At 37.1% G+C, this 72,089-nt stretch overlaps 1 protein-coding gene across 4 annotated transcripts; it reads right to left on the bottom strand.

Annotated features, from left to right (window-relative positions):
- Window positions 1-272: 272 nt before the first annotated feature.
- GABRA1 (gamma-aminobutyric acid type A receptor subunit alpha1) lies at window positions 273-42,518 on the bottom strand. 4 transcript variants are annotated; one of them, XM_054079321.1, is made up of 10 exons: window positions 42,198-42,518; window positions 39,178-39,265; window positions 35,306-35,418; window positions 25,563-25,630; window positions 19,822-20,042; window positions 18,113-18,195; window positions 13,342-13,485; window positions 7,676-7,828; window positions 6,292-6,494; window positions 273-3,080 (listed from the first exon to the last, which is right to left on the bottom strand). In XM_054079321.1, exons 2-10 carry the CDS (start codon window positions 39,249-39,251, stop codon window positions 2,772-2,774), a joined length of 1,368 nt encoding a protein of 455 aa, XP_053935296.1. In that variant the 5' UTR covers window positions 39,252-39,265; window positions 42,198-42,518; the 3' UTR covers window positions 273-2,771. The 4 variants fall into 4 exon arrangements, with proteins under 4 accessions (XP_053935296.1, XP_053935298.1, XP_053935295.1 ...); XM_054079323.1 differs by lacking the exon at window positions 42,198-42,518 and adding an exon at window positions 41,323-41,691; XM_054079320.1 differs by lacking the exon at window positions 42,198-42,518 and adding an exon at window positions 41,366-41,690.
- Window positions 42,519-72,089: the final 29,571 nt, after the last annotated feature.

Consider the following 72,089-nt stretch of genomic DNA (forward strand, 5'->3'; position numbering starts at 1 on the left):
TAATTGCTTTCCTGCACATACATTGTACAGACAGAATTATCTTTTTTTGAATGCCAAATCACATTTTGGAAATACTCCTGTTATATTTGTCCCTGGCAAACACAACAGAAAGTCACATCTATTAAAACTGCATTCATTACCAAATCCACAGAAATTAGGTTTTTTAATGAATAGCAGTTCATCAAGCATTGTGTTGTAAAAGGCAGTAACTAAAGGAAACCAAAGTAAAACATTCACTTTCATTCTTGAACATTTTTAACTTTATTATTATAATAGAATTACAATCTGACATAAAATAAAGAGCTTTTGCTAAACTCTGTAAAGCAATACATGCTTCTGCCATAAACAACCTCTATTAGATTTAGGTTTTATTGCCACATCACTGCACTGAGGTGCAATAAACATTCAATGTCATCTTTTTAAAATTATCCCAGGAGTAAACAGAAACTGTCCTCTATAAGAGTGTATCATTATTTTCAAGGAAGACTTACTATTATTACATGGTTTAGCAAAGCATTGTAAAAAAGCTACATAGAGAATACCTTGTCTTTGATAAACTGTGCAATCAAGTTTATACAGTATAATACTATTGGCATAGACTAACTAAGAGGTGATATAATGCAATCATTGCATAGCAAAAAGCAGACTAGTTAAGTAATATTCACATCTAATGTGCAAAACGCAGACCAAAAGGTAGCTATGAATTGCTAGAAAGAGAAAATGCCCTAAATGAACACACTAGTTTAACGCCAAAAATAACAAGATAAACAAGTACACAGAAGTTAAAGAGCCGTAGTTTATTTTTTTCTATACATATATCTACACATGATACCAAGAAGATGAAACATCCCCTTAATATAATAAGCTCCAATCATATAACTTATCAAGTTTAGACAGGACTAAATGTCAGACAATGAAGCATTAAAAAAAAAATCTTCTTTAAATAAAACATTAACTATTTCCTTTTGTAGATAGAGAATGTCAACTTTTATGATTTATTGAGAGAGAGGTTAGAAAACATCACCTATGAAATTTGACTCTCAGTAACTGTTTCTCTGGAGGCTCATATAGCATTATTTTAAAATTCATTCAACATCTTATATTACTTTTTAAAACTGATGCTTGCAAATATCTACCATCCTTCCCATGTCTCTGAAAAATCTTTATCTGAAATTTTATTTCTAAGAATCAGCAGTAATAATGATGCCAACTAGAACTTTTTTAAGGGGAGCACAATACCTGCAAAATGGACATCTTGTATTTAAAGCCCTTACATATTGTTCCTACAAATATATTGCTACAGTAAAAATGAAATGTAGTAAGTTTACTCAATAAAATCTATTTTCCTGTACATTCTTTTATGTATGACTTCTTTGTATTTAATGCTACATATATTACATCACTTATTATAACAGTTATGTATCAGCAAATATAGCAGTAATATACAGATGAACTTCTGTCTTAACAAGTATTCACCATTTTTACCTACCAAATATAATCCCATACTTTAGTATTTATGCATGACCTGAGCAGACCAGTCATTAATCTAATAGTATACATTGGATGACATTGTCAAATTGCAAGCTACTGTACACTTAACCACTTTACAAATGGAATTCATTCCAAGCACTTTCTGTGTATTAATTTTTTTAAGCTTTCCAGTACCACTGATTTTTTAATTCAGGCTCTAAATATGTTTTATTGAGCATTTAACAACATATTAAGAGCTAAGAGGTGAATCCTACACAATGTTTTAAGAACACAACTTTAAAAAAGTAAAAAAATGTACAATCTCATGCTGCATATTTACATATATTATTTAAATACTATATTTTGTCTTTCTGCTATCCATAAATCTCAATCTAAAGCTTCTTTTTAATGTATCATTTTATAAAAGAATACATTCAACATATCTAGAGCTTGCAAAAATTGTTGATTTGTTGGTTTGGTTTTATTTTTTTAACTCTCTAAAACATAGTGATGTGTAAAAGCTATCTGTAAAAGCATCCAGGAATTGTTTGGATTACACAGGTGATAGAGGGAACTTGGGATCCGCACTTGATCGTGCAACTGGTTTTAAATCTAGTCTAGTGACAACTTAATGCTTAGAACAAGACTGCAGTAAGACAGCAGATTAAAGCATTTGTTACCATTAGATCTTATGTGCTATACAGTGACAAACTGTACCTAGAGTGAGTAGATTTCGTTTTTCTTTAAAGACCATGTAATATTGTATGTCAGGTGGTTTGGAATATAGAAGAGAAACAGGATTAGGAAAATAACATATCTTATGGGATTTAGCAAATGGAAAGCTTCACATCCTTGAAAATATTATAAACAGTGGTTGAATAAATGGTACGGTATAGTATGTGCATCAGGAACGTCATAAAGAATATTTTCCCACTCCCCACATTCCTTTGAATAAAAATATCTTTTTCACGTACATATACAATACTTTTTGGGGTCATTCAATACTAAGCTATCTACAAGTTATTTCTTTCCTTTTTTTTCTTTTTTTTTTTTTTACTACTTTACAACTCTTTCTTTCCCATTTTCACAATCCCTTTTCCAAGTATATACCTTATATTGTTCTCTCCTTCACACACAGTTATTTTTTTTAAATATACAGATATATTTTACCTTTTGTTAAATTAAGAAACCTTCATTTTCTTTAAGACAGAGGCAATGAAGCAAAGGGGAATTACTGTATGTGAAAACGGGAAGCAATTCCCAGAGCAAAAGACAAAACAGAACTATACAAATAAATGAGGTTATTGATGTGGAGTTGGAGCTTTTAACTGGGGCTCTCGGTTTAAATAGGTAGCCCAATAGACTAAGTTAAAGATTCCAAAAAGCAATGGGAAAGCTATTCTTGATAGTCGATCAATTTTACTGACACTGTTAAAAGTTTTCTTGGGCTCTGCAGGTTTTGTTTCTGGCTTAACTTCTTTGGGCTCAATTGTTGCACTTTTAGCAATGGTTGCCAGCCCAGGGTCCCTTGCAATATTAGGCGTGTAGCTCGTAGCTGCAGCTGTGTATGTGTTATTTTTCTTAATGAGAGGATCCTTCACTTTCTTTGGCTGAAGAAAGAAAAAAACATTTTATTCTCAGTGTCTTCTTATCAGATAAGATTATGAAAAAACACCATAAAATTTTGCAGTTAATCAAATTTATACCAGAAATTGTAATAAGCTGAAAGAAAGTAGTGTCTGGATATATGATATGACTCATGCAAAATATTTAGGTGAAGACAAAGACAAAACCATCCATTTGCGTTACTTGCATTTGTTAAACCAAATTAGATGATGGATAAACTGAGTACTTGTACTCACAGCTAGGCTTACTGATTGATAAAATTACTTTTAGTACTAATCAACAGTGATAAACTACTCATAATTCAATATTCCCTTAATTAACTGTGCTTCATGATCCGGACAAAAACTTCTAAAGAACACTGAATTTCTTAATGTAGCTTTCCAATATTAAGACAAATAATGTTATATGATGCATTCTAAGACAGTTCATACATTAAAATATACAATTTGAAAATCATGTGATCGTGCAATGAGAGAGAGCATTATTTAATAAAATGCAAAGCTGCCAGTACTCTGTTCACTAACAGTTTACACTAAAAGCATATGCATTACGGAATAGAAACAATGTAAAAAGTGCTACAATTGGATCATAGTGGCTGAAATGACATTCCATGTATAGGGCCTTAAATAGCTGTATGATTTTTGCATCCACCTACCTATATTACTAAAAGAAGAATGCATTGAAAGTCTTTTATCAGAGGAGAACTTATTGATCAGAAAGAATATATAGATTTTCCCCCTGGGTCCTTATGTTTTCTAGTATTCTGCTTCTGGTATCTACTTGTAGGAAAAAAATTGAATTTTGACATCTGGGATTACCAGCTGGAATTCAACTGTCCCTGTTGCAGACAGTCCAAAACTTCCTCCAGCCACTGCACAAGGATAAATATAGAAGAGAGATGCAGTGGGTTGTTAAGGAGGTGTAAAAAAAAAAAAAAGTATCATTTTGCTCCAAGTTCCTCTGATAATGAGAAGAAACTAGAAAACAAAAAATCCCAAGAGTTTAGAAAATCTTTAGGCTGTATTTCCCACAAAAGGGGAGCAAAAGTTCTCATTCAAGAGGTGAACATTTCAGGGAGCAGATGGGCTCCTGCAGGACACTTAGGGAGGTGAAAGGAAGCTGCAAAAGCATGAGGGCAAGGGGGGAAAGGTTTTGTTGAAGCGTGGAGTGGCTTGGAGCCCCACACAGCAAGGAAGCAAAGGCTTAAATGATAAATTCCTCATACTTAGTAAGAAAAGGGATTCACAAAATCTCTGGTAGGCATGTTCTTTATTTCATGACGGTTGTAGTCAGCTTAGCTTGAGGCTAAGAGCGAGCTTCAAATTGTCTTAGAATATTCCTGCTGAATAGGAGGAACAAACAGGTTGAAAAAAATACTACGAAAAGAAAAAACATGAAGTTGGAAAGACTTTTAGTTGTCTATCCATTCTCCTCCTGACCAGCATGGCTGCTACTACATTTGCTAAGTATGAAGCCAGTCCTGTTTCCTTCTAGGCCAGATACTCTCATGAGCAACAATATATCCAGCAGGCAAAGAACTGCTTCACAGAAGTCTCAGAGGAAATCCTTCCTGTAGATTTAAATATCATGAGGAATCTTAGGCACAGATACTCCTGACACCAGTCAGGGTCTTTATATTTCATGTCAAATTCAACTTCATGAAAAACTAATATGGCAGCTAATTAGCACTCTAAACTTTATTAAGCTGTGATGCTTTGTTCCTCGTTAGCTTGCCTTGCTTGCCTGTCCCTACGTCTGCATATAATGTACCTACAGGGTATCGGTGTGTCTTTGCTCACTGATATCAAACAACATGAAGACCCTTACGTGTTAAGGAATGCGAAGTCATACATCCTCCAGTGTTTTAAACAGTGGTTGAATATTGTGTTTATATTGGTATTGTTTTTCTGAAAATGTAATTTTCTTTGAAACAAATGAAATGGATAATTATAGTAACTGTTACAAAGTAGATTATTTAACGTTTTTAACAATACTTAACATTTAAGGGGCTTCTTCTGTTGTACAGCCTATGTTTTACAATAGATATCATGAAGGTAGGAGCACAACGAAGAATGAAGCAAATTATTTTCAATGAAAATATCATCTGTAACTGAAATTCAATATTCAACAGCAGTTATGTAGCTCTATAACGTTTGCTTTGTTACTTCACTTATTCGTTCTGCAACACTTTAGTATTAGTTGTCATTCTGTAAATGTCCTAATTTTATTTTTCTCACTGACTCACGCAACTAAAATAGCAAAAAAAATATATATATAGTCATACACTCCTGAATTAAACACACACATTGGTGTACCAATGAGTAACATCTGCTCCTCCAAATATTTATTCTGCTGAATCTCTAGTCTGTGAATATTCATAATAACCAATTAGGCAAGTTAAAACTCACTTTCAAGAGCTCTCTTTCTCAAAAAAAACCCCAAAACAACCAAATGAGCTTCCTCACAGAAGCAGCTGATGTGATAACTCATAGGAAAGGGGAAACTTTCTCTTTCATCCCCTAAATGTACTCAACAGTTTCTTGATGCACCTGTGATTTACAGACTGGGTTAGGTTAGCGTCATGTCTCTCTGTTGCACTCAGGGAGGTACAGATGAGGACTGCACATTCCCCACAACTGTCACTCCTCCCCCCAAAACAAATCAATTACTCCTGTAGACTTAGAAGTAAAAATAGTATTTCTATTTTTAAAAAATAGGGAAATGATAGGAGGCAAAAGACAGAAAAAGTCCTGTGGTGATTTATTTGGTCACGATTGCAGAGCAGCCTTCCTGAAATTCATGTTGGGGAGCAACATACTTTGGAAACTGTCAAATACAGTAAACAGAAGATTTTTTTTTCCATGTTTATATGGCAGCATCCACATTTGCTCTTGCACAAAACCAAACTGCCTTCCCTTAAAAAATACACATTTATCTTCTTTCCGCTCAATCAAAGTCTCAGTAAAATTTATAGTTTTTCTAGCACTAAATATCTTTCAGTATGTCAGAAGTAATAGACTCCGTGTCTAAGTAATTATTGTTTATGTGTAGAAATGCTTTGTGCGAACACATGAGAAAACTCTTTTGGAATAATTGCTTATTATTCTAAGTAATAAGAATTTCTAACAGGCTTAGAAAATACCCATATCATGACCAGAAGTAGGAGTTGCTGGGATGGACGTTAAGCAGTGTTACCTTTTCAGGAACGACGCTTTTGCCATCCCATGCATAGCCTCTCTTTGTGAAGTAATTCACTGTTGCAAATTCGATGAGTGCAGAAAACACAAAGGCATAGCACACCGCTATAAACCAATCCATAGCAGTGGCATAAGCCACCTTGGGGAGCGAATTCCTTGCGCTGATGCTCAGAGTAGTCATTGTCAGGACAGTTGTCACTCCTGCAAAGCAAACAGTTTTAGTGTTTTTAGATCAGTGGCTATATTTTTTACTCCATTTCTCAACTGTTGTAATAGATGGGAAAGCCTTGTCATCACCTCTAATTTCTTATAAACTTTCCCACGTAAGCTCAGTTGCTAGCAGAGGGTATCAGATTACAAGTTCTGTGGAAGCTGTAGGATTTTCAAAACATCTTTTATACCTTTATTCTTTGATACTGTTGTAGTATTTGGAAAGTTGGAATGGGAAAAATATTTTGAGTTGTGATGCGGATAGTACTTTATGCTTCCTGGTATTTGGAGAATAAGTTGTTCCTCATTCATGCCTTGCAGATTGTCCTACAGATGTAAAAACTTAAATTTTTTTGTTATTTCTTGCAACAGTTCTAAGATATTTAGATAGAAAACTAAAAACTTAGTTTTATTCATCTTATTTGGTATATGTTCCTTCAAATGTATATTCAAATGCACTAAGCTTTATGTCATATTACATTTATTTGAATTGATGGTTTTACAGATTTCTGTCCCTTTATTCAGTGATGCCCTGAAAACAGTAAAGAATTTATGTGAGAGCAATGACAATGCAATTTGCATTTCTGATACCAGCGCTTCTCACAGCTGATGAACCTTTTCCCTTAACAGGCCATAGCGAGCCAGCTCTGAGATGTATTGAGCTCACTCTGCTCGCAGCTGCTTGAAAAAAAAACCATTACAACCGCAGGCTAGACATTTACATCAAATCACATGCCCACAAGTTACCTTGACAACTGCAATGTCATGTATTGAACGTGTCTTGAGAGTTTGTCTTCACTGCACTAAGCGTTAGTGAAAACGTGCAGTGGTCTAAAACAGGACAAATAATGAACAACGTATTTGTGTGCTGGTGTAAAGGGTTTGAATTATTAGTGCCTTATAAGGAAGCAATTTATCTTCCCTGAGAGAAAACCTAATCTTGTCTTTGATTCCTTACTGGTGAGCTTATGTTTCTCTTAGCTCAGTCAAAAAGCTTTGGACCATAAATTAGCTTCTGTTACATCTTTGAAACAAAACGTGCAAACTGTTGTGTACTGCACCACATCCAGATTCATGCTGTTCTCTGATATGTTACGCAGAACTAGTTTTATCAAAAAATTCTTAAACCTACTTGGTTTACAACTGCCAAGCAGTTTATAGGTCTTGCTTACCAAAGACAGTTCTTGCTGGAACAGATTCTCTATTAAGCCAGAAGGACACCTGTGACAGTATCACTGTCATGATGCATGGCAGATATGTCTGGATGACAAAATAACCAATCTTTCTCTTCAAATGAAAATGCGTAGTCATAACAACATATTCCCCTAAAACCAAGGAAAACAGGAACATCAAAGCTTTTATAAATATACAAATTAAAGGACATTATAGGAACTATTTTTCAATCATATTCAACCCTATTGTAAAAAAATAAAAAAAATGAGTCTTCAGATCAAATTGAGTCAGCTCTGAAGAAAACAGCTAGTAAAGCAGGTTCTGAAGTTCCACTAATAATACAAAACCAGACAGTTCTGGGAAATACTAATTAAATTTACATCTTTTCATGTTTCTGAGTATTGAATGAAAATCTGCATTAACTGATGGCCGTTTGAGCCTGTTGTGAAAGTTCTTATTCCATTAGAAGATGGAAACCCACCATAATATACAGATGTAAACATCACATAAAGACTAAATCAAGCACCCACTCAGAAGTGTTTCAGTCAGGCCAGCATTAATTTTGATATGATTCTGTCTGCATTACCACTATCTGTGCTTTGTGTACTCTGAGGATTAAGAGCCCCTGTTTTGTTAATTCACGACTTTACTAAATGATTATTCTCTCCTGAAGTAGATGGACAGTGCAAGAGTAACACAGAATATTTTCATTAGCCCTAACTTTCCAGCTGCTGCAAAATCATATGAGCTGGGTATTCAAATTGAAATTGAAAGGAAACCTAAGTATTTGTATAACTCTATAAACCTTTCCTGCCAGAGCACAGCAAATAATGCCTCGTTTTCAGATCATTATTTACCTAATTGAAAATGGATTTTGAAAAACAGTACATCCTCAAAAGATTGGAGAACCTATTGTTGTGACTTTTTTTTTGGAGTATGTTGATTCTTATCATGCAATAAACATTATCTTAGGAGAGAATCAGGTGAACGTGTGCCTGAGTGGAAACACCTTTCTAGATTAGAGATGATGTGAAATTACTGTTCTATTTTAAAATGCAGGCAGTTGGAAAGATAAAGTTGCTCTTGTACACAAAAAGCTTAAACTGGGTGGGAAAACTATGTCTAGACATTGACTGCTTATGCACCATATATGTCAAATGCCCTTTTCTTTAATTCAGAGTCTAGAAGAACACTCATTTGAACAATCTCAGTAATGTATAACCCCAAGGAAACCTTATAAATAAGATGTGACAATACTCCTGGTATGTTTCAGTGTAAAAGACAGTAGCAAAGGGGGAAAAGAGAATCAATTATACATTGAGAGGTAAAGCAAAGGATATGCAAGGAAAATTTCCTTTCAAAAATAGGACTGACAGTATAGTGGCCACTACTACTTGAATCTACCCACCTTTCTTTAACATTCACTGACACGACCTTCTTTTGCTTTGTACTAGAGATTATGATCTTATGAAGGGTGCCAGCCTTGGCTACAGGAGCCAATAATTTAATTTTATCTACTAAAATGTGACGTGGGAAGCTATTTTAATGCAATCAGATATAGAATGCTCACAACGGTGTGTCAGAATTAATTCAGTGATTGTAAATGGAAAGCTAAGAATACAGACTGAACACACCACTGTACTCTGAAGCTTTATTTAGCTGCTTAAATTATCAAAGTATTTTTAACCTCTGGAAAATGAGAACAAGATTTAAAGCATAAAGGAAGGCAATTAAAAGGACAGGGATTACTCTCATCTGTTAAGTATTGCAGCAGATCTGAGCAAGACGTCAGCTAAAGGTGATGCTATGAGAAGTAAATCAGGTGAAGCACAGGCCTAAAATAACACCTACAGTTCAGTTATGAGGCAAACCTATGGTTTTAGTTCTCCACAGCATCAAGAGACTGCAATAATTTATTAGGCAGTTGTAGATTTTGGGGCTTTATTTAAATAACTGCAGGACATGGAAATACTCATTATTTACTGAATCTTTAGCTTTCATATTTTAAGGCTTTCTTTAATTGAAAGCCTTATCACATTCATGAGCTCTGACCGCTGTCTAACTTCCCAGCAATTTCTCTGTAGTTCTGTTTTCAAAGGTTTGTAATTCAGCCATAAAATTCCCTATGAAATAAAATTTATAATAGCTTTTGAAGCAAAGTATTTCCTATATTCATAGGCTTGCACAAATTGTCACTCAAGTTGTAGCTTATGCATCTTACGTTCTCTTATCTCTTATTTTCTTATCAAAAGAAGTTAAGAAGAAGGTATTTCTTTTTAGCTCCCTTGGAATTCCTAGTCTTCTAATAACAGTGTTGAGCTTCTGAATTCATTTTTCATTTTATTTATTCCAGGAAGTTTAAATTATTTCACAATACGAAGCATTTCAAAGTGGTCACAAAACTCCTTCATCTACATTAACTTGATGTTTCAAATGACTATCCACCATTTGAATAATTTCAGTGATCTGAAAGAGTTTGTTCCTGTGCTCAACACATCTGTAGCTGCAGTTTTTTAATTATATGGTATATCACATCCATTGAGTGAAATGCTCAAATGTTATAAACCAACATATCCCTTAGAATAAAAAAAAAATTGATAATTCAGTAAAGTTAGATCAAATCTATTATTCAGTGTTCTGTAAACTATTTTAATAGACCCAGCTTATCAGGTGAGCACCTAAAATTAATGTGCATCACATCAGATGTAAGCTTTGAGGTGGGGACTGAGTTTTAGCTATAATTATACTTCTCCCATCACTCTAGGTAGGAAGTAAGGCCTTCCTTGTCATTAATTTAAAACAGTCTTTCTAATTTACTGCTTATGCCATGTCACCTTATAGAAAAGCTCTTAATAACAGCATCCTCTCAGAAGACTTAAGGAACAGCAGAAAAAAAATACACCATTGTGAGTATAAATTCTGATGACTCTCGGTGCAAAACTGTTTTCAAAGTGGCAAAATAATTCTACGTAAATAGAAACTTGTACAAGCCCTTTAAACATCTGTTGAGGTACTTAGAAAAAATATCATTTTAAAATATTTCTGAGTCAATATGAGTCAGAAAGTTGGAGAATGACAGGAATTTTGGATGAGTTAAAAATAGATGACACTCTGCTTTAGCAAAAAAGTCGCAACAATAAGTATTTTGTTTACTGAATGCTATTTTAAGTCTGTAGTACCTGCACGTTCTATTGCCAGCATAGATGAATAACTATGCTATAAACAGAGTTGTAGTCTTTCAAGATTCTTTCTCACAAATAAATCAGTATTTGTGGTTATCTTTTTCTAGAACTGGAATTGAGGGTAGCCGATGGTCAACTAGCAAAGAGTGAAATTAAAGGAAAAATAAAAGGACTTTTGGATTCACCAAATCATTTTATAATTTTGAGAATGTTTAGAGCAACCTAGTTACACCTAAACTCTTGGAAAATACATGTCTGGAATTCCAGACAATTACAAATATCTTAAAATTAATCAAGATGTTGTAGAGTCCTCTAATGATCCACAGAATCAACTACATGAGAGGTTCATTTTCTTGCCTAATAAAGGTGCTGAGAACTCTTAAATGAAGATTGTCTTCAGTTCCTTGGCTTTTTTGTCAGCTAAGCCTCTCTACAGCTCTGAAAGTAGGGAAGGATTTAAGTTTTCATTACACATCATATCTTAAAACAAAGGTGATCAGAGAGACAAAGATATGCTGGAGGATTCTGTCGAGACTAGCTGCCCACCTGCCTGAATGGGGAGAAAAGTGGTTATTAAGCCCTTCTGATCGCCACTGTTATTTTGAGGAAAGCAAAGCATTTTTCCTTCCAAACAAAATCAAGAATAATTTTTCCATGAGACATTGAATTTGCAAACAATAAATGTGTTTCTTCTATGACTACGTATTCTTATCAGGTAGTAACTGAAGAGGATTGCAAGTCTGGTAGTAAAAAGATGCCTTAAAGGGCTTATTTGTAGTTTTGATAACGATTGTATTTAGTTCTTTGAAATGTTTTTCTGCATTCACGTAGAAAAAGGAGGTGGGATTCAAACCAATGGAAATATCATGCCAAACAAATATTTTTTTTTAGTTTTTCATGGAAATGTATGAAGAATTTTCACACTTTATGTTTGCCTTCAGTTCTGTTTAAGAATGTATTATCTGCCTTTCTTAACAATTTATAGGGTGCTTCTGAGATTACTATCTAATTGTACTAAACTATATCTGGTATTATCTATTCAGTTTAGATACGTTCCCAAGCTTCTGAGACTTTTCTCATTATCCTGCTGCCCTTATAATGAATCCAGCAAGCACAGAATTGGCAATGAGTGCAAAAGGGCAGGCACACAGGTTGCCAAGGTCTCTCTGAGTGAGTAGCTTCAGAACAGAAAGAGCAAAGAGCTCAAGATCCTTGCAGTTCCTCACAAATCTTGTTGACTTTTCAGTAAAGGGCAGCTGGGGTGAAGTACTGGCTCCACAAAAGTCAATGGCAGCATTTCTAGCTGTGGCCAGGCTAAGAGTTCTGCCCTTCTTTTTTTCACTTCTCTGACGCTTACCTGTGTGCTCAATAATGGAAGCAGTGAGTCTACAGGAACACGTGTTGGTTTCGAAGTCCTTACTACTGGTATCCCACTACTTTCATGATTACATCAACTCAACAGAAGCTTCCAAGCAGTAACCTGTATATTGGGCCACTAGAAACTTCTGTCTGTGAGAAATTTTGTTGGCTTAATAGAACATATGAATATATTTCGGCAAGCTAAATAAAGTATTCAGATAGAAATTAGAGTTTACTTTAAATTGACTCACTTTTCCTTAAGTGTTCATTTACTTTATGAATGATACATTAGAAAGTTTAGTTAATGTAGATGTAAGTGTACTTCTCTAGTTCAGTCAAAACACTGGCTGCATTCAAAGCAATACAACTACTTTTCCTAGTGTACTGCTTCTTTTGGTCCATTGAACTGTCAACCCAGTCTTGTTTATGCCCATATCTCAGTTTATTCCTGTATTTAGGTCTTTATGCCCCTTCCAGGTTATTTTTTTTTAAAAAGAAATATTTACATCTTGAAATAAACATTGCAAAGTGAAACAAAAAAAACAAAGGCTTTTACCCAGATTTGTTATGAGTATATAACACTATGAGTGGCAGCTACATTTCTGTATCTCATAAATAGTTTCAGAGTTAAAGCTGGTGCTAACATTAAGACACCTAAATCTTGTTTGGATGTTCCAGATTTTTTTTAAATTGATGACACACTTTTTCACTCTCTAAATACCACCTTGAGAAAATATATATACTTGCTTTTAGCAACTTACTTTACCGTCTTCAGGAATATGATCTTTGAGGATAAATATACTATTTTATTTAAGCTTATATAATAAGCAAATAATACGATAAGGATACGAGGAGTACCTTTCATAATGTAAATGACTTTTTTTTCAGACTAGATCTGTAACTATAGGAAGCTTTTATTTTTTCCAATATTTTAACCACCAGTTGAAGTAGGAAAATAATCCCAGGATATTTTATCTTTTCAGAGTCATGCTTTCCCCAATCTAAGGCTCATACATTGCAATTTACCTCTCTCACTCTTTAGTTGTTGCATCTTTTTCTTCTGCTTTAATTTATCTTTTGGCAATTAAATATGACCCTTCCCCAAAAAAACCTTTTTCACAGACCTGTACTGGACTGAACAATTCCAGAATCCACAGTTTGTCCAAGCAGATCATACTGGTTCAATCGAGAGCCATCTTCAGCCACAACCACTGACCTTGCTGGTTCCCGTGTCCATTCATACACAACCTCTGCTCTGGTATAAGCATCTAATTTAAAAGAAATACATTGCATTTCAGCTTTGCACTTTCTATTGACATTTGGCTTTATCAGAACAATTTTTTAAGCAGTAGTTTGAATATTAAATTCTCAATTATCGTGGAAACCCACAACTAGCTTAGTGGAACTTTCTATCTGTGGGAAATAAACCTGATTTTATAGGTCTATCCATAGGATGATTATTTAAATATTGGCTGTACAGTTGGATTAAGGTTGGTTCTCAGTAGCATGAAAATCTTTCTCTCCTTTACATCATTCCTACCTATGTAAAATCTAAGTAACCAGAAGAAACGGTGATATGTGGAATTTCACTGCATGTGAGGACTCCAACACTTTTTCTAACTTTTAACTATTAGCAAGAAATAAGAGCCCCAGTCTTTTCAATTTGTCATTGTGTGGTGTCCTCTGGGCCACTGGAAGAAAGTAAGTCCTTCTCAGACTGGCTTCAGCAACCTCGTCATTGGCCTGGCTAGAGCTCTCCATTTGGTTATGCCCTCCTCACACTGTCCTTGCTCTACATATGTATCACAGGCATAGCAGATGTCTCTGAGGCTGCCTAGGCTCCAGTGAGTTTAGAATCACAATTAATCTAGTTTTTGGTTTTTTGCTTTGGTTATTTCTGAGAAATACACTCAAGCTCATATTTATTTGAGTCTTCAACAATGCAAAAGAAAACCATCATGGGCTCTCCAAACCCAAGCAGTCCAGTATGTTAACACAGATAATTCAGTAGCATAATGTGTTTACCATCCAGCTATTTTATGCTCTTATTGATATGCTCTTTATGTTATTTCAGGAACCAATCTCTATAAAAATATTTTTAATCTTCCTCCCTTTGTTTAAATTCTTCTGTGATTTTATGTAGTCTGACAGCTCTCACTCTCAGCAGTTAGGGTAGGAGTTAGCTGTCTACATAGAGGTATCTAGTGTCATTCTTCACACCTAAGAGTATCCAAGACACGTACGGGACTGCACGTGCTATCAGAACCTACAGAAAACTTGCGCCCACAAAAGGCAGCTGGAAGCCAGATGGGATATCTTAGGGCATCTAAAATGACACTAGACTCCTACCTACAGAATGAGCTTTTCCCTTTTCTCAGGACTGCCAAGCAGGAAAGGAAAAGGAGAAATCTGATCGGCTTGACCTCATTTGTGAGTTAGTAATTTTATCTTATCGGTGTAAGAGATAACAGTAATTGAAGAGCTAGTATTGGATGGAGTGCACTGGTAAATTAATTGCGTGGCATTTGATCCTGCATTATTGAAGCAGAACTGTGCTTCTACCCTCAGATTTCTTACTCCCCAAGCTCTGTAGCATATACATAGCTTTTTTGAATCAATGGTAAATGCAAATATGGATCTTTAATAATTCTGACCTTAAAAATAATCACCACAGAAATTACAAGAATTAGATTGTTAATCTAGCCACAAAAAGAAAGAGTGGAAATTGTACTATTTATTTTCAAGCATTTAACATGTTTTGAAGCATGAGAGTACATTGGAAGAGAGAATACTGATTCCCTGAGCTGCTGAGAACCACTGGATTGGGCTAGAGGAGAAGGAGAACATGCAGTCAGTGCTGGAAATGAGCTCGCACTGCCCTGTACCTGCCAGGTTTGGCACTATGTTTAGCGTCCATGCTCAACTTCCAATTCAGATACTGCATAAGTGACAACACAGCCTTTTGCTCCTATCACTGCTGCCTTCCAGAGTGGCCTCAGCGTTAAAGTGACAATCAGATTTTTGTGGTAGTAATTGAGGAAAACATCTGCCTTTCCGATTTTGTTTTGCCAACATATGGCTTTTTGTTGTTCCAGAATCTCTTTAGCATTTGTCACATTGAATTTACATTGGAATAACCTCTAGCTTAAGCTGCTATCTTGGCAAATCGCTTCAGCCTTGGAGCTGGGTCAAACATTTCTCGGCCTCTACAGTATGGGCAGAGTCCGTAGGAGCCTGCAACTCCTTCAACATGAGGCTCTTCTGAATCCAGCTCCAACAAGCAATGAGTAACAGTGAAGGGCATGGAAAACTCTCATCCAGTTTAATCCAAAACAAACAGAGCTGGGCAAACACTACCCTGGGGAGCTACTACGTGTAATATTGTAGTCTGCACTTAAAGTGTGGCTTTCATGACAACTAAATGGCTTTTTCAGTAAAATTTCCAGTCCATTAAGATGATTATAATGAATTGTTTAGTTGTTTGACAGAAATGTATTTAAACGTTTCTCACTGAAAACATGGCAATTAAATACAAGAACTGTTCTTTTTCTGTGTACAACGGTGAGTCCCATTTTCATATCTTGCTTGGATCCAGCCATTTTTTTTCTGTAGGACATATGTCTTTTTATATCAATAACTAAATTTTGAGACAAATACTGTATTATCTGACAATTTCAACTATAACCTGATGAGAAGAAGGGAAGAGGTCAAGCTTTAAGGCTGTGTTCTGGACAGTGGACTCCCAATGCAGCGTTTGCAGTAAAACCACGTTACAGAAGAAATTCCTCCCCATCAGGATCCCAGATTAGAAGCTCACCTGAAATGAGTAGGGGAACGCAAAATTTCCCTAAAAACTCCTTGATTTTGTCTCGTGGCCCTTCCCAGCATTTGGAGTTACTTGTTTTGCTAGGTCCTGTTTAGGACAGCTGGCATGAGAACCAGTTAGTGTCCAAAACAAAAAATGGTGTAAAACATGACAGACCGCACCTGCAGTCTGAGCTTGGAATGCCAGTTATTGCCTCTGACTGTAGGGTGAGAAATGATGGTCCTTCAATCAAAAATATCACTGATTTTTCTGTTGTTGTTCATTTAAGAAACTCATGTGTGCTATGATATTTTTTTTCTGGCTGATATAAAGCAGGTTTAGATACAAAAGAGATGCAGGTACACTTGCGTGTCTCTCTGCTACCTTGTTTTTACCTTGTGTTGTGGTTCTGGAGCTGTATTCAAATCTATATCTTCTATCCCTTTTCATTCATAATTTCTGTATCCCAATTATTTAATTGAGGCAAGATCCTTAGCAATATGGAAACCCGTGCACTCTGTGAACCATGAGTACACTAACCTGGGACACAGTGGACCAGAAACAACTCAAAGCAGGAAAAGAATGGGAACTGTTGTTCAGACTAAGGAGTGTCTGGTGTTCAGGCTGTGGCTCAATGATGCACAGATGTGGTGACAGGTGTTGTATCAAGTCTATAAAATTCAATCTATTAGTTCACATTTGTTCAAAGACTGATGATGGTTTGATTAGCAGGTTTTATGCACCATTAGCCATCTTCCCACCTCCCAGATCCAGCATGAAGTCTGCATAAACACTTTAATGTGCATTTCAGAAGAAATACAGTCCTGCTCCCACTCCTGATCTCCCTGGGATCTCGGGGGCACAACTCTCCCGTGGCTAATCAAGAACCCCTGCAGCTACTTGCCCTGTTATTGGCTGGATTAAAGCTTCTCCCTCCACCCCCTTCTGTTTCACAGTAGATTTAGAAAGATTTAGTGGAAGTCCCGTAAGAAAACGTAATATTCAAGGAGTAAACTATTCTTGTCAGTTGTACCCTAAATTTGTATGAGCTTTTTGTTCTCTAAACTTTATCTAGGAGGCTAGTAGCTCTTTAAAGACAAAACATCAGTCCTTTCTCGTGGTAAACGCTGAGCTGTTCAGCTCGAAGTAAATTATCACCCTCCCTGCTAACAGTGAAGAATGAATGGGGTGTTCTGTTTGTTGACTTCTAAAATAGATCAAGCCACTAAGTACCCATTATCACTGAAACGACCCTTTTCTACTAGAAAAAAATAGCCATTCAGAAAACAATTTGTACTCTATTACATTTTCCCCATATTTTGTCTTCCTGTTTGTGTTGATCCAACCAACCAGGGTAAACCTCACTTTTTTCTAATTACCTTTTTTTTTTTACTTAATGAGTTGAAGGGGGGCCTAATTTAATTTTTAAGAATATTATATTTAGCTAAGTTTGAAAGCATCAGTATCGGGGTGGTTGCTATTTAAACTAAAGTTTCAGGGGAAATTCTGAACTTACAGAAAGCTTTATCTGCTGTTACACCGATTTCAATTACATTACATTTTGTCCAGTACATTCTCTAATCTAAAGTTGCAAATGCTGCACGAATAGGACTCTCATTTGGAGATCTGTGAGATTTTTCACTTCCAGAAATGTAGTAGGATATTAGTATAAATATTCTGTAATATTAGGCAAATTTTTTTATAAGTATGCCAAGACTATGGTATGGGAATTGTTTTCACCTAAAGCAATTCAGTTATCCATCTTACTTTTCTCTAGCATTGATTTTTGAGTCTTAACAAAATAGAGCAACTTTAAGATTAACATTTCCTATATAACAAACTACTTTTCTAGATATTTAGAGCACTGTCATTTTTCTCTGTTGTGAATGTCCAGGCATGACATCGGAGGATATTTAAGACACATAGAAGACGTTCATTATATTAAATATAAGTATATATAAGAATAAAAATACAACCCTGCAAAAAAAGTGATAAATACACAAGATTAAAACGTTGAGGTTTTCTCAGTTGCAAAATACTTTTGTTAAGTGGCCTAAAAAGGGAGAAACCTCAATTTAAAATAAACTTACAGCTTCCAAATTTCAAGGGGCAAGCATGTGCATCCATAGGAAAGTCTTCTAAATGCATTGGACATTCTGCTCTCACAGTCAATCTACAATGGATTAATGAGCAAAAGGACACATTTATTCTAGTTTCATAGAAATAGCAAATAGACTTCTATTAAGACACATAGAATAAGTATAGCATGATATCTGTTATGTGATTAATTAGCAGGTAGAATGGGACTGGACTTGTCTGTCGAGGGGTGCTGACAGGCATGTGTAGACACAGCAGTGCCTGCCTCTGTCCCTCTATCGTGTTTCATTGTTCAGCAGAGAATGCTTAGACTTCTGACATGGCGTTAGGATTAAAACCTATTATAAGCTGAAGCTAGTTCCTTATTGCCATCATTGAATTGGTCTGCTCTGGATGCTCAGACATTGCTGAAATAATTTCATTGCTAGCAGCTAGGGTACAAACATGTTTCTCAATAAAAAAAAAATATTAAACAAAATAGAAACAGTCACATACCACACATCAGCAAGGAGCGAACAATAATACTTGAATACCAGGCAGAAGATTGCACTAAGGCACTTGCAAATAGAAGTGGTTGAAAAAAGAGACATATGTGAACAATGTACTGTCGAGATAGTGTTCTTTTGGATTAAACCCCTAAAAGCCAAGCATTAGAAAGACAAGAAAAACTGGACTTGTATAACTACCAGCCAAGCAGATTCTACCCTAGCCTAGGCAGTTTCAAATGATGTTGCAGAATAAATTGAACATATTTGACAGGCTCCCAAAAGCCTGGAGACTTATTTTGTCCAAATAATTGCACTGCTTTTAAAAACATCTTTAAATTTGTTAAATGAAAACTCCACGTTCACCTGCGTACTAAGCTATCCATCTTGACTCTGAGTGAGCAGAATCACTTTATACCTTGGTTGCTTCCATGGGAGACATAAAGAGGGGATGTGTAGCTCTACAAAGACAACATACCATTTTTTTTTATCGTTTAATTTGCAGTCTTTTAATCCAGAATGTTTCCATCACTGTGTATCTTTGTTGTTTCAAAAGGATTTATTTAACTCCTCTGCTGACAACTGGATAGCTAAAGTTCAGTTATCTTTGAAGAGAATAGCGTATTTCCAGTAAAAGTGATGCCAGCACAGAAATAATTTTTCCCCCTAACTTTCCAAATCCTTTAGTGAATTGTTTTTCTTGTTGTGAATGGAATAATAAATGTTAGTTTTTAGACTGTCATGCTCTATATTTGTAAGCACAAGAAATATGGTGAATGGGCAATGAATTCTGTGTGCATCTGCTGGTTCTTAGGATTTACTTTCTATAGGATCCAAAGATGAAAGACCCTTGTATACGATCTAGTAGTCTAGATTACATTAAACTTTCAGGCTTTATTATACTTTGCTGATGGAATCCTGGAAAGCAACTCCAAATTAAGGTCCTCTGCAAATGGATTCCTAATGCCATAGGTACCTTTTAAAAATCAAGCATTAAGAAGCATTTAGGGAGTGTAAATATAACACAACAGGAGTGGAAAGAACAAAGACTGCAAATGCCTTAGTTTGCCCATCATTCCATGGCCTATTGTGAAAATAACCACTAAGCAGGAATCAAATTATGCTCAAAAAGGAACCTGTGTCCTGTTTGGAAAATGTGATGCTTCAACACGTTAAACTGTCAAACTAAATGAAGGATATAATATTTTAGGGCTCACCTCATTGTGTATAGCAATGTCCCATCCTCTGTAATTCTTAACAGTTTATTTGGCATTGTCATGTTATGAGCCACTGACTTCTTTCCATTGTGGAAAAAGGTATCAGGTGTCCAAATTTTGCTGGCCATCAAATTATTTAGCCGGAGAACAGTCATAGGTCCTTTGAATTTTAATCTCTCATCTTTCCAGCTTTGGCGGAAAAATACATCTATAGTGTATTCCTACATCAATTCAGAAGAAAAGGGAAACACTTATGATGACGCATGTTGCAATATGAGAACTGGAAAAGTATATTCTTACCATTCCCTGGAAGTAAGATGACTATTAATGAAATCAGTAATTATCAGAACATATATTTTCTAGATTACTTACAGTGTACCTAAAGCTGGTTATTAAACGGTTCCAACATCATTACTATGTTCAAAGGAATGGATGTAAAGGAGAACAGTACATCGAAAGTTAGATGAGAATTTAAGATATAATATAGTGGAAACAAAATAATTCACCCTTTTCTCACTTTTCTTTCACCTTCCATAAAGCTGTAATTCGAAGCTGTGGATATGTAGCCACTATGTATAGCACAGAAAGAATATGTCTCTTAGAAGACAACAAGCCTGGTGAAACAAGGTCTTACTAGAGCTTTTTGTTCTAAGCGTATCATTAGCATAAATATGTAGTCAACCTGAGGAAAGTTCACAGTTCACTAAAATTATGTGGTCTGATTTATGAGACGTGGAATAGTTTACTGGGTCAAATCATTGGACTATAGAGAGCACAAGCCTAGGAAAGCTTGATACCAAGAATTATAGTTCAGTTATGCAAAATCTGGGCCAATGGGGAAGAGATGCAGTGGCTGATTCAGTGTACGTGCAGAGAATCAAAATAACCAACACTCAGTAGAAAATGAAAGAATTATTTGCTACACATCCAAAAGAAAAAAGTCAAGAGGGAGAGGGTGGAACTGGGGAAAAATATGTTTACGTATTATACATGAAATATAGATGTATGTGGGGTGAAAACATGAAAAATTCCTGTGGATATAGAATAGTGTATTTTCCCATGGAAAAATTCAGCTCCAGTGTGAAAGTTCAGTATTGGATTATCCTGTCCCTTCCATCATTTATGGCTATAATATTGTGATAAACATCCAAACACTGTTCAAAATCACCCTAAACGCTAACGGCACCTTTGCTGAGATGTCCTGCCAATGGAGATGGCAAATACTGAAGTAAAGGAGATTCCTGTGTGTGAAGACACACACAATTATAAGGAAAAGAGCTGCCACAAGGAATATGTTAGTAAAGAGAAACATTCCTGAACGAGTTTGCAAAATCTCTCTGTGGCAGACACCGACTTGTGATTTTTCTTTTAACGAATTACAATATCCCATGCAACATGAGCAATTGTGGGCTGTTTATTCTTTGTGCAACTATCAGCAAGTAAGAATGGTGATTCTTACTGGTGGTGTGTTTTTCTTGGGTTTAGGGCATGAAATGCCCAATTTCTCTTGGACATGGAAATGCTGTAGTTCCAGAGGATGGTCTTACTCTGGGTTTGGTTTGTTTGTTTGTTGTATTTTTTATTTACATCCCAGACCTGTGAAGCATTGTGGTGCTTATTTAACTGTGTTTCCATTCTTCTAATCACATTCTCAGTGAGCTGATGCAGCCTGGATTTGTTCAGCTCCAGTGACAGCAGTTGTGCACTTAGAGCCAATTATTTGCTTCTGAATTGTGCTTGGTTAGGACCTTAGGTTGAACTGTGTGCAAAATCTTGTCCCAGGTGTGTAGCAGAGTAGGAGAGGAGGTTTAAAATGCAGTCGGTGGCATTAAAATATTGGATTTCCTTCATGTTTTACTTGCTCCAAAGAAAACTTCCTCCTACACACATGGGAAAGGTAAAAGACATGCCCAGAAGGTGACAACTAAGCCATTCCCTTTTTATCTCTTTCAACTGCAAAGGAGGAGGTGAGTGGGAGGTGGTACAGGTTGAGAGAAGGGAGTCTGGTTCTTCACTTTATATGAGCACAAGGTTCTTATGCTGGAAAAGGAGCCTGAGAGTTTTGAGAAGCGATCTGACAACATAAGACAAAAATCAATTTAAAAGCAGATGACAGGTCATGCCTGGCACAGACTGAATCTTTCTCTATTCCAGGCCATTGCACCATACAGGATGAATTCGTTTCAGCTGAGATTTCTCAGCTCCTTAGCTTTCACTACTCACTTTAGCATGCACAATAATTCCCCTCAAATGAAACCTGACAGACAGCTGATCATTAAGATCAAGTCATCAGATACTCTGATTGGGGCTTTCTTCTACAGAAGGGTGCCATAAAGAACAAGGGAACAGAAGGACTTTTTTCAAACCATGTACTATATCAGTGATCTATGTGCAAATACATGAGCAACATGAAATTTGGAATAAATTCTCCACAGTGGAGACTCTTTATTTCCTTAGTGTGCAGGTAAAGAAAGAAGATTCCTATGTGCACTTTAGCAATATGTTGTATGGTATTTAATATTTACAACACTTTAAGTTAAATGTTCTCTAACTTACTCATCACCTTATTCACAAACTAGACCATACTGCGGTCTACATCAGATGAGGTGCTGTCCAGGAAGACAGTAAGACAAAACAATATAAATTCATTCCTGAAGAGCTTACAGTACAGAAGCAGTAGGGTGGAAGGTTTATTAGGAAAACAAATCTGTCTTTATGAAAAGAAAAAAATTAAAATGCTTCTTATTCCATCAAGAATTTGACAAAAATGACAGTCGTGTGAGAATAGCCAGTTATCTATTGGTTAGTTCAGTCCACCATCTAAGAGACCATGCCTGGAAACCTGAAAAGTTCTTCCAAAACAAGATTTTTCTTTAATTTTAAAAAGTGCTTTTCTTCTGTTAAACTTTATTCACAAGTTTGAGAACAAGCCAAGACATTCTCTTTATAGAATAACAGGTTGTGTCTATGCAGCTCTTAAAAGAGTGTATTGAGAGTGGGTAGGAACACCATGTACTCCCTGATATATCAGCCTACTATGTATATAACTGCCTCATTGGATTCTTGCAAACAGATGGCCTAGGTATGCTGATGTCTCACTGTGCCTGGAGTTTCATAACATATGGTGTCAGCTGGAATAGCTCATTGCCAGTTCCCAGCCATCAGTCCTGGGCTCAGACAGGAGTGCACCCTTCCCTCCGTGTGCCAATACAGCTGCTCGTGAGGCCTCCCCGGGACCAAATCCTACAATCCAGACTAAGCTTACTGTACATCTGCTCACTGGAGCAAGTTTGGGGTAGCCCTCAAATGATGATGTCTACGAGCAACCTACAGTATGCATAGAGGACTTTGCACTAAATGCACATTGAGATTAATTTAAATTTTATATTCCGGTAAACTCTTCAGTTTAACTATATCTTTCTGTCTCTGATTTCTCACATATTTCCTGAAGCGCAAGAGTTAGCATGAGTAGGCTGCACACACATTACTTTTTCGAGGAGGCGAGTAGGAGTTTTACACTAAACACTTCTCTGCAATTCCTTAGGTTTCAAAACATCTGAACACCTGTTTGCGTGTTTCTTGGTTACACACTTCAAGGGACTGATGAATTCCTTCTCCTGTTTAACTAAGTGAAAGTCAGGAGCCAATGTGGTATGTTTTTACTTACTTTTGAGGGGTTTTTTTGTGGGTAATCATCGCTTATGCTACAGTAATTCAGCTATACTGAATTGTAATTGAAGTCAATATTTTTTTTTCTAATTTATCTAGTCCTAATTATGAAAGTGGAATATTTTTGGCCTCAGTGTTTCATTATTCCTTAAAACCCAAACACCATAGAAATAGCAGTTTGTCTTAGGAATGCTAAATTAACTTTACTTTCTACTTAGTAATTAAATCACCTGAAAATGCAAAGTATAAACAGATACTGAAGTCCAAACTTTCTGTAGTTCCAAGTAATTCAGCAGGCCTATCAGTTACTTTAAACTTATGTCTACATGTAGGAAAGCATCTATATCCATTTGTTTATTAGGTTGCTGTTCATTATTAGGGTTTTATAGTAAATCTGACTTGACAGACCAAAAAATAGCTTATCCAGCTGACCTACAGAAAACAACTCTAACAAATATAGATAAAGCATAAATCTACCTGTGTATATCTATCACTTTTTTTTTGTCACCTCCCATAAGCATCTATGTCCAGCCCAATACTTTAAATTATGTTAATTTTCAAGAAATTAACAAGAGACCTGATCCAAGAAGACAGGTCTCTACAAAAATAGAGCCACCACAATTCACTTACAAACTGCAGCTGCTACCGTTTTAATTCAAAGATGATAGATTTTAAAAGATATATATTTAGTTTGAAATTTTCAGCTCATCCAGGGGTGACTCGTTACCTATTTTGAGACAGAAATGGGAAAGGAAGATGAAGTGTTTTGCTGAACCAATTACCAGAACACAAATAGTAGAAGTCAGTGGTTTCTACCAATCTTTAATCCAAGGCATTTCCTCTCTCTCAATGTATAATTTACAGTAATAAGTAGATATTGTAATTTCATAAGATCACCAAGGGAAAAAAAGCAGAAGTCATTGAATGATTTTTTTTTTTATTCTTCTTCACAGTGTATCTGGTACTTAAGACTGTATTGTACATATGTACTGAGGAGAGAAGTCACCAGTCTAGCTATTTCCCTGCATTATTCTTCTATTGAAGGTCTTCTCAGCAGAATGACTGATAAGGGCCAAAACGCCTATGCTGCCCAAGCGATTCTTTCTTATTTAAATATTATTCCATCCTTTAACATTGTATTGAGTAGTCAGAAACTTGTAATAACCTGGCATTTAAGCTCTATCTACAGTTTTAGTTCAAATCAAAGAACTGATAGATTTGTGGTAAGGAATGGAACATATTTCTCTTCCAGTGATAATTCTTTCACTCAGCTACAAGGCTGATCTGTTTTCTTCATTTACACTAATAAGGATGTTTCCAGAATTCATCCTAACACAGGATTCTACAGATACTACGAGCTGCAGACCAGGCTTTCCTGGTCAATAGCAACCTACTTGTGAAGACCTCATTTATATGCAAAACTTAAAGTATCTCATCCACGTTTTCACACAATTTTTAATATCTCTTAAGACCAGGCCTCACAGCATCTTCGTTCAGTTTTCTGAACTTCGCCATCCCCTGCAGTTATCTAGCAATTTGATTTTAATATTCATTCCACAAAGAAGTGACACTAATTCTCTCATTAATCTTGTCTTCTCTTTCAGCAGCCAAGACCTAGGAAAGTCACTTCCCATTGATCAGTAGCTTTTAATACAAAAATACAGGTTAGCCTCTACAGATGTCACACTGCAGGCGTAAGTGTTAATTGTGTTTTAAGATGATCATCTTTGTTGGCAAATTGAATCACTGATGTGCCAGCAAGGACCTGAGCAATCATTCTCAGAAGAATACGGATCCAAACCCTAATGCATTTCATAATATATTATGTAGCAAATACAAGGTCTGTTAAAACACATTATTGAAGTCACTGAGGCTGCTAATTTCAGGGCACTTAAATGCAGTCACAGCTAGCAGGAATGGTTGCACATGAAAGCTGACAGCATTTTGGAATCAAGGGTTTCAAAAAAGCCCAGCCTTAAAAGGAGTAAGTTAGTTATTGCATAGATCTTTCATCCTCCAAATTAAAAAGACAAGAGCAAATGAATGCCGTAGAAATATAGGCCATCACTTACCATATCATGGTCTGAAACAGGTCCAAAACTGGTGACGAAGATGTCAGTCTTCACTTCAGTTACACGCTCTGATGAAGCAGGAAATTAGGACAGTGAGTGTCTATCAACAGTCTTCATTAGATCTAACCACTACCAATTCTCACAATAAATAGAAAAATTATTGGCTTTCATTAGCCATTCTAAAATTGGTCTACAATACAGTCCTGGTAATTTATTGCCTCTAGATGTAATTTCACAGTCAATGTCGTCAGCAACAATTTTTTTATTACAGTGTTTCCATAGAACTTTTTGAGACGTGGCTTATGATGCCACAGTACAGCGGCTGTAGGTCCAGTGTTGTGTAAATCTTCACTCTTTGACCAATAAATTCTCTTGTCTGACAATATAAACAGTGCTGAATATTTCACACAGAACTCAGGAGTCCCATTGGGTATCCACTGTTTCTGGGCAAGCTGAATCAAGTTTCTAATTATTAACGTGGGGGTTATAAATTGTGTATTTTGCATTGAGACACAGGAGCATAGAAGAAAGAGAGACAGGGAGTACATTATGATGTATAAAAGCATAAATAGATGTTATTGGCGTGAGTTAGAAATGGTTGCATTATCCTTAACTGCAATAAACAAAAAGGAGTTAAAACATCTCTAAATAAATATCAGCTAAACTTCTCTACTACTTCTTTTTGACTTATGTATAAATATTATAATTTGTAAATCATTTTGACTTTTTAAAAAATTGACATGGACAGTAACATTTCCCTTAATGTGCCAAAGTTGTTTTATAGGCCTCAATGATAGATCAGTATAAATAATAATTCAGATATCTATAACATGTACATAACACAGATTACACGTGTACGGTATACCATAAAGCTAGACTTCTCTGTGAGTTCAAGGATGTACGCTTCCTCCACAATGCCCTTGGCCACTTCAGAAGAATCTAATGATTTTAGGGATCACCAGTGCTGGGTATGAGATGTCTAAAATGGTGCTAATACCCAGAAAGAGCCAAACACCTGGCTTCTGCAGATCGACTGTTGAAAGTCACTTGGAGAAACGCACAAACTTAACCTCTCCTTTCTTCTCATCCCCCTCTACACACAGAGCATCAGTCACTTCTGAACATACTGGTATTTTCTAGGCTACACATCACAAAATATTCACCCAGGACAGCACATATCAAAATAACTCTGTTGATTTAAATATAGTTGCACGGAGTAACACCACCTGGAGGCAGACATCCAAATAGTGCCGAGTGGAGCTTACCCCACCAGCTTTCAGAATTAGCAGCGATGTCAGTCTGAATACATTTACTATGGTGCTACACAAGACACCACGGCGGCTTTGGGTAGACATTTCAAATGTGGAAGGAGCGATATATTTCTCAAATGGCTTTCAAAAAAATGAAATAAATTGATAAATTCAGAATATTTAAAGTAATCCTAAAGAAAAGAGGCTAGCAGAAAAGTACATGTATAAGTAAGTAAAAGTCAGGCAGCAGGCAAAAATTTTCGGAAGACTAAGATATGTAGCTATTTGTTTAATGTTATTTAATTATTGTAAAATAACTAAATTAAAAAACTAATTTAATACAACCCTCTGATTTCACAAGTCTTTGGACTATTTAAATATGATTTGCTCCCTCTAACAAGAAAGTTCTGACAGAAGATAAGTGAAATAAGGAATCAAGGTTAAGCAGCCAGTAATAGCATAAACTTCTGTATCTGATGCAAATTTCTAATGAGAAGCAGTGTTCTTTGATGCACATACAGGCTTTTTACTTTCATTCAAAGAAGTCTACAAATTATAAATATATACAGATGTAAGCAGTTTAATAGAAATGTTTAATATACATACAATAAAATATCTCCTTTTGTGAGACAACAGTAATCAAGATTTTGCATTATACCTCATTCCACTGTCATTCTAGAAATGCACTGAATGACACTTGTACCCTTTTAGCAAGTTAATGCAAAAATTAGCTGGTAGCAAAAGTAATCTCCAGGACTCATTAAAAAAGTTAAAGGATTAAACTTCCAATGTATTCTTCATAATCACAGCAAGTAGAATACTGTGATACAGTTGAATTGCCTAATAATATTTGTTTTGTTCTTTATATCTGTGACTGAGACGTGTACAAACTACAGTGACTATTGACAAAAACATTGGAAAGGCGAAATCTCCTCCTTGGCTGTCCAGTGAAATTAGTGTGTAACCTCATTACTGTTTACAAGCTTTTCAACTAACCTAAAGAAATGTATTTATTCTCTTGACGTCTAATTGGCTCTAGAGTTAAGTAAGTTCACAGGGTCAATTTAACCTTCTATTACTGGAAGAAGCATACGGTTGTCCAGAAATTACTTGGCATGGGAAAAAAATATTCTCTGCTTCAGCCCATCACTTTCACAAAAGTTCAAGAGGCTTTGAACATGTACAAAACACCTGGCAGGAAAAAGATGATGGATATTTTACAAGGTCCAGTAAAACATTGTTGAACAGATTCTTCAAGTTCCAGCTACTGAATCATCTCTTCTTAAGACTGAGAAACTAATATCATCATGAAATCTATTAGCCTTTCACATATTGAAAAGGGAAACTCAAATGAATCTTTTAAAGATCTTTCATCTTGATGTCCCCTTTCCATTGAGGCACTTCCAATGGTGTCATTAGGAGGCAGAAAATGCTAGAAGCTCTTCAGGCACAAGGCATTAATCTCTTAATAGCGTTAAATTAGAGTCCCAGCTCTGAGTGATCCTCTATTTAATATAATACAGCTAATTGATTTACCTTGCACAAACACAGAACATGTTCTTTGAATCAACAGCATATGCTGTAGTGGTACACTGAATTCTAGTTTTGGGAAGCACATGGTCATAGTAGAGAGGCTGAGATTGAGGAAGTCACTTTGAGGACAGAAAATGGAAGCTAAAGGCTTTGGCAGTAAGATAGAAGATTTCCAAGGGAATGGAAAAATAAGTGATACTTTTCATTGTTATGTAACATTGAAGATAATTTAAGTAACTCATAAGTAATAATAGAAAATGCAGATTGTGAACTCACAAAAGATTATGTTATCAATCACACTTTTGCAGAGCATCTAATCCCAGGTCTCTTCAAATCCAGATAAAACCATTGTACTCAGCACCAAATTATTTCTTTTTTTCTTTGATATGCACCTCATTTTCAAGAGCAAGGAAAAAGTGCACACGAACACACAGAAAAAGATTAGCCCTTCCAAAGCCATATGGAAGTTTTGAAAATTTTGTTTACTGTTTTACTAATTAGATGATTCAACTGTGCTTTGTTAAGAGCTTCAGAAGTTGTGAGTCACTCCTGCACAGAACATGTGTTTACGCATACAGTTGGGATATATATTTAGAATCAAGGTTAACCATGTTCACTTTGCAGCTTGATTACCATGGGAAGGCTTAAACTGTGCTTCAGATGCTTGGAATGCATTTTTCAGGAACTTCAAGTCTTGAGTTATATTCAAACCCTTCACAATATCCCTAAGAACTGGAAAAAATTCTAAGTAATTGAACAAAACAAACTCAGGTCAGGAGCTGATTTGACTGCTGAGGATAAATTCATCAGTCGTAAGGATATGTTAACTGTGTCTCTTGACTATAACATCTGTCTCATGAGCCAGGACTAAGTGATATAGACGTACCTATAGAACACATAACAATTCCAACAAAAAAACCCCACAGAAATTATTAATGACTTACTAGTTTTACTGTAAGACAATCTAAGAAGTTACTGATCAGCAAAATAGCAACGGAGTAACACACCTAGACCCTCTGGAGCAACTGGTCCACTTATAGCTATGGAAACACCAGTCAATGTGAACTGCTCTAATTGTACTGTTTAAAACTACTGTGTTTTGCTAATTATGCTAGGCTAATGTAAATGTTCAAAAATTAATAACAAATATTTTTATTTAAACTGCCAGGGAGCTCATTAGTGCTAGAATTGTGATTGGGTTACAAATTAAGAACAAAATAAAAAATACAGATTTATTTAAACAGCAGGAAATAAGCCTACTTATCAAAGGAAACTATATATCAACTAGTTCCCTTTCTGACCTGCTGGTATATTAGCCAAGGCTTATTTGAATTGCATATTCTGGTGATTTAAATTAATTCCATCCTTTCTGGTAATTCAGTTGTTCCTCCTCATTTCTTATGTAGCTCTGTGCTGTAATTATCCAAAGAGAGAAGACTTTTCCTATGGATTTGAATGAAAGGAATTTAGATGCCTGTGTACACTATTATTAATAAAAAAAAAGTCATGTAGATGCATCCTACGAAGTGTTTTGATTGAAGAACCACAACAAATACACTCATAAGAACTTTGTGCTGCTGCTTCAAAGTTGCTCACATCCTCCCTACCTCCCTACTGCTGTATTACATCTATTTTGCTAGGGTCTTCTATGGCTTTTTACAATTGCCTTTACATCAATGTTGTGCCCACAGAGTGGAAAAAAAGACCAAAATCAGCCCTTTCATTTTTTACAGAGTTAAGTACAGCATCTAGTCCTTCTTTACTTACAGAATTATGTGTAGTGGTCCAGTATAGGGCTTTCTTTTCACTTATAGTAGAAACACTTAAGTTTAACTAAAATTTTATTATACTAGCAAACCAAAAACATATTTTCTTTAACCTAAGTCAGCTCAGATACGAGTTCAAATCCAACAATTTCTATTGGGACATCAATCACCAAGAGGTACGTTTACCATATATTTATAGATAAGGTTCTCATAAAACTGAATTTTAAAATCTAATTAATGTAATACTATCAGGTTTATTTTCCATCACTTTAAATATAAACACTCTGTGGAAGTAATGAATTGCCTGAGATGGACTGATGTTCCACTTAAGGACACTTACACTCAATTTAGATAAACACCACACAGGAGATCAGCGAATAACTTTACTGATAGTATAAACCAAGTATAATTCTGTTCAGTACTGAAGTAATGTTGAGAATCTACTTGAGATGATCCAACAGGCATTCAACCCAACTATAAAAGCACATCTCATTTAGAAAGATTCTGGTCTGCTTAATCAAACCCACTGTATTAAACAACCTTTTTGCTACAAAACCCTACCCAAAGCGATAAACCACATCCACAATTATTCTAAGTTAAAAGGTCACAGACCACATGCTATCCTTTACTTTTAGAGAGTGGATGTGTGCACTGCAAAGGTGACAGTCTTGAAGTATCTGTAGCTGCACCTGATTTTGTGTTAATGAATCTCAGCAGCAAATACAACCAACCTGCCCAGTGCAAGCCCACTCTCTCTCCACTGTGACATTCCAAATCTGCCACAGTGGCATCCCAGGGCTCATCTCTATCCCCTGCACAAAGACAACTCGGAACAAAAGGAAACGTTATACCAGTTTATCCAAGGAACTTATTTTTTCCACCACTTGTCATTGTTTTTCAATTCTTATAAACTCCCACTCTAGCTATAGTGGTTTATTCTGGGAGGTCACCAAACACTGAGGTGAATTTTCCTCCTTATTTGACTCTTTCCTAACACCCTCTGATCCTTTACTTTGTTCAGAATTGTGTATTTGAAAAGTGAACAGCATCTCTACTATTTAGCCTATTTTTAATCACCTGTAGTTCTAGAATACAGACAGTTCCCACAGAAAATTGTTATTACCTAAATGACTTCATTGTTTATTTTTTTTCCTTAATGTCTAACATAATTTCCTCTTTTTCAGCCTCAATATGTTACTTTCCGCAATTCCTCCTCCTTGCTTTTTGTAAATTATTATCCTCTCATAGAGTTAATAGGTGTCCTCTAGTGTGATTCAGAACATTCTTACATTCATTTTAAAAGCTCTATTTTCCAGGCATAAATAACTGTAAATGTAGTTATTTGTCCATGTTTATGGATAGGTACAACAGATGCTATTTCCTAGCAATGTCTGACTAAGTGACTATGCCCACGTATGAAGGAGGCAAACATCTAAATAACATAATTTACATCAATAATTATTGATATGAGGTGCAAATATGCCAATACATAACTTAGTGCCATGTTTTTCTTTTAATGAAAAGTCAGATTCATTTTAGCCACAATGACCTTTTTTAAACACTGAGCATATTCAATGACGATATTTTTTCCCTGGGGGTCACCTACTCCAGTTTTTAATATTCTTGTTGATGAGAAATAATTCCTCCCTTGTTTAACAGCAAAATGTTCAGAGCTGCTCACTCAATTTCAGACATGGCCTTACTGGGTTATCTGATGAATAATAATTTTCATTCCCATAGTCTTTACAGAGCATGTGCACTTTTCAGCTTTCCTTTTGAAGCAATACCTCATAAGAAAATCTTAAAAAAGATAAGAGAGGACTTAATATTAATATAGCACTGATTCCATGTGTGCTGAGTGATTGAAAATTCAGTACCTCTAAAATTATCATTATCTTAATGCTCCACCTTTTAACCTGGCTTTCCAAATAAAACATAGTATAGTTCCAACAATGTATCTTTGTCAAGAGATCTCTCCAGGAGCTTGTTCCTGGCTTCATAGTGTCCTGTCTGCTTCACCAGAATATTTCTACCAGAAAATGAAACTGTTCACTACACTAACAGGACACTTTCAAACAGGGATAGAGAAATAGCACGGTGTTTATTTCAAAAAGGAGGAAATTACTCCTGTAAGTGAGTAGAGCAAGATCAAGATGATCTTGCTCTATTAACGATTCATCACAATTTTTCAGTAAACGTAACTTTTTGTCACCGAATTCTTCACGTATACACAAAAACACAAGCAAAGAGAATCAAATAAACTGACTAAAGAAAATCTATCATTTATCTTTTCTTGCATAGATGAGAAAGAGTGAAATTGGTTATCTTTTCTGCTTCTGTTCATGCACAGAATTCTCTTTTCTGTAGGTGTATATAATTGAAAAACCACACTACAGAAGGAGGGGTCGTACAGGGATAAGCAGAGAGTTTTCTGCAATATGTGCCTTTCTGCAGAAGAAAGTAACTGTACCACGCAATGTTTTACTTCACCTGCTGTTTCTCAGAATGCATAGGAAAAACAGCACAGACAAGTTTGGATAATTAGAAGAGTGCTATAGCGTACTGAGCGGTACACAGATTTACATTGTGCCTAATAGCGCAAAATTTATCAACATAACGTATCTCTGAAGGTCTCTGGTGTCTTAAATTCTCTGATAGCTACATCAGGGCATTAGACCTAATTCTCTATATCTAAAAATACTTTTATATTGGTAGCTTCCTTAAGTTTCACTGTAAAGTAGATAAAAATCACCTTCTGTTTAAAATATTTAATAAGAAGCCATCCCTGCTGTTGGAAAGAAAATGAAAGCGCTGCTCTTCCACATATATTTTAAAATTTCCAGCAACAGATCATGCTATAAAGGAAGGCTGTTGACCAACTCCAAAAACTGTGCTATATTTGACACATCGATTTAGATTTCTCATTGGATATTTTCACATATGGAGCATTTCAGAATATATTCCCCCCACTATACAAAGTGTCTAAATCAAATGTGTCAAAATTGAGTCATCTTGAGGTTCTTAGCTCATATTTAGATACTCCACCAAGAAGGTTTTGCAAAGGTGAATTTAAAAATTCTTGAGCGAACACTTTATTACGAATTGGTACCAGAATTGAAAACATTGGCTCCGATGTTTGTCCCTAGTTTTTGAAATCTATAATTTATGTCTTTTGAATAAAGCATTATTTAACAGCCATTTTATTACTCTTTTGTAAAGCCACTTCTTACTCCATTCGGTTTTAAACATTCATTTACTGCCCACAATTTCATTAGATATGGGATTTTTCAAAAGTCCTAGTACTCGTAGATCCAATATTCAAAGCTGACAAAACTAACAGATAAATTAAATTAATTCTGTTGAACTGACACTGTGAAACCATAATGTACCAAGCAACAAGGAAACTGTGATATTCAAGGTTCTTGTCTAAAGGCAGGAATACGCAACACAATTCAGAAAAGAAGGGATGCACAAGTTATTTAAGCTTCTCAAACCCTTGGTTAGAGAAACTACTCCAATCCAGTCTTCTCTCTACTCCATACTTCCCATGCTCCACCAGCTTTTGCTTTTAACTGATAGTGATGCATTTCCTCTTATCAAAGCCGATACATTAAACAATCTTTCTAGTCAGGAGCAAATTTTAATTGGACTGGGTGATCCTTTCATGAGGTATGCAGACTTGTACACCTTTGAAGTCTGGCTTCAGAAACATATATATACAAACACACTTAGATAAGATTCTATATTGCTGTGCTTAGTTCTTTAAATTGCAACCCAGAGAATGAGAGAAAATCCTTCCTCTGTGTCTCCCTTTGTTTGCTCTTCTAGTGACTGTTAAACAAATCATAATAGCTGCAAAACTCATATAAGAAATCATCATGGGCTCAGATTTTTCTTGTAGGCATACACCAGACTCTACACATTTTACGGTTTCATTTATTTATTGCCCTGTCTGCTATGTTTATTTACTGTGATATGGTAACTGACTGAACTACCCGCTTGCGTTAATCAAAGATCAAGGAACATTTATTTCTACACTACCCCAAGAGTTTACAAGTAAGCAGGCAAAACTACTGGTAGATAAAAGTAAAAAGTTATTCTTATTTCTTTGTGTATTATCGGAAATTGCACACAAAAATTTAAGGACCAACCCATTTTGAAACGTGCGAATTAATAACTTACAAACAGAATTTTCTGTTTAGCCATTCCTTGAAGTCACTGAAGTCAAACCATTGAAGATGCTGGCTCACAATTCAAGAACTGTTGCAAGATGGTAGCCTCAAACCACAGAATAAGCTTACTCTTAATTACCTTCCATTTCATCCACAGGAGCTTGTATTAGCACTCTTAATTTAATAGCCTCTTCTTCTTATAAAGCAGTTCCTCTGAGAACTATTATGTCAAAACAGGTTGAAGTATACTTTGTGGTGTTGGTTGTTTTGCTTTGTTTTTCCTGAAGTAAAACTCAGCCTTTCCATGAACAGGAAAGAACAGATTTGTGCTTGTATGTTTAGAAATTTCACATTTGTGAATGATGAGACCATTTTTTGGGGTCGTGTCACAGTAGAACAAATGAAAGAGTGAATCTAGGGATGCTGACAAAGATTAGGCTTTGTAACAACGTTTTCATAGAGATGTAATTTCTATGTGGTTTTATATCTTTTTATGGATTCAGCACCAAAAGCGTAAGAAGACAGACATTTTTACGAAGCTGTGAAGACAAAATGTTACGGAAACAAACCCTGACATACCTAAGTAGAAAAAAAATCTTATAAACTTCTCTTGAGACTTTTATGACTGAGGTTGATTGATGCTTTCACTGCTAAAACCAAATCCTCTTATGAAGATAGTCATAGATAGATGTGCTGTTTAGGCCTGATTCATAAACTTGTCATTTGTCAAGTCACGGGTCATATTTTATTATCTTTTATTCTTCACACATTTAAACTTTTAATACGTATTCAGAGGTCTTCTTGAATTACAATCCATTTTCTTCTTCTGGGTGTAAGTGTGTGAACACTGAGTATGTGAAAGGCAGAGAAGGCGTGGCATTTTTTGAAAAGATGGATATTACCAATCAGCGTTATTTTATCTGTATATATAAACAGCATAAAACAAGTACATGACAAAAAAATAACATTGTTTTAAATTATTTTATCTAACGTGTAACCTTGAAAATTATAATACAACACACCTCCCAGTCCTGGTCTCAGGCGGTTATCATAACCATCCAGTAGACGATCCAATATTCTGGTAAATACTGTGGTGTTGTCTTTAAGTTCATCTTGTGATGAGGTTTGTCCATAGCTGAAAGACAGAACAGTTAATACCAAAAACCAGAACCTACCAATAACTTTACAAAACAATAATTCCAAACTCTGTTTAACTGTCTTTGTATTGGTTTATGATCACAAAATCTGCTGCGTAAAACCAGGATTGTTGTGCTTTATAAGGTTCTTCCATTTAAACATTTTCTTCCTAAACTGTACCTTTTTTTGTAAAAATGTAGAAAACCAGAGCTCCTCTATAAACAGTGAGCAAATAGAATGTCAGTTCCTTAATGTTATTCTTGTTATTCATTAATGGTTATAATATTCTGTGTTCCTCAGTAAAAGGCTCGTTTGTCAGCAAAAGATAATGTGTTTAATCCATAATAGTTATAAAGGGTTTGCATACAAAGAAAGAGACAATAATTTAGAACGCTGACATCTGAGTACTGAAAATAAATGCTGAAACAAAGATAAAGCAAAAAATACAGCGATGTCTTCTTCATGAATACAGAAGTAAATCAAGTGACCGTGCATTTTCATAAGTCTATATATCATTTGGCTTTATTTTATTTCCTATCCGCCTTTAGCAATTTGATTCAGAGGAATACTTCCCACTTTTCCTTACAAATGTGTAACAAAACCATCTGTTGATATGGAACTCTTTCACGCCCAAAAAGCTTCGCTTACAGATCCCCAATGTATATCTCTAACTCAGCCAAATGTCCTGAAATTTTGCTCGAACAAGGATAAAATTAAGCTCTTCGAACTCATTTACCAAGATCTTACTTCCATCAATACAAATCAGAATTAAATCCTTTGGGCTTAGTGGTTTCTGTTTGCTGTAGATGACATCAAAATCAACCTTTTTCTTAAATCTGAGACCTTTACCAAATACTCTGTCACAGATGATTCCCTTAATCAGAGATTACAGTTGTCTTAAAGCCAAACCCAGTACCGTTTTTTCATTCATCGCTGGGAAGAATTCCATTATAAAGGTGTGTAGTCGTCATGACTAAAAGCAAAACCACTGCTTTCCAAACCATCATTTTGTCGCACACATTGCTACTGAACTGGATAAACACTGCAGCACTGAAAACTTTTGTTCAGGATCAGGTCTAGTCGGAAAAGTGATTCTTCCATTGGACTGCTTTCTATCCATACAGATACAGTGATACGCGGGTCTCAGTGCTCTAACCCGAGCACTAACTCAGTGCTGCCAGTTGTTCCTGCTCTAACCAGCAAAGACCGTCTTAGGAGGAATATACTGTTACATGAAACAATCTTTTTCTATTAAAATTGCTACGAAATGATTTTCTCTAAGCTGCATCAGTCAAACATCCTTTGTGCATCCCGCACATATATTCCACTTGTATCAAATACAAAGAAAAGGAGGAAAGACACCCTGAATACAGGTACTCTGGAAACACTTCCAAGTTATTTTGCAGTACAGGTTTGAATAAATAACACTACACATTTAAATGAGTTTCAGAATTGACCCTCATAGAAGTTCTACTACCTTTTGTTTTATTTCAATAGGATGTGACTTTGTAGAGAACAATTTTTCAGAGGTTTTTAATGTATATAAATCATTGTTTCTAATGAAGACAAAATCCTTAACAGTCTTTAAATTTCCTCTAACCATATCATATAATTTCACTTAATAAAAACAGGCTGATTTATTTTTCCTATCTACAGTTGCGTTTCAAGTCCCAGACGTTAATATTTTTTCCTTTTATGCTTCCTATATGTTACCAAACAACAAGTTCTTCTGTCTCCAGTGAGCATTATCTTTCAAAGGATCATTCCTCATAGACTTTATGCAGAATTGTAACACAGGACTTTTCACTGGATTCAATTTTATATTAACACTCAGTGTCAGTAAACAAGCTGCTGTACTTACATATCTCAAGGATAGCAGAAGGTCATCGGGATTAAGGTGGCAGAAGGATATAAAAACACTTCAGAAACTTTAGTGCTAAATAAATGAGTATATTTGCAGAAGAGGTGTCAGAAAGATGGACTAGTGGCAGTGCAGTTGCAAAAGATGCAATACAATACACCGCTTCCTTTCTGGGTATCGCATTTGTCAGTACCCTCACCTGTTCTTCCCACCATTTTATCAGAGGCAAAAAGCACCGGCAGGGCTGTTTTTAACTGACATATGGTCACAACAGGAAGAATGCGAACATTTATGTACATATAAAGTGTACTGTATCGCCAGAGGGATTGTGATTTTTCATTCAAAGCACACACATTAAAATAGCCCTAATGCTTTTTTTATGACTAGAAAAATGATATGAAAAACTGTGTCTTACTGTACCACAGACAATTTATCAAATTCATTAATTGTTTTTTATCATAAAGGATGAGCAGCATTCCAGAAGAAAAGTCAAGGGAAGTTACTATGAAAAAACAGCTTTAGAAACAGATATATTTCATGTAAGGTGTGTACATTTTGAGAAAAATGACTGTATGCGATTGTGTTTCCCTATTAAACCACAGTATAATGAAAAACTGTGCACTAACTCCATCTACAGGTCATTATAACAGTGACACACCACATAATTTTTAACCGCTAGTCCAATGTGTTTTAATTCTCACTTTAAGAATGGACATGCGTACATCACAGATATAAATATATGTACAAATATATACGTACATATATCTATATAATAAATATATTTTACAAAACTCTTCTGCTAGGACAGGTGGAATATTTGATGGGTACTTCAAATCCCACCTTTCTTATTATACTATAAAAATAAAGGTATTTCTTCTAAAATGTCATGTTCAATACAGCAATTGTAACATGAATAATTTGCCCGCCCCCCTTTTTTTCTTTTTTCAGAGGAAACATTTGTGCAAATGAACCCCTCTGCCCCTTTGTCCACTCTATTTAAAATCTTCAAGGTAGCCAGAGGGCAAGTTTATCTGGAGCTGCGAATGCATAGGGAGACACTATGGAGATCAAGGCACAAATACATCTTCTAGGGACCACCCTTGACAATATGGAATTTCTACTGCTTTTTGGTCATTAGGTAACATTTAAAATACATAAATACACCTGTGAGTCTTCTTAAACACCTTTGCTACATTTTGAATTGCAGAGAATACTTCTGAGTATACTCCAAACTGCTTTATCGTCTTAACCTACGAGTTGTTAGCTTGTGTTGTAGGATTACAAATTGTTCCTGATACTGATGCTATTTTTAGATTATGATTTCAACATATATTCCACAAACATTCAGTGCAGCATGGTCTTTCAAACATAAACTGTTATGGGGTTTGAGCTTGCAAATTCTTCTTCATCCAAGCGGTTTCCCTTCACCAGGAAGGACAACTCTGGATTTGCAAAACAGCCACTAAGTTAGGTCAGAATCCTAACCAACCAAGAAGTGAAAGTTTTGCCTCTGCTTGCAGGGGCGATAAAGTTGCTAAACAGCACTTAAATAAGATTTTAAGAAACTTAATTACACTTTTTTTCCTCTAGACAAACCTGTTTTTCTGAGCAGTCATTATAAGAGAGTAGAAGGCATTACACAGGTGTTTGAGGTAATTTAATTTCAATTTGTTTCAGAAAGATTTTGCGGGTTTTTTTCCTCCACAATACTGAAAAGAAAGATGAAGTGCAAACAAATCGGGATTTTTTTTCAGTCTTCCCTTAGATTTAACTGGGATTTGAAAGGGGATTAACTTCCCTCAATACACTTAGTAGTGCAGCCCATGCAGTATTTGTCTTATGCTGCTATATTAAAGTTCCTAAAATATGTTGGTACATTGAAAAACATCTCCCCACCTTCTTTCAGTCAGCGCGTTCAGGAGGAGGCCCCAGGCCCAGAGGCAGTCACAAAGCACCAGGAATCTCTTCATGGTGGGCTCTGAAACTAGAAGGAGAATAATCATCAACCTCTCCTCCATTAACATGGGTACTGTGAAAAAAAATGTCTCATTTTGGAAACTTTTACAGAATAACGTGGTGTCAGGCGATGACCTCACAATACGATAGCTCATGTCATTCAGTGCGAGGGAGCAGGGCCTTGGCTGTTCTGTTTCCCTAATACTTTTAGAAACAGAGGCTTAGAGTAGGATTTATTTTACTTAAGGGTGTGTTCTTGTTTGCATTATTCTTGAAGTTTCACAAAAACAATTATGAGCTAAAGCTGCTATCCCCAAACTCTGTGGCTATTCTTACTCAGTTTTCTCCCGTGTTCAAACTGTGACAAGATGCCTCTGTAACTTTTCCAGATAACCAAGTGTAGTTGGTTTGGGTTTAACCTGAACCGGCCAGAGCTTTCCCAAAGCTCAGTGTGTGGTAGTGACTGAGAGCCGTGATTCCCTCACGGCCACTGCTTTGCTTTGATGAGATGGAAGCAACTTTCTTCTACAGATATCACTGTTTTCCTCATCCCTGAGATATCAGCATCAGAGAAGGAGTCAGATTATCAGATTCTGACTCTGTGATCTGCTGCTACATATGCACACTAATATTTTTGTTGGGCTAAAGGGCACAATTCATAATCAGACCATGTGCTGACAACCTACACACCATCTCCTAAATCTCGACCAGCCTGACTGCTGCTAGGAAGTGTTTTTGCATTAGCAGCCTTCTCCTCCTCTCCAAATGTCTCCTGTCCTCTCTCCAGACTTCACTGAGTTACTCTCAGTTTACCTTTGAGTAAGAAGTAACACTACTCAGAAGGTTTCTTTCACTTTCTAATAAACTATAAAATATAAAGTTGACTGATATTTGTGGAATCGGTGATTCAACTGATTGCCCAGGAGCTGCTGCACATCCCTTTACATAGCTATATACTGTGTGCTGGAATCCAGTCGAGTTTTAGTATTCATTACATTATTATTATGTATTTTTCCCTAACAGTGAATTGGAGGGGTATTTTTAAAAGCCTGAGAAAATTAAGCACTGTACATGGAAATGCTGTTGTACCTTTAAACAGAGCTACCCCAATTCACTGCACACTCTCAGGGACAATTTAAATCAATAAAATATCATTACAAAAGCAGTATGTAAGCAATGAGATATAATTAATGCGTTTATAGGCAAACGGTCGGCAGATAAGCATCGAGTGGGGCTGAGCTAATCTAACTGGAGAGGATGTGGCAGTAAAGTGTGGATAAAAATCTTCAGGGGCGAGACTGCATCTTAACTTGCCCTGTGATCAGCCTCCTTTGCAAAAGAGAAAGGCAACATCTGTGGCTTCAAAAATCACCTTCTCTCGATCCTGCCAACTTCTGCCTTTGCAAAAGGCTCTTCGGGAGGAAGGATGGAAAGTGAATTATTCTGAACTATCTTGATCTGTTGAGCTCCACGCCCGCCACCGCCCCCCCTCCCAACACCACCCCCCCGCTTCAATAAACCCGTACAGGCACAATAAATCCCGGAGAAGGAAAGTTTGTTGCAGCTGGAAAAAAAAAGCAAACCGTAACAAAGACTTCCAAAGCAGCATTTAAAGCCCAGCATCCCCCTGCCCCCGGCCTCCCCCAGCCCGCACCGCCCCGAAACCAGCCCTGGTTCTCCTATCCAAAATGGGAGAAAGAGCCACGCTTCCAGGAGAATTTCAGCAGCTCCCACTGGAAAAGAAAAAGGGGATGGGGGGGGGGGGGGTGGAATGGGGGGGAGGGAGCGAAAGGGGCATTTTGATGCATTTTTTGCCCGTGTCTGAGGAGCAAATGGAGAGCAGGCATTTCAACTTTGTATTTCCCCCTCGCCCCAAGAAAGCCACCCCTCCCACCCTAAAAAAAAAAACAAAACAAACAAAAAACCAACAAAAAAAAACCAACAAAAAAAAAAAGCCCCAAAAAACCTTTTCGAAGCGACCGATGGAAATCAAGTCCCCGCCGCGAAATAAATAAATCAGATCCATTCAAACGGCCATCGATCGCTGCGGATTTTCGGGATGGAGGGGAGAAGGGAGCCGGGTACCTGCGGGGAGCGCGGAGCGGGGCCAGCCCGCAGCCGCCCTTACCGGGAGCGCCTCGGGGGCTGCGCGGCTCCGGCTGCGCCGCTCACTCCGCCTCGGCCATCCCCGCCGGGGATCGGCACCCGAACCGCCTCTTCCCAAATATTCTCCACCGCCGCTATACAACAAAAGCTTTCTCTTTAGCAAGACAGTAGTAATACGTCCCAGGGTAAACCGGATGTGAAATAGGCTGTGACTTCATGCCAGAGAGATTTTATTTTAGAAAGGAAGGTGGTACCAAGCTCTCATCTAGAGACCAATCCGCCCATTTTTTATATGCAGCACAATTTAACTTCCAGTGCTCTCGCCCTAATCCCTTTCTCTCTGGCTGCAGACTCAAATCCTTCTACAATCTGCAGCATTATTATTATTTCGGGGGGGCGGAGGAGGGGGGGGAGCTGCGCTGAGCATCTTTACACACTCCCCGTGTGCAAAACGGTCTATTTTTAAGGGTCGTAAGTTAAAAACCGATTGGCTTTAGCTTTCAACCTTTGATCCGATATTAATATCGGAGAAATATGAATGAAGGCTGGCCGGAGATGTGGAGGATGCAGCAAGAACGCGTGTGCCTATAGACCGCACCTGCCTGTAGGGACCGGGCGGGAGCCCGCGGATGCAGCCAGACGGGGACGGGGATGCTGTGCATCCCCCATTAAACCCAAGTAACACGCATTTTGGGCAAGACCCGTAGGAAATCCGCTGCGGGACCCGGTGGCTCTGCCCGGCTTTGACTCGCCCTTTGTCTGCCGGCTATGCCCAGGGCTGTCTGTCGGCCCCCAGCCCCCCCCCGCCCCCGCCGCACCCCCCCCATCCCGGAGCCCCCGGGACCCCCGCTCACCCCTGCTGCAAGGGAACGGCGATTTAAGGCACGCGCACACACGCACAGAGCGAGCGTCCTCTCCTCGGGGCTGAGCAAAGCGGGCGAGACCGGCGGGCGCTGATGCTTCTGCGGAGAAGCGGGGGGAAAGTTGGATGCATCAGGTACGGAGAGGTGTGGGGAGCGCCGGGAGCCGCTCCCTGCCCGCCACAGGTTAGCGGGGCTTTAGCTCCGGGCGCCTTCCACCGGCTCCCATCCTCCCGCGGGCACCGGCAGCGCGCTGGGCTCTGCGCGGCGCGGGGAACAGGGGCTCCTCGCTCAACAGTGTCTCTGACTTATAAAGCACCACCGGCATCCGTGAGGTGGGAAAAAAAGCCTTACATCACATGCACCTACTGGATTTCAAATAGTGTCTACTTTCCCTCTACCCATCTCAATGCCATCGCCGATCCAATTTCTGCTCCCTGCTAAGATGCCAAGTCGAAATCCATGTATTTTGTCAGAGACAACCTGAATTGGTATCCTATGTTGCAGTTAAACTGTCTGTTGCGAGCTTTAACGGGACTTTTAAATCAAATATTGCACATTCTACACATCCTTGTTTGTCTTTGTAACAGCATGAGAAGGATCTGATGTGACCCAACAAACCAATGACATTCATAGCTGAGGCTGGCAGTTATTTGCAAGGTGGCAGTCATTTTGGATAAGTGCCTGACTTAGAACACTCTAAACGCTGCAATGATTTCCCTAAGCACATGGAAAATAGAAATTTTGTTTATCGAAGTCCCCAAGCACGCCAAGTTCACCCAGTCATTATGATCAGCATTAAACAGCCACAGGTTATTTTAAAGACTTGCAATGGACTTTTTGCTTAGTTCCCTGACATTTCCAATGTAGTTCATCTCATTTGATTCAACGTTGTTAGCAGCGAACAGAAAACTAGGGAACAGAAAAACCTAGTGACTTCCCAAGGAAATTGTAAGTAGTGACTTTTGAGATCACTACCACATAGACACGCTCTTAGTGGCTAGAGGTATTTTCCAACTGTCCAATGTTTCCACCTTCATTTGTTCTTAGCTAACGAAATTTACTATGTTTTTATTCTTGCACTGAAGCATAAGAGAGTTTTGTTTAAGCAACAAGTAAACTGAGATCCTCAGCTGAGTTTACAAAAACAGCACAAGGTATTTTTATTAAAGTACATGAACATTGTGTGGCTGTAAAGCCACCGAGATTCCTTGCCTTGTCACTAGGAAATGAGTTATATTTTCTGCAATGACCTTAAACTGTTTTTTTCTAGATGAATAATATATGTTTGCGAAAATAAATAAATATTCAGCATAGCTCCAGTATTTCAGTTTCCTCTTCATTTCTCATGAACAGAGAAATTACAAGTCCATTTGTTGTATGTATATCTCTGTGATAGGTAGCTCGACAGACAGATGGGCTGAAAAATGAATGATGGAATGGCTAGAGGTTCATGTACCTCTGCACTAAAATCTGAGCAAGTGGGCAGCTGAAGCAATTTCAGAGCCAATGAGACATAACCTTGCATCCTATTTTTTCATTCTTATTTTCATTAGTATATAAACAATGACAACTGTGTTTATTTTAGTAAAGTGTGAAGGGTTACAGAGGGTGGCCTTTGCCTCCATGGACACAACTGCCGTGTGCCAAAGGATGATATGTTTTTCTGAGTTCTCCCTGGGTGAAAATATTGACCTAAAATTGGAAGTTGCTCATTCTCTCTCTAATTCTCATCTGCTCAGAAAGTAGGACAAAACTATTTTTCCTCCATGGCTGAGATTCCTGTCCATCAGTGCTCACATATAACCCAGATTTTCCCTTTTCTTTTCAAGGGCTGTTATCACCGTTATCATGTCATTCCATAGTAAACGCTAAAACTGGTTGGATGTAATCGAACAAATAGGTTGTTTTATGATGGATTGTAGTAACAAAATAACTGTCTTTTAAGGAAAAAAGCCTGAACAAGTATAAAAGAAAATGCCTAGTCTTTTAAAAACAAATACAGTTTGTTGTTACCAACAGGAATGCTCTTTCGAAGAAAACATGCTAAGTGGGAGATACCTGTCTTGCAGTTCTGACTTTTTCCCTTTCCCGTCCAAATTCCACTCCTAATCCAAACACCACTATGGGAATTAGCAAATAAGTCCATCTGCAGGTTTCAGGCACCAAACCTAAGAGGACATCTCTGAAAATCTCAAGCTATATATAGGAATATATGTAGTACCAGTGAATCTTTGGGTCATACGATTTTATTCTTGAATGAATTGTTCAGATGAGAAAGGAAAGATGCATTTGAACTTAATGTTTCCAAGTAACTCAGTATGAGGCCGTGTGCATCTCACTGTATGGTTTTGCAGTCACATTTGGAAAATGATGATGTCAAGAAGACCCAGTTTTTTTTTCGAGCCATTTTTATGATTCCATAAAGTTTTCAAAAGAAGGCTATGGCATTCGTGTCACAAGGTAGTGTAGAGCTAAATCCTTTAAAGACAGTGTTATTAAATCTAAACAGTCAGCCAAAATCAACTTGGCACAGCTACTGCGTGCAACGCTTTGAACCTTGATGTTAGTGCAAGTGATTAGTAGCAATGATGTTAAACCAATGGAATCCTATTTTGGTAAAATAAATTTATTAAGTGATGGATTAAGCTTGACGTAGAGAAAGATTTTTAAAGTAGTGAGAACTATTTTTGTTCTTGAATTTCTAGTAAACACTCTTTGAAACCTGGCCTATTCCTTAAGTGGCTGCGTCCTCTCTCTGTATGTGTGTGTATACATAATACATAGACAGAGTATTTATATAAGTCACAGGGGAAGAAGTGTTGTGGGTTTTTTATCGTGTTGTTCTTCGTGTGTACAAAATATACATATGTTTTCTTTTAGTTTAGGAGCATATACAAATCAACTGAAATTCCACAGCAGAATGCTTTGGCACAATGTGTCCTGAATAGCCAAGGGATTTGAATAAAGCAAATGAAACTCGGAGATTTACTGGCATACAGCAGATCAGATAGAGAATTAAAACAGAAAGACCATCTGCTCAAAAGCTTTGAACTCTGTTATTCACAAGTCCTTCTCATGTGATTAAATGGAAATATTTTGTTAAATAAATAATTTGAATTTGATTTCTAATTTAATGTGCTTAAAAAATACATTGACGAGTAGCTGTTGACCCTTTCGTAGACATAGCAAAATTGTTGCTTAACTTTTTTTCCTTTGATATGGAGCTAGAGTCCAGAAAACACGACATATCATTGTCAGCTAGTGTTTTTATGAAAGGCAAGTCATGATAATAAAAAAAAATAAAATCACTTTTATTCTGCTTCTTTCATTTTACAGGAAGGTTCTATCCATTTCCTTTTTCCTTTTTAAAAAATCAGCAGAAAGACAACTTCCAGAGAAAAATTAATGAGAATCTTACTGCAAACAAGTTGCACTATTTTCAAAGAGTCAATCTGAGATGCAATCCCCCTTAAAGACATTCGCATATTCTTTCTAGATCTGTGTTGAAAATTGAAAGTGGCACTTCTTTGAACACATTATCTATTAAAAATGGAATAAAGATGTAAAATAGCTGATGCCCAGAAATTTAGAGATTATGATTGCCTCTTGAATTTTAAAGTCTCCAAATACAATATTTCAAACAGAAAACCCAATTACTTACAAGTTTCTCAGACTTTCTAATCCCCAGAAACAACAACTGCCACACGATTGCCAAACATCACCACACAATTCAATCCGTAAAGCCAGAAATGGAGGATTCTTTCCTAGATAGTAATAGGATTTCTTGTCTGATGTCAGAAAGGAAGAATGGGATAATAATATATATTTTTTTTCTTTTCCCAAAAAAACCACTGTGGAATTAAAGAAAAGCACCAAAAAGAACAAAGGTCACAGTCAGGAGCTTGTGGGGATTACGAAAACCTGGTTAATCCAGTGGTGATCATTGACGAGATCTTTTTCAGGAGGCTTTTCCTGCAACAGCTGGATTTACCTATGCGGAATACAAACACCATCTCCCACGTGTTAAATCATTGTTTCTGATGATGTGAAGTCTCAACAAGAAATCTACAGCCTCTTAGAACTTTCAGAGCATCTTTAGTATAAATTCAGCACATCTTCTACAACTAGGAAGCGATCCCTACAAAAGGGAGGAGCCTACTCTTGTCATCCAGGTATGGATGTCATTCAGTTACCCTTCAGAAACAAGGGAACAGTTTTGTGGCTCACTGTCCTTCCTGCTCTGTGTTTGGAAGGAAAGATCTGTTCGAGGCTCAGACCTGAGGTATATGACTTGTGGTTTGATATACCTAATGGCAGTTCTTGTTCCTACGAAGCAATGAGCTAGCCTGTAATTTCATATTTTCTTAAGCAATGGTTTTGATATTGATAATGATGTCTTTTTCTAAAATTGGGTAGGATAAAAATCTAAAGAGAATTTCTAAATTAGTCGAAGTTGCTGAAGGTGGATACTTTTTTTTCCTTTTAAAAATTTATCTAACAATATAATGTTTAGTGCATTAATAAGCCCTTGTTACTTATTTGTGGATAAAGAAAAGAAGTGACTATGAAAAGAAAGTGAGTAAAGTAGATTAAATATTTATAGACATAAGAAACTTTAAAATACATTTTTAAAAAATTAAGAAAATTGTTCAATGGGGGAAAATTAAGTTCATCATTGTCCTACTATAAATATTTGCCTTCGGTTGAACTAAAAGATGTAGAGTTTAAATCCATGCATATTCAGCCAAACACTTAAGAATCCACTTAATGCCACAGGTCATAAACATTCTTAAACTTTAATGTGTCACACTAGGCTGAATTTTGCTGCTTTGGAAGCCAAATGCCCTGCTGACTTCTTGGGTGGCCTTAGACACATTTAATTTCTCTCCTGGTCTTGGTGGCTTTATCTTGAATGAGAATGCTGCAACCTGTGAAGTTCAATTAGCCAAAATTCCTGTAGATTTCAGGGAATGCAGTGCTAAGCTGAAGCTTTTTTGCAAAAACAGTTTAGAAACCACAGTAAAGTTTGTAAAGCGAAGGTAGCAGACGTTAGCGTACCAGGTGCCAGTGCCCGCTGTTATTGAGACACACACCGTGTTTGATTCACTCATTCCTTCTACTCTTCTGCCTTCCTCACTCTTAGACATGGTGACAAGGAAGCTCTTCAGATGATTTTCTCTCCCAGTCGGACACATGGTGTGCTTCCTGACTGCTGATGTTATTGCGTGTTACTTGCTCAATTGTAGGACACTGTCAAAGCACTCTTGCAGGCACTGCCCTGTTCCAGAGTTTGAAGTCTGCTGTAGAAACAGCAGAGTAAACATTTAAGTGATATGCATCTTTTCAAATTTAAATTTTGTGTCACCTACTTAATGCTAAAAATCCAAGTTCAGTCAGGCACAGGAAAAACAGATGAGGAATACACTGGGACAATCATTAATAAAGCGATGTTCTAATGATACGATTTTATGTTTAGCTTTTGCGCTCATCTCTTTTAAGTTCCTTATCCAAAAAACACTAACGCAACTCTTCTGCATTTACGGTCCATTTTAAAATTATTTATGTTTGGTTTTACATCTACTGAAAAATACATAGAAAACACCTGTGCTGGGACAATTGAAGGTCCAGGTGTTTGTTGCAGCCACTCGCAGGCAATATAAGAGCAGAGTAGGTTGCACTGAGGCTCTTCTTTGGCTCAAGGCTTCTAGTTCCTATGCATTTGGCTTCCAAGGTGAGTTCTTCCTGATGTGTTCTGTGGTTTAAGTTGCTCATTTTTACTGTTCTAGCTTAAAACCTGATCTATATGTTTTGAAATTCCTTGCAGAGCCCCCGGTGTTAGTCAGGCAGAATTGAGATTTTATGTTGCTGCTTGATGAACATTAGTTTTTTTTCTTGTTCATTGTTACGTACTCATTCAACTATGTTTCCTATTCTCTCTATCTCATTCATGGAAATACACCTCACAATTGTTATATTTATATGCCCAGCTTTGGAACACGAAGCCTGTTTTTACAATAGTTTGCTTATGTGGCTATGTTACATTACAAAATTGTCTTCATTTAAAAGCAGCTGAAATAATTGCTGGGCTATAGAGGCAGAAACCCAAACAATTAAAAATCAGTAGTTTCTAGACTTTATCAATTAATGTAAATATTACTTAGAAGTGGAACTGCTTTCTAATCTAAATCTGTGCTTTTTTGGTTTTTTTTTCCTAAGGGAGAGCTACAACAATCCCATTTCTGAAGGTCTCTGATAGTCCAAGGTAATCCAAGTGATATTTTAGAATGCAAACAATAATTTTTTATGTTGAATTGCAGGAACAGGTTTGTAGGTGTAAGGGTTGGCTCTCCAGCATGTGTAATGGGTACAGCTGTGCTGGGCTGCAGCAGCCTTGGATCTGGTCCCTGCCTACTACCCCATTCAAACGAACTAGGTAATTGCTATAGACAGCTAGGCTTGCTCAGGTAATGTGTGAAAAGGCAGTTAACTTAATGTGAAGCCATATTTAGTGTTTATAGTCTTTACGAATTCTTGCTGCTTTCACAAAAATGTTACTGTTTATGTAATTTTTGTAGCATGGATACTAGTGTGCACTTTTACTGCTTTTGGGATTCTGTGTACCAATATTAATTTGGTTTTGTTTTAGAGCTGAAATTGTTACTTACAGAAGTCATGAAAAGTGCCTACATGGAAACAATGCCTCTTTAGGCAGTTGTAGGTCCATAAAAAGGAGTGTTGAGTCTTTTGTCTTTTTTTACTGCTGCCCGTTAAGAGCAAAGCAATTGATATTAGAACAATATTCAGTCTAATATTAACTGGTGTGACTGGGAGGGAGACTACTTTTTCACTTATGTTAGCTCTGTTGTAGGGAAAAGAGCTCTGTATTCTTGAGAGTAAATTGGTGGCAAGGTTGTGGAACAAGCTTCTCTGATCCCGCTGGCTACCCTTACTGAAGGGAATGAGAATGCATGGGCTCTGCACAAAGAAATGTTGTTATTTATTATTAGCAATATTTCAAGGACTGACAAGCTTGCCTGTCATTCTCATTTGGTGGTAAGGTAGTAAGTAAAGGAGTCAGCTATTCATTTTGAAAGTAAAACTCTGCTCTGCAGGTCATTAGTTCATCTAACCCATTTTCAGCTGTGACTAATTAATTGGATCCCTGAGTTCTTATGTAGATACCATTTTGTAATCAACAGAGATATGATGACTCAGTTTACTTGTTTAAAAGGTTGTTGAAATAGAATGAATAATTTTTTCATAGGGATATATCCCATTGTACTAGTCAATGCTAATAAACAGTTAGCTAAAACTTAGTGATGTAAATGTAATAAAGGTTGGTAAAGTCAGGCCTGTAAAATATTGTTGCTGTTTTGTAGGTGTTCTGGAGGGCTGGGATTTTTTGTTCCTTACTTATATCTGATCAAATGAGAGTTCAAAGAAAGTAGCCAATGCAACAACATTTTGATACTGAGCCAAGTGTGATGCCATGATAATATCCTCTACTTTTTCAGAAGAAAAACCTGACTGTGTTGGTACAGGAGATCATTTGCCAAGAGTGAAAATATTTTTCTCATTGTAAACTAAAGCAGTGTTCTTGACTAACGTAGATAATTCAAGCAAGAATCTGAGAGGCCTAAATGTTGAAATGGCTTAAGTCTGTATCAGTAATGGTGTATGGCACTTGTCTTATCAGTAGTCTGCAGCAAAATCTTTAATAGCTTTGTAGTGGCATCATGAACTTCTCTCATGTGTATAGGGATGCCAATGGCCCGATGACTGTGAAACTGCTGGCATTTCCTTTGATAGCACATAGTTATTTGCTCTAGCTGCTAAAATACATCAAAGTATGCGTTGCCTTGTATGACAGAGTGAAGGCCCCTTTCTAAAGGCAGAGATGCAAACTAAACAAATAGGACAGCAAACCAGCATATGCCTACACATACAACTTGTTAGTCAACAAAATTGTAGTTATTGAAACTTCCTAATGCTAGGTCCTTGGCAGAGAGCAACTGAAAAGGGCTCAGCCTTGTACTTCCCTCCCAGTCCCTACGAAGAAGAAAAATGGAAGTAAGAAATAAAGAAAGCCTTCTGAAGGCAAAAAGTTCCTTAGCACAAAATACCTGCTGTACGAAGTAAGGTCTCTCAAAACTGCTGATATTGTCACTTAGAAGAATCAGCCAAAGTTACTTATGGAAATAATTTGGTATATAAATTATATTTTCCTACCATTTTTTTCCTCAAATAACAGAACCTGCACTCTTCTCACTCCCCCTCCACCACAATTTTTCTATGAACTTTTTCTTCTTGTATCTTTTCATTGTTCTTGAAATTGAGTAATATGAAAAAAAATCAGTTACCTAAGCTACTTGAGCATTTTTCCCTGCTTTTAAAATACACTTTAATCCAGCATTATAATTTCTACTGCCTAATGCTAAAATGTCTTTTTTATGAATATGTTGTTGTAAACTCGCCCACAGGAGTTGGCAGCAGGTTGTAGTTTGGATTTTCCCATTAAAACTTGAGGATTTAAATTTTCTAGGTAGCAATAGTAGGAAGGCATGTATTTTAGAAATTTTTGCAACCCAAATACTGAAAAATAATCAAAATAAGAGTATACTTCAAAAGCAAAATGAAGACTTGATTGTATGAGAGATCTACCACCTTTAAGGAAACAAAGATGGGATATTTAGAGGTGTGCATGTGTCAACATTGTCCATGCATTGTAGGAAGAAAACATTACATCCTACCAAAGGAAGATGCCAGGAACCATCTTAATTCTGAATTCAGCAGGACATCTGGGAATTTCTTAGATACTGCTGAAAGGTAATCACAGTAGGGATTCATAAAAGCAATAATTAAAGTGCTATTTGTACTCTCAATTATTTCTTCTGACCTGATGACTACATGCTCATACTAACAGTGTCCACTGTAGAAAAGCACTTAAGTCAGAAGAGAGCCTGATTTAACAGCTTATCTAAAAGATGCATTTCTGCTTGTGCTTTATTCATATTGTATGACCTTTTGAAGCAAATCTGGCTCTTGCTATTTGCTGCAGTTTGGCTCATGTTAGGGAGGAGTCTCAGAACATGGAAATTAAAATAACTGCAAATGAAGCAGTAGCAGATGATGGTCTCCAGGTGTGTCTGATATGCTCCAGTAGCTAATGGATATCTAGCCCATGGGGCCAGACTAGAAGTGACTCTCTCAAAATGCTTAAAGATTGGATGCTGATTCACAGCATCAGCTGTTCTGCTCTAGATATCTTCATCTACTGGTTCGTGGTACTTGATAATGCAAAGCCAGCCTATTGTAGTTACATATCCATAATAAATTTTATTTTGTATTAATTGATTTTACTTTTTGGTATATATTTGGGACTGGTATTAGAGATATTGGGCGTGCCAATATCTATGTCCCCAATCCTCAAAATTCTTTTAGGGGGTGGATCTGCATATACGTCTACAGTTGTGCCTGCCATGTATTTCCCTGATGTTGCCTCCCTGCTACCAGCATCCTGTGGAGCAAGAATAAGGTCTTGGCTGTGTCAGGGCTGTCTGCATCATCAGTTCTGCTGATTGTCCTAAGTGAATTAACTGTATCGAATTTTCAGTAGTTCTTGTATAAGTTTCATTCTTCCCTCCCTTGCTGTAGGGTGGCATTTTTATATCGACTGTTAGGAAAAAATTTGATCAATCATGCAGACTTACTGAGCAAGTATGGATGAACAGTTTGGGCAAGACTCTTCTAATTTGTTGGGGGTTGATTTTTTTTATTTTTAAGGTAAGAACAAGTACATTTTACAAACTCATTCTATCTTGACAATTATTTAACCAGCAAATTTAAATACTCAGAAATGTTAGCTTATCCTCTCCAGCAAGTCAAAGAATTTAGCCATGTAGCCTATCCTGCACCTTACTCCCACTTCCCTTCTGAAACAGACCTTTTGGTTTACCCTATCTGAGCAGGACCAAAGGTCCTTCTGTAGAAGCAGGATTATGGAGAATATCCTGTGAAGCCACGTGGTGTGACAGAGCCAGAACCAATATCTCCTGTTGTTATAGCTGTCAGTGTGTACTGAGAAAGCTACAAGGAAGATATGCCTCTTCCACTCTTGGACTTGAGTTGGTGCGTACATTTGAAACTTAGTCAAATCAAATGTTTAGTGAAAACCAGTCTTGAGTTGCTATAAAATGCAAGTTGGCATTTGCAGGTGTAATATGACAGAAATGGTTTTAAATATAAAATTTCTTCAACCATACATTCTAGAATATTTATTGTATGTATGTACTTGAGTATAATTTTATTTACTAGTGCAACATCAGTGTGAAAAGTCATGTGCCAAAAGCTCAAGATTAGATGCTTAGTTTTGTTGCCTTTAGTGAAGAAACACAGGTTTTTATGGTTTCCTGTTGGCCTGTTTAATTTCTTTTGTAAGTTTTGAGTTATTGAAAATATTATACGAAAATAGAAACTAAATATACACTAAATATAATTACTGTTATACTGTGAACAATACTGCTCTCAACAATGAACAGAAAAAAATACTGGATGGAAAAATTTGTGTGCTAAAATAAGATTGTAACTTATAGTACCATTCACCCAAATAGATTTTACACAGTTATAAAAAATAGTTTTTGTAATTAAGGTGCACGAATACATTTATTTCAGCATACCAAGTTAACAACTTTAAATTAACTTCTATGACAGAAAAGCTATTTAAAGGACCACTGAAATGAAGAATGACTGACAATATGGAGCAGAAGGGTCCTCATTAGTTTTTTACAGGAGGAAGAAATTGGAAAGCCAAAGATTTCAGAGGGCAAGAGTCAGCCAATGTAATGAGAAGGTCTTTTCAAGAGCTGTGTCTGTTCGCCTATTACAGAGCAAACATTTCAGCTGGAATTCAAGTGAGAAGTATCTTAAGACACTGTGGAGATTGTGAAATATGTTTGTGAAATGTTCTATTTGCACAGAATTATCTGTTATTGAATTTAACATAAAAACACAAGGATGCAGACAGAGCTGTCCTGATAAGGAAAAAGTGAATACTTATTATAAGGCATTCTTGTTTGATAGTAATGATGGTAACATGGTAAGAATTAAATATTGATGTCAGATACTTTTTTGTCACTTGTGCGGTAGGAATAATTTGGTATGTTTTTAATGCAGTAAGTTAAAAGCTGTGCTTTTCAGCAGGCAGTGAAGGTATTCAGCAGTAAGGATCTGGAACTGGACAGGTATTTCAGATAACTGTATTATATCTTCATTAAAAGTTAGCAAAGAAAAAAACAACAAAGACCACTATGGAATTCAGTTTATGCTGAAGTTCTTTCCATTTGCTGGGCAATACGCTGTATTCTTCCATTCTTATAACCACATAAGAGTGTCCAGAAGAATGACAGAGGACAGACGATTAACAGGAATGCACAATTGACAAACTCCTTTGACTTGTTTTATCATGTTTGCTGCCATGAAGGAAGAAATTTTAAGCCAATGAAAACTAATCTTTAAAGGATTCTGAAGGGTAAATTGTCATGTCTTCTAGCTCTGTCCTTCAAGCACAGTGTTCACATGTGTTCTGTAATTCTTCATAGTTCTATCAGACTTAGGGTAGCATACAACAATCCTTATTCACAATAGGGGCGTGAAGGGGGATTTTATGTCATACCATCTCCACCAGAAGGTTTTATTTCATTTTTTCTTGCCGTACTGACACGCAGCATTCACAGTGCTTGATCCCAGCATGGTCTGTGCAGAGATGTTTGTGCTGCAGCAAAGGAGCAGGACTCTCTACCTTTCAGCTAGTCATAACAATTGTGAAAACAACTTGTGTTTGGAGCCTGCGTACATTGACATGTGTTTAAAACATACACCCAAGTTAAAGATATTTTGTAATAAGAAGTATACAAAGGGGAAAAAAAAAAGACAAGGCTGGCGTAGAAAAGAATAAGAGGAGGTATGGCACCACAGCGGGAGAACTGAGGTGAGACAGTCTTGATGTAAAGATTGTTTCTTTGAAAATATGGGTAGCTCTGGTGTTGAACTTTGTATTCATCCTTTTTGCAAGTTATAATGTCTGTTCAATTCCTCTACAGAAATTGCTCTTTAAAAGAGCATTGACATTATGTAGTTTTAATACATGTGTTGTATTCTCAACTCTTAGTCTTAATCTCCGAGCACCATTCTTCAACTATTAATACATTTAGTTAAATAAGTTTTTTTTACACAGGGCCTGAGAGGTAGTAACTGCATGCTGTGAATGAATTCAAGAATAGTTGAATATTCTAAACATTTACATTGTGACATCCTTGGTCAACTCAGAATTTGCAATTGTTTGCTTGGAATAGAAACTACTGAAAAATCAACAAGTAAATCAAGGCTTCTGAAATTCAGTACCATAGCATGAAAATCAATATTTAGCCATTACAAAGGATTAAGATTTTATCCCTGGTCTGGTTTTGATGGCATAACTAAAGTTGAATTTATATCTTATGTTCTAGCTTATTAAGGATCTCCTTAAATGAAAGCTCAGGGAGCTCAATAATTTCTGTTGATCCTAGTTGCTCATTAGACAGAGAATGGGTATGTTCTTGCTCTTAATGAATGCAGTTATAAGCGTCATTCCTGTCTCTTGGCCTTTCATGCTTATTTCCAGAGTTTTGTATTGGAATTCATAGGAATTAGTATAAAGACTTGCTTGGGTAATAACCCAAAAAGCCCCTTTCAAGAATCTGCAGAAAAGTAGTACAAGGCATGAGTAAACAGATAACTAACCTTCCCAGGAAAAATGTGTGTGTCTTTTAGGAGCAGCTTTGCAGGTTTTATAATTTTTTTATTTATTTAGTAGTTCTGTTGAGAGCAATAAAAGCACAGGCACTCAAAACACCTTAATTTTTCTTCAGCATCTCCAGAGTTTCAAATCATACCTTCTATCACTGAACAAGACGAACACCGGCATTCAAGTAATCTTTACCTTTTCCAGCAAAATTATTACACTGCATCTACACTTTACTAACACAGCTTCTGACCAAATAAGTAAGCCACAGTAAAAAAAAATGTAGAAAAATACATGAGTTTATAAAGCAGTTTTTTATAGTCTATGTGCTTTCTTTTTAAAACAATGAAAACCTCTTTTTTTAGAAAGCCTTCATTTTGTTTTTCTCATCACTAGCAGGAGACCCACTGGTGTTCACATCCTGTCTCATGAGATCCAGCCAATAAAGGCAGCAGCCAGGATTAAACTACAGCAACTGATAGAAAACATGAAACTTCATTTCTATTCCTTTCTCATGTGTATTTACACCTAAGGAATAACTACACTTTTTTTTTTTTTACCTTATTTGTTCTTGGCATAGTTTTTTACGTGACTGCTGTATTTCTCATAATTTCAAGGAAAAAGCCTTTTTGTATGTAGTCTGATACCTGTGATTTCTATATCAAGATATAAAACTTGTGTAGATTGACAGACTTCTCCAGGGTGTTATTTTTCATCAGCCCAACGAACAAGAACTGCATTCTGAAGATAATATGGATGGGATTTCAGTAGGAATGGAACCATGTCAGCTTTCTGATAAAATACAAGGGCCTGACACCTGTTTGATCTTATTCCTTGACAAGACAGGCTCATTGCCTCCAGAAAAGCTGAAAAAAAACCTCTGTAAAGTTGAACCCTGTGGTATCTGGATCTGGAATTATATGTTCAGGAATTCATGTCTCTGATGGAATGCTCGGAACCAGATTAATCTAAGAGTGTATGTGCTCTCAAAGGAAAACTGAGCGATTCTTGCAACATTATTTTGTAGAACACTGTTATGTCAAGGAAACTTTTCTCACCCATGCAGCTCGCTCTACTGCATACATGCATATGTATATGAAATATTACTGACAGCCAAATGGCCAAGAAGCTGCCACAAAGGCTGTTTGCAGCTGCTGTTTTATTGGAAGTGTCTCAACTCTCTTTCCAGAGGCTGTGCAAAGCATGGTGCAGTTTTGAAGCACAGGACATAGCCTACACCAGGCTCCCCGTTTGCAGGGCTGGGCAGCAGAGCTGCAAGGATATCCTCGGTATTAACACCACTGAGGATGAAAAAATTGTAAGTTAAGTGCCCCATAGCTACAGATGAGTCCTCTGTCCAAGAGTTTCCTTACTTTGTAGCCTGTGAAATGTAAAGGGAGCGCATTTCCACCTGAGCAGCTCACCAGCTTATCATCCAGGGCCGTATTTTTGTTTGAAATTTGGCAGCAGTAGGCAGATCCTTATATTGTTTGGGTGAGGTTAAGGATATAGTTCCAGGTTAAACTTCAGTATTGTGTTTCTAGTATTTCTATATCTAACTTCAAGCAATGCATTAATATGAGGCTTTTGTGAATAATGACATTCTCTATAGGGTTCTTCTCTTCAGCTGACATGATTAGACGTATTCACAGCAAAAGTGGATTTTCTGGGCATATGGTAAGACTCAGATAAATAAAAAAAATACAATACCTAAAGATAAGGTCCAAATCTCATAAGTTTTCTGGCAGCTGATGCCTCTAGCAGTGTGCTGGGGCATACCAGCCTTATTTCAGAGGGATAACACCAATGAAACTTAAAACAAGCTCTCATGACTCTTAAGGTCTTGAAAACTTTCCAAACAATTATGTCACCAACACAACTGAAACCAAGAGGAAAAATATCCACTGACATGGAGGGCAGGCACATTAAGCTGATTTATTTTTAACCTGCTTAACATATGAAGTCAACCAAGATCATGTGTGAGAGCACTGTACTGTAATTTAATCCATTTTGGGGAGCAGATATTGATAACAAAGGTGCTGGAAAAATAATTTCCTCTTCAAAGGGATGTGTAATTAAAAATGAACTTCCATTTTAAAGTCTTGTTTGACCTTCTAATTAAGAGTACTTGTATACACTGGCTAAATATACTGCAGAAATTGTAGTGGGTCTGGGTGTCATTGTGTACACTGAATACCAGAAGTTCCTTATAGTCATGCTTTAAACAGACTATCAAGATTGTTTCTTTCTTTAGGCTATATGTCACGTTAGATGCGGCAAACAAAATTCGTGAGAGTATTCTTGATGGAGTAAACCTTTAAATGTCTCAGTGGTTCTCCATTATTGTTAGATACATTAACATTAAAAAAGGCAATCTTGCGTCTATGCTTTATCCTTATAGAGTATAGACCCTGATCTTTTTTTTTTTAAAGTTAACTGAATGTTCTTTTACATAAACATTTCTTTACGGTACAAGAGCATAAAAATATTAAGTGGAAAAATACCCTCTCAGACAGTCAAACCCACACATTTGCTAATGTATTCTCTTTGTAGGAAAAATTGATCAAGTTACGGCTTAGATTTGAGAGGTTTTAACAAAACTTGGCATTTAGTTTAAAACAATCCTCTATTATCTCTGAATTGCCTTAATTAACCTTTTCTCAGAATTAGTAGAATGTCATTAAATTATATGTTAACTACCCAACTCTTTATGTAATATTCCTCATGTTAAAAATTATGAGCAGGGATTCTGACATCAAAGTGATTTCTAGCTCTCTCCGTCTCCTACAAGGACATGCAGATTTGTTAGCAGACTGTTTACTCCAGGGATGGTGATATAATAGATTCACTGGAGTCCATGCTAAGAGTTAATGGTTTGTCGTAGAAATAGTGTATTTTAAAAATGTATTAGTCACAGGGAGGAACAGTAAAAAAATTTGGTTTCCTTGTGGTTTTACTTAAATTTGAGTACTGAAGAACATGCTTAAAATATACAAAAATGTAAGCATTTTCAGAACAGATCAGTTCTTGTAACAGAGTAATATTATTCCAAATAAAAGAAAGTCTTGCAGATAATAGTGTCATTGGTCTAATCACAGAGAGATGCTGAAATGCATATGTATTTTCCTGTATGAGATGCAAATGATATAATAAATAGACTGAAATTGGGCTGTCTATAATTAAAACAAAACAGAAGTCTTTAAGTGCTTCCCCATTTTAGTCAATGGCCAGGTAGAAGTGTTCAATTTGGAGACGAAATGCTTATTGCTTGATTCTGTGATTATAGAGTACGGTAATTAAATGCTGATGAATGATTTATTAGTTCTCTTAAAATATATACCATCATTTTCAGTTTAGATTCTCCTCCTGTTCACTTTCTGAGCTAACTATAGATTAGAAGGTTTGGGGGCTTTGCCAAGGGTTGTGTTGTCTATATTTATAACATTTTATAAAAGATATTATTTGGTATTTTAAAAGGTAGTTTTCATTAAGCTTCTGTTCTTCTCTCTACTAGTCTTGTTCCTATTTTGTGCTCAACATAATCAAGTATAAGTGCCTATAAGTAGGCGACGCCTACAGTGTCTGGATGTTTCCCATCTGCTCCCCCTGTGACCTCAGCTGTGCTGGCTGGGACAGCTGAGCACCTCCTGGAGCAGGACAAAACTGTTCTGCTCCCCTGTGTATTGATGGCTGACTTGCATTCATTTCCATGCAGTCAGCTTGGCAATATCCACCCTTCTGGGGCTTGTGAAGCCCACTCAGCTCCATCGGGATTGCGATAGGGCCAGGAGTGGCATGGAAGTGAAGTCTTTCTATACTAACTATAAAGTATACCTGTCTTTCCATATGGGTATAAACTGGAGAGGGGCAGATTTAGACTGGACTTTAGCAAGAATTTCTTCACCGTGAGAGTGGTGAGATGCTGGAATAGGTTACCAAGGGAAGTTATGGATTCCTCATTCCTGGAGGTGTTCAAGGCCAGGTTGGATGGAGCCCTGGGCAGCCTGAGCCAGTGGGGTGTCCCCTTGCCCATGGCAGGGGGGGGTTGGAACTGGGTGATCTTTAAGGTCCCTTCCAACCCAAACTATTCTATGATTCTAAGTATCAACATAACCATATTCTTCTGGGGCCTTTGGCCTGAAGCATGAAACTTTTATTTAATAAAAGTGTATAAATAGTTTCAGTGAACTCAGAGGAGCTGACACTTAAGTATTTCACTAAACTGAAGCATTAACCTCGATATTCTCTCTCTTTGATTGTCTTCTGTTGTTTTCGTTTATGTAATATATATAAATTAGTTAGATCCTCTGTGTAATGTGAAAGATAAACGGCAAATATAAAATTCATAGGAATTTTGTGAAGTATTTGAAATATTTCAAATTGTAGGTAAGATCCAACAGTATATAATCCATACTGTATGACAAAGTGAGAAATTATTTCTGGTGGGATGAAATTTTAGTAGCTCAAATCCAATTGTCATTAAGTGAAACTGTAGATTTTGATGTACCATTGTGCATAAAAGAAATTATATTCAGAATAGTCTTGGTCAGTACTCTTCTTTGAAGTAGATGTGGACTTGCAAGATGTGTACATGTATGCGTATATATGTATATTTAGTAATATATATGCATATATGTTGGTCTTGTACCTTTGAATTCAAAGAAAAATAAATCTGATCTGTAGCCACGAATACTAAGTAATAAAAATAATTCTTATAAATTACTTTTATTTAGCTTTCATAGCTATGTGTCAGAGTGGCTTATTTATCTTTACGCACAAGGAAAGCCTTGGTTGCAGAGCCTTTGGGACTAATTTTAAAGTCTGTTCTCAGTGGAGCCACATGAAAGTGGAGCCACTATAAAAGCCTTTGATAGACCAGTAAAGTGGGTGCTGGTTTTGTATCCTTCTAGAAGCTGTAGCTCAAATAGAGAAATCGGAAAGGATTTTGTGAATTATTTTGGCACTCTAACACTGCTAATTACCAGCTGAAAACTAAACGAAGCCAACAGGTTTTCTGTCACTATTTCTTCCCAGTGAAATGTAACATTCAACAGGAATATTGAAGCCTAATCTACAATGTCAGGTGTAACCATCAGATCCCTGATATCTTCTGTACTGATTTTGAAGTAATTGCATATATCTGTTCCCCAGGACTCACCTGCAGAGTACAGAGCTGATTTGAAGTGGAGGGAGGTAGTTTTGCAGTGAAGCACTGCTAGCACAGCAGCAAGTGCAGGCACAGGGCACTCACCTCAGCCTATAATAAGATCTTTCCTCCCTAAAAAGACAGAGGGGCTGGAAGCAAACTCACAGGAGTTAATGGAGAGGGTCTAAAAATGTCCTGGCTCTGAATACATCCCACAGGGGAAAGGAATAACAGGGAATCTGTTTTGCTGAGAACTGCTTTATTTTAAGCATATCTTAAGGAGAAGGCAAAGCCACTTAGCAGACAAACTTGCATGGAGTGCCCTTGCTGGAAACGTTTACGCTTTTCATAAAGGGATGCTGTGCATGCTAATATGCCGGTGCAGCGCTCAGCTGGTGGAGCTGGGAAAAGCGAAAGAGTAAAGACCTTGTAGGGAGGTTATCCTCCTTTGGGAACGTTGCCTTTGAAAATGCCTGCCGTTTTGGGCAGCCTGATACCTTCTGAAAGCAAAAGATTTTCTTCTTCAGAAGTCTTTCCATAAGCCCCAGGGAAAAGTTATTTCTAGCAGGGATGATTAAGCAGTATCCAGAAAGGGGTGCGCTCCATCGGAAGCAGGAAAATCAATCCTGCCTTCAGTGTGGCGGTGGTATTTTAACAAAGGGCTTGTGAGAGGCCCTGGGAGAGCCCTCTGGCAGAGACAAGTTCCACGTGCAGTGTGTGTGAGAGCTGGACCAGTGGATGCTCACGCAGCTAATGCCGGCTCACACCAGTACACGGAAAGCTTGTTACTGCCAGGCAGGTATTTAAATTCACTTGGCAGTCTAAGCACACGAGTTCTTTTTGAAAGAGGTTTACTGCTGAAGGTTATGCGGTGCTTTCCGTTAAGTCAGAGTTTTAAGTGTTAAAGAGTTCTGAATAGTAAAACTGCAAGTAATTTCTACTGACCGCGGATCACCAGAAAATGTAAACTGGATTCTTCTTTTTGGACAGGAACAGTTTACAGCAATTTGTTACCTGTTCTGCAGGGTGGGGGAAATACTGCAGCTCCTTGATTTCTTTACTACATTATCAAATATTTCCTGCCCCAGTTATTATTTTTTTTGTTTTACATTACAATGGCAGAAAAACCTTTAATCTCCAATCTCAATTCTCAAATGTTTCTACACGGGATGAGAGAGAATAAAGGGATGAATGGAGTTATGGCAAATATTTAGCTACGGGTGTTGTTTTAAAATGGAAGCCATTTTGACAAGCAAGAATATTTGTTTGTACAGTGTTTATAAGTAATTGATTTAATCCATTTTTAACAGCATTCATCCTGTACAGTAACAGCTTAATTTCCCTTGAAATAGATATAGCAAGGGGCACAGCAAACAGTCTCCACAGTAAAGCAAGTGTTATTATTAAAATGCATTTGAGTTTTATTTGAGAGGTACAAATTTTTGGGAAGGGCATTTGTTTGCTCTAAAAGGATATTAAAGCAAACAAGGAAGTTGGAACCTGGAATTGGAAGATTAGTCACCTCTAAGAATAAAACTTCATTTTAAAAATGGGAATGTTAATTATTAATCACCTCCAGACTGTGTCTCCTGGAGTTTCAGTGAGGTTTTCCTTATTTGGTTATATACATTTACCGATTTTTGACCAATTTTTTTTTATTCTTCTCAGTCACAAATAGAGAGAGACACCTGCTGATTAAAGTGGAATTTATCAAGTGTAGGACAGCCTCTTTTGACAGAGCAGTTTAAAGAGCAGAGAAATAACAGGAAATTATGCATTTAAAGAAGTTCAAAACATAGTTCAGAAATGTTTTTCCTCAGTCTCTCACATGCACGTTTATTAGAGACAGAAAGTTTCCAGGCAGAGTCTTATTCCCTTTTTTTTTTGTTCTCCTGGTTTTGTTTAAAGAAAATGAAAATAAATAAAAGGAAGATTTTTTACAGTCCATCCCAAGTTGTCTGAGGGTCTCTTATTTTTCTGTTTGATAACATTGTCCTGCCCAGCAAGCAACGCCCTTCCTTCCAGCCCAAAATGATAGCACAGATTTTTTTCAGAGCTACAGTAAGTACCACAAGGGGCTATGTCTGATCACGCGAGCTGTCTCCAGGTGACTAAAGCTAGTGCTGGAGGAATGCTGGTGAAAATGGACTTGCTCAGCTCCATCTTTCCTTTTTATGTCAAACTTCTATGGTTTTACTCTGGGTCTGGTGCACAGCTTAAGCAGCAGCTTTGTCAAATACTGAAAATACTGAATGCGGTGATCTGGTGCTCCAACAGTCTTTAAAAATTTTTCACTAGTAACCTAACAGAGCCAATATGGAAAAAGACCTACATGTTTTTCTTTCTATTTCCTGTTAAATTTTCATGTATAATATGATTTAGTCCTGGTATGAAAGGGGAGATTTCTTCAGGTATGTTAACTCAGTAGCTGGTGGCTGCCGAGGAGGTGTGTTTGTACGAAGGGAAAAGACACGAGATTGCTTTTGGTAGCGGTATCCCTCGGTTACCCTGTGTCTTGAGTTTGTGAAATTCTGTATGGATGTTAGGATTGTTGGTTTATTCCACTATGATTTTTGGGGTCAACTGGCTGTCCCTGTCATTGCCAGAAAGGATCATTGTTAAGATATTTGGTGGAAGATCTAGTTGTTGGTTCAGAACAGCTATCAGGACCATGGCAGTCAGGGTTGCCTCAAACACACAGTGGAAGCTGGGGTAAGGTCTGACACCACCCTGTCCCAAACCTACCTTATGGATTTGGAAGCCCTGAGGAGGGCATTCTCACTAGAGGCAGATTAATAGAAAAGAATAGGTTTTTACTGGGAAATGTATTTACTTCCTTAGGTGGTCATAGGATTTTGATTTTCATTGTGGTATCAGACTAATGTCAGATAAATTGATCTAATTTCTACGAAAAAAAAAGCCAGAAAACGAGATATTAAAAATACCACAACACTATCTGTTAGTTATATCAGCTCAACAAGCAGTAGCAGTCAGTACTAAACACATTAGAAAAATTATTATGGTTCAAATCACTCTTGCTATAATTCTGTTGTACTCTCTGCTCTGTATTTTTTACATGGCACAGAGTGGCACAGCAAGAAGTTGTCTTTTTACTGCAGCAGACCTTCATTTGCTTTGAATGTTAAATCATTTCAGAATAAACAGCAACTGAAATGACTGAAGTGAATGTAGCCTGCTAAAGAATTTTGCACTAATGATTTCTACAAAGAGAATTTGGCCTTGTTAAAAAGTATGTAAACAGTAAGAAGCAATTCTAAAGCCCTCTGATGTCAATTGAAGCCTTTCTATCTCGGAAACTCATATATGTTTGCTTTAGAAAAGCAGCTTCTCTACAGTGGAATGCTCACAGCAATTTCAAAAACAGCAAAGCAATTGGTTTTCTTAGTCTGGGGTTGCTATGAAAAAAAAGAAAAACTACAAGACCTACCTAAGCAATGGGTTGGGAGGAGGAAGAAACAAGGATCTTTCATAGCAGAAAATCAACTTTAGCTTTCAAATCTCTCGATCAACCTTAGGAACCTATGGTCTAATAGCAAAGTCATAAAAAGAATACTAAATTTGCCATGTCACCATAATCATCTGTATAGCCTTTTATCTAACTCATGATAATAGTTCACTTTAATTACTGCAAGAGATGAAAAATGAACACATACCTAAGTAAATATAACCTATCGTGCTGAACCTTTTACGTGAAGATAAGGTTATCTTTCCCCACTCTTGCAAGGGACTATCTTATAACTTTATGCATAGACTTGTAGGATTTTCATTATTTTTATGATGTGTCTCTAGGAATGATACTGAAGACGAAGTTGGATATCTATGGTATAGAATACGCAACATAAAATGTGCAAGGCCGGTGCCTTGCATTTAATGGCCAAACTGATTTACTTTTTTCTAACTGCCCTAGATGAGCACAGTGTTGCCCAAGCAAGGAACACGTACTCTTCTGAAAGCAACAGGGAGTAATTTTCTTTACTCTTCACACTGTTAATTAATAAAGTGGAAGGGGACTACTTGATTATAATACTCAATACAACAGGATATTCCTCCCCTTCTTTTTTTCTTTGGTGACCCATCTGGTGGACCCATTACTAAAAGACCCTGTTTTGTGGTTGACTCTGAAGCATGTCATGCCCAAAATACATTAGAAGGCTTCAGAGGACTGCACTAATGTATTCACAGGTAAAGCTATAATGGAAGAGAAAATTCTTGAAGCAGAGGGAAGACTTGTTCCTTGATATTAGGAATAAGCAGACAGGAAAAATAAAGCCAAGCTATCTGGTAATCCTCAGTGTTCTAAACCGGTTATTAATACAGTCATTCTGGATCTGTCTGATAACATCTTGTGGCTTCAGACATATACAGGACTCAAACTACAGACCAAATGGTTGGGATTTTTTCCTCATCTGCTTTTAACTGCCTAATGAACAGATGCCTACATCTGAGCTGGCCAGCTAGATCCCCTTATGGACTCATTTCTAGGATGTGATTTTTGTCTGCTGTTTCAGACAGCTGCCCCAGAATGGGACTGGCTGTACCTAGAACAAACCTGCTTCTCCCCAATGTCTTTAAAAGGCGTCTTAAACTCCCTGTTGGGATAGAGGTGGTTACAGCATGTTTCAGACAAGGTGAGATGGACCTTGCAGAAAAGGGCAGACATGCCAAGCTAGTGCGTTTGCCCAATGTATGAAACCGCAGCTCTTCTGCTATAGGAGCAAATGCTTTTGTGAATAAAGTCAGATGCATATTTTTCGTAATGCTCAGAGAGGACAGAAATAGAAATGGAACTTTTTAAATAAAAAAGTTGTTGCCCAAGGCAAGCTTTTATTAGCATTTTGTCTCTTACCTCAGTTCAGTGAGTAAATTCATTGCTAATGGTTCTCAAAGAAGTTAGTGATACACAGAATCATAGAATGGTTTAGGTTGGAAGGGACCTTAAGGATTATTTAATTCTAATGCCCCTGCTGTCTCTGCTCCCCAAGCTACCTATACAAAAGGTTTGTATGGTGCTCATTGTCATGTTGTTCAAAATGTACAGCTTCCATGGTTGACACAGAAGAAGATTAAGCTGGTGTGCAGTACATTTGCTGAGCTGTAGTGGTTTATAACATTTCAGGATGGGAGAATCTGAATTGTGAATTTGTTTCCATTGTATGCTATTTAACATAATATTTGAAGTCTAGAACATCCTCTTCCCCACAATAAACACCATTTTTTTGCTGATATACCATTTTTAGCTCAAGAGTCTAGAAGGTCCCAAACGTTATGCTTTCCACTTCTTTACGATATTACATAATGCTCTTGCCTGTCATGCCCTTGGAAGGGGACTTCTTGTTCATTGATTGTTTACACAAAACAGAAATGCACAATTCTCTGACAATGAGAATCTGACTAATCAGTATGACATTTGCAAAAGTAATCACTGATTACAGAAGGGCATGTAGAGACTGAGCTCAGACTTTGCAGTTAGACAATATCAACATGCCCAGAAGTATAGAACTATAATTTATGGGGAGATTTTTCATAGTCCAGCTTCTTTTCAGTTTTTGAAGATCTCTATGGACTTGTAACTCTTCGCTCTATAGTTAGCTTTGACAAGGTTAGCTGTTTTCTCTGGTGTCTCCTCATCTTGGTTGTTTTAGTAATTGCTCTGGATGTGGCTTCAGCTTTCCATTGAGCCCAGCTAAAAACTACAGGTTTCCCCTAAGCTGGTCAGTGCTGTAGCAATATGCAAAATGTAACCACAGACCTGCAGTTCTCACATCTGCTTATGTGTTGCACAAGTTCAGGAGTTCTCATTTGGTCACTGGTGATTATTTCCCCCCAGTCTTCCTATAAGTAAAATAAGCAAAAGGATAAATTAGTTTGTTATCTTGCAGAACTTCTTAGGGAGCTGAAAGTTTGGCTTTAAATAATCCTTTTCCTGGGTTAAGGGGAGGTTGTTCAGCTTTATATCTCTAGGAACATTCTTATGGGTGTGGTCTCAAATTATTAGTGGCCTATTTTCTCACTCCAGATGGAACACAAAAGCTCTCAGAGTAATTAATCTTTATGCACTAGTATTAACTTTGCAGGATTTTCAGAAACAGAAAAAGTCTTGACTGAGTACCCAAGTGTAGCTCTGACTTAGTAGCTAAAACGTTGAAATCTTGCTTAAACTATGCTGAAATATGATCAGAACTCAGCCTATATTTAATATCTGCTTCTAACAGCAGTGATAGCATTAGGTTAGTTTGCCAGCTTGCCACTCTTGGCAGAACAAGATGGGTTATATAAGATGCTTTTGTATAAAGGCAAGCAAGTAATGGAAATTCAACAATTTCAAGAAGTAACCTGGGAAAGACTATCAGTACAATGTATTTTATTGTTATAGACTTGCATTGAGTGTTGGAAATTTGAGAGGTCGGGATTATTTTATTCTTAGTTCTACTGCACAATTCTAACAAGGTTGATTTTTAATGTAGTCATGGCTTGATTTATCTAGCTGTGCAATGAATGCAAAATTGACTGAAACTTCACAAATATATTAACAGATTTAATGCTAGATGAGAGTTCTACTTTTTTCCCTCAAGACTCTGGCAGTGCCAGTAACCAGGAATAGTGTTTTCCCCTTTACAAATGACCAAGTCCTCTGTGGTAATGAAAGAGTAGAGGAAAGGGCAATTTCAATTCTGTTCAGTTTCTCTCCTGTGTAATACTGGGAATATTAGAAACCCTAATTTTTCTGTATATTACTAAAAGTATTAAGATTTCACTGCTGAGGAGCAGTAGGGAAGAGGAAGTGATTCTGTTGATATAGCTGTCAACTTTCACCACATTAAAAGATTAAGAAGTTGAGCTGTTTTGCAGCAAAGATTTTTAAGAATCTGATATTCCAAATCTCTATCCTGCATCAATTGCAGCAGAAACTCTCTCTGAATAATTTGCGTAGCAACTGTTGCTAAGAAAAAAAAACCTGCAGCCTAAACCAAAATTCTGATAAATTCAAATCCTATCAGCATTTCCAGCAGCTGGAGAAGACTAAATATACATAGTTCAAATGGCTGCCTTCCTCCAGCAATGGTATTTTTAGATGTTTCAAAGAAAAATAATGATTCAGAACACACAAATATTCTTGCTATATATAAGCTTGGGGGGAGGGGAGGATGGCCACATCAAGGCAACAGAGCATCTACGTTTCAGTTGCCATCTGACTGTGGGCATAATTCATGTTTGAAATGAAATGCACCTGCTCAAGCAAAGTAACCAATGCTCACTGGAAGCTTCTGCCTCCCCAGTTTCGAGAACCCTTCAGAGTGGTGAAATGGGTGTTTTCACAAAGGCCTCTGAATCAAAACAAACTATCCCAAATTTATGAAGCTTCCCTTGTTAAGACGTGATCCCAAGTCACACTGGAAGGCAACGGAGAACCTTAGTTTGCACCCCACACACCTCTCCTAGGTGAGTTTTATTAATAAATCCTTGAAGCAGTAGTGCATCTCTCCAAAGATTAAATCCAGTGGAATGCTTTTGGGAAAGTGCACCACCATACCCTCTGGAACAAAATAATGAAAGGTGAAAGAGAAAAGGAAAACAAAAAAGCATAAATGAATGCAGTGTGCAATGGATTGATAAAACCATCTGCTGACTCAAAGAAAAGGCTAGAGTCATGTAACCCACCAACAACGCTACTGAGTGAGCCCAAACCAAATAAATCTGAAATTATCCTCTATTTCAGCAATGACCCTCTTAGGCCCTTCAGTGTGACAAACTTATCATAGGCGAGGTCCAGGATAAGCCTGTAGATTGGACTGGGTAAGTTGACTTGATTGCCCAACAGAAAGAAATGTAAAGGTAAAGAAATAAGCATGGTCATATTTAGCTTTCTAAAATAAACTCCCGCCAAGAAGACTCCTTCATCTGCTGCTAAAGGAGAGACATTCTTTTTGTCCATATCGGGCTCAACCATACTGTTTGCAGAAAGCAGGTAAAAGAGAAAGAAATTACTCATAGGTCTTTTTTCTAACAGAAAATAGTAATTTCTCCTGCTATGCATGATATTATCATTTTGTATGAAACCAAATCTACACGTGTGTCTATGTATGTAGGACTGAGCTCCAAGTGATTTGCCAGTATATAATAGACTCATGTAGCTGAAAACTTTCTAGTTACTTTTGTAGTTCTTCAGAAGTTATGGTTTCAGTATTCCTTTTTTTCTTTTTAATTTAAAAAAAAAAAACAACAAAAACAAACAAAAACCCAAACCAGAAAGGCCATTTCATTTATAGTTCCTGAGATCTCCCTGGAACATTACTAAAACAAGCATGCAACCCATACCTGCTAACCAAATGCAAACTGCTTCAGGGCACATCTGCCCTTATAGCTCATTTAGTTTGTCTCATTTTCATGTGAATTGGGTATAATGCTTTCAATAGCACTGAAGGAAGCTGCAACCATGACTCTGTTTTCTGGTCACTGATAAAAGAGTATAATATTGCACTCTGCTCAAGGTATCTTTTCAAAATGGGTTCAGAATATATTTTTCTCTGAAAGTAGCTGGGGCGATAGCCTGCGAGAGCTCAGAGGCTTTATGAAGTATCCAGATCTTGGAAAGTCACTCAGTGAAGTTTCTGTAGCTTATCTGTTAAATTACTGGTTCCTCTTTAAATTGTTACTTGGCTAAGTTTTCTCTAGTTGCTGCTTTTGAACTGTCTTCCTCCATCAAAAATATCAAAAAATGGTCTCGCTGACACTTACCCTTCAGATGTTGCTGCAAAAGTCAGAAGCAACCTATGTGTTACTAGTCCCCTTTTCAAAACCTCTTTAAATGCTGCAGCAGTTGAATGCCATCTCCTTGGATGGGTCACTGCCTGAATTACGGGACACAACACTGTTTAGTTGTTCCCAGAACATAGCAAAAATTGACATGCAAATCCCTCCTAGCCAACCCTCAAGGAAGCAGGCCATGCAAGAATGGAGATGAAGGCTGGAGTTCGGAGCGGTGGAGGAAGACTAACACTTTTAGGTAGGCTGTGAATCACACCTCCTATTCCGCTCAGATACAGCCAGGAGCCTCCAACATTTGCTTACCCCTGCTGTGCACCCAGCAGTCCTCAAAGGTGGTGTCTATCTGCTGTGAAGTGGTGTGGTTTGGGTTTATCACACTTTACATAAACTCGGAGCTGCTAGCCGAGCTGTCAGCCAGTGCAGGAGACTACTGCAAAGATTGCAGACCTCATCTCTCTGCCCATAATGAATAGAAAGGGTTGGTTTTTTTCCTTCAAATGAAAGCCTAATGTCCTACGTGTAACTCATGATTCTGTGGCATTGGCAGTGTCTCATGAAAATGAAGACACTTTAAGAATATTTTTTTATGTATTTTGCAGCCAGTTAGCCTAAGGTAAGGATCAGAGGATATAGCCTAAGTTCTGTGCTTCCTCGGGGAAGAGGAGATAGCGCAGTCAAATAGGTATGACACTTGGCAGTTTGGACAAGGTGTAAACAGTCTAGAAAGCAACAAAGGCAAGGAGCACAGGGAAAGGGCAACATAACAGGAATGAAAAAAAGAAAATAACTACAAAAGAAAACAGAGACTGATGCATCTCTGCACTCCCCTGCAGATGTGTCACCAGCGTGACTACGGGTGGACCTCATCCCATCATCAGATACACACAGATTTTTCAGAAGAGCTTTAGGTTTCTCCTCCAATTTTTGTTCTCTGCATTTCTGAATGAAATGCCCATCTTCCTCCTTGCAGACAGATAATATTTGTTTCATAGATGAAATAATTGCATAGGCAGAGAATCTCATGGGATACAAGTTGGCTACGTAGCTAAGTTTGCCCTCAGAGACTGCAGACTCCCTTAGTGTGCTGCATGTTTGAATGACATGCGAATCCCACTTTAGAAAGGGTAGGGCTGATACTGCCCCTGGGACTGGGCTGTGTGTGCTCGTGGGTCTGCAGGGACTTTACATTGCCCACTAATTCAAGGGCTGTGAGCGACCCAGCTGATTTTTGGCAACACTTCTCTGCTTTAGCAAATGTACTTCTGGGAATATTTTCATTAAGAGCAGCATGGAAACATATTGGAGTGAATACAAGCAAAAGAATAAGTAGAAAAATAAGAGCATTATGACCAGCTAGTGAAAGATTCTGCATCTCTAAGTTCTTGAAAAGATCAGACTGTGACTCAGTAAGTACCATTTTCCAGCAATAAAGAGTTGCTCTTGGGTGCATTTTGAAGGAGTAGATAGGTCTGTATGAAAATAGGACTTTTTAGCTGTGAACTGCCATTAGACATTTTTTCCTGCCTTAAGGATACTTATGTCCATTCTTGGAGTACAGTTTGGAGCACCTAACCTAAGTGCAAAAATACATTATTTTTTTCTTGGTGTGTTGTGAATGACTGCTTTTCAAACAGCTGATCTAGAAGAAGGCTGTTTGGGAAAACTGCTGCATCCTGAACCTCATAATGAATTCCCAAACACAGATACCAGCAGTTATGTATTCATATACAATGGCATGATTTATAGGGTTGAAGGATTTATGGTACTTTCTCAAAATGCTTCTGGAGCTTAGCTTGCATTAGTAAAAAGGACTTTGGTGTATGAAAATATCATTTACCCTAAACACAAATGTGGGACAGCAGCTGCTGTCTCTTTCTTTGCTTGCCTGCTGGAGAAGTCAGGTTCGTCAGCATCATATGCAGGATGGGGCATGTGCTGAACGGATCCATTTGAGAATGTCATCACCTGCTGCTCTTTAGGCTCTGGGAGCAGCTCAGCCTTTTCTTGGTCACTGGCTTCCCCTTCACTGCTCTCCATTGAGCATCATTGATCCCAATTGCCTTAAGTCACCAGTTGGGAAGAGGAGGGCAGCAGGACAGCACGGGCTCTGATCACCACCCTTGTAAGCCAAAGCAAGTGGTAACTAAGGGCTAGAGTTTTACTCTTTGTTTCTTTTTTTTTTTCTTTTTAGTTGTCTTTGAGGGTAATAAGTTATTATTGTTTACTTAAAGCTGTAAGTGCTGAAGATTTTGTTCTGTTGGATGAAAGCAAGACTGTTCCTGTGTAATTTCATTATATTCATTCATTAACAAATGTAACGACATTCAGCTTTTTAAAATGCTGAAAATGCAGGTAATTTTAACTTAAACAGTATAAAATCTTAGATAAAAGGATAGCGTGTGTTAGTCTAAAATGAAGTACGGTATTAACAAGGAGGACTGGCAGTAGCTTAATATTGTTCTCTTAATACATGTTAGCGTTGTGTCTCTACATCATCTAGATCGTTAAAGAAAAAAATATCCTTTTCTCTCTTAGTAAGATTTTTTTTTTTTTAATATTACACCCATCTGGAAAAATTTGGGGAAGCTGAAATATAACTAATAACCTATTAAGATCTTAGCACTTCATTTCCTGGGTATTCAAAACACCAGTGTTTTCTAAAAGGAATATTTTAATATTCTGCAAAGCAAACAAGGTCACAATGTCATGCAAATTAACTTCCAGATTGGAGAGGTCTCCCATTCACACATTCGTTATGCTCCATTTTCATGGATGCTGATGACATCAAAGCATTCAGTTAAACCCAATGTTTTATTGCAATAGCAATGCAGTGAAATGATACATGGGTAATATACCCCTATAATCTTATTGCTTACTGGCACATCAGCAAAATATGTTTCTTTATATGAATTTGACAGCTATTGCTCATTGAAATTAATGGTAAAACTTCTGTTGGTAGTCTGCAAGAAGTTTTCAGCAGTAGATGTTGCATTGAAATGTCTTCCTAAAATTAAACATTGCAGCATTGTTGTTATATTGAGTAATAAAGCAGAAAATGTCTTTAATACTGAACTTGGTTAGCGAAAGCTTCAGGGAAAAATATTGCATCTCAAATAAATTATGGATAGGGGTTTTTTTGCTACTGCTGTATGTGGTAGTGACTTAAGAATGG

Source organism: Cuculus canorus, chromosome 14 (assembly GCF_017976375.1).
Source record: "Cuculus canorus isolate bCucCan1 chromosome 14, bCucCan1.pri, whole genome shotgun sequence".
Taxonomy (NCBI): Eukaryota; Metazoa; Chordata; class Aves; order Cuculiformes; family Cuculidae; genus Cuculus; species Cuculus canorus.

Bases quoted from the DNA above. Each gene is read 5' to 3' on its own strand.
- GABRA1 (XM_054079321.1), bottom strand. From the start codon at position 39,251: ATGAAGAGATTCCTGGTGCTTTGTGACTGCCTCTGGGCCTGGGGCCTC. The intron at 18,196-19,821 runs GTGAGCCCTAAA...AATCCATTGTAG, and splicing joins ACATTGCTATACACAATGAG to ATTGACTGTGAGAGCAGAAT. The intron at 6,495-7,675 runs GTAAGCAAGACC...TTTGCTTTGCAG, and splicing joins TCCAGCAAGAACTGTCTTTG to GAGTGACAACTGTCCTGACA.